Source organism: Quercus lobata, chromosome 2, assembly GCF_001633185.2.
Source record: "Quercus lobata isolate SW786 chromosome 2, ValleyOak3.0 Primary Assembly, whole genome shotgun sequence".
Lineage (NCBI taxonomy): Eukaryota > Viridiplantae > Streptophyta > Magnoliopsida > Fagales > Fagaceae > Quercus > Quercus lobata.
Genome location: NC_044905.1, coordinates 26,567,965 through 26,636,744, shown reverse-complemented (window position 1 = coordinate 26,636,744; position 68,780 = coordinate 26,567,965). Strand labels below are relative to the sequence as shown.

The window sequence follows — 68,780 nt, the reverse complement described above, 5'->3', positions numbered from 1 at the left end:
GGGCATGGACCAAGATTTTTTAATGGTCTTGGGTGAATGGTATGATGGTCTTCATTGTCCGACATGAAAGAGGCAACCAGGTGGGGTGTTTTAGGTTTAAGTACCCTTTCTATTTTTTTTTTTTACAATAAACACTTTAATTTCATGGTCTCTTCTTTCTTTTCTTATAGTTTGGAGATATATTTTTTTTTATAAAGTCCCTTTTGTAATTATACTTTTGTTTTTCGGATTTCTACAGATAAGAATTTCATAGCCCCCAATTTCAACTTTGTTAACGAACCCGATCTCACTAGGATACTCTGATCCGAGATCTTTCTCCATATGAACGGACAGCTATGCGCCGCTTACGTCATCCTCGGATATAAGCCCATCTCGTCTAGTTTTCAGTCCCCCAAGTACATCATCAAGGCGAAGGATCCTCAGCTGCAGCAAATCAACATCGCAGTACTTGGGTTCCTTACTAGCTCTCCACCTGAAGGTACCCACCAGGTTGGGTTGCCCACCCAGTGCATTACCAAGGAAAAAGCAACCTCGTCACATTCAGCTCCCGAAGAAGAAACAGTCAGAGTAATTGAAGTTCTAGACTCTTAAGAAGATTTTGAGGTCTTTGAACAATCTCTTCCTACTGAGTCTCCAAGTACCACTTTCACACATCTACCTTCTGCTCAAGTGGGTAGCAGCTAAGAGCCGTCTAACGTTCCAAAAGCCATGGAGCTCCAATGCAAAAAGAACACCAACCTCCTTGAACTTTTGGAATCACATATAGGAGGGTATACCCCCGAGGTAGCTGTCCAACCTCGACCTCCTACTCCCCTCCCTACTCATACTTCCCTTTTTGAACAGCCAGTAAAGAAAAGGAAAAGGGAGAAGAAAGGGAAAGAGGTGTCCGAGGAGGGTGAAATTGCCCCTAAGGACCTCGAGCCTTAGAAAGGAGCAAAGGTCCCTAAAGGGGCACAAAGGAAGAACACACCAGAAGGCTCAGGTGTGGACATGGTCGCTAATTGCCACCCTAGGATTCCAGTTTGGAATCTTACGCTTGAACTGGATGGGGCCCCACTCCCTTTGGATTCCTCCATCAGGGATTTTCAAAAAGGGAAAGCGGGCTACGTTGCTGACGCCCTGGAACAACCTCTGCTTCTGCCTTAGGACATGGCCGACCTGAGAACCTTGGAGAAGCATGAAGTTTTCCTAACCCTGAAAAGGGACCTGGCTATGGTACATAGCTCAATTCATTATCTTGCAAAAGTTATTTACTTATTATTATTACCTCTTTCACTTGAAGGGTTTAACTTACTTTTCCTTCTTCACATTGTTATCTTCTTTCTTTCTTTTTTTAGGCAATCCAGACACAAAATCGTCGAGGAATGAATGGACCGTGCCCATGCCTAGCTGAAGGACGAGGAGTCTCGTCGCATTTTTGTTGTTATGACCTTGGCTAAGGATGAGAAGAGAATTAAAGAGCTCAACACAAAATTGAATAAGGCAGATAGGGAAAGGAAAAACGCAGAAGCTGCTTTGGCCGGTGCTGAAAAACAAGCTGAGGACCAGCGTCAGCAATTGTGTAAGGCAGAGGAGTAACTAGCGATTACAAGGGAGCAAATAGAAGCTCAGAAAAAAAAAAGAGATGGAAGAGAATAAGGAGACTGTTGCTCGGGTTGAGCAAAATGGCTATGATATCGGGGTTAAAGAGACCAAAGACACTCTAAGAGCCCAAGTCACAGGAGTTTGCCGAGGTTACTGCCTTTAGGTATGGACTGAGGCATTGAACCTGGCCAGGGTGGGTGCTTCTTCAAACTTGAGGAAGACGGAAAATATCTTCTACCCTCCAACACTGTGCATAATAGCCCAACCCAGCTCCCAGACAACTACTGCTCCTAAAGCACCCGAAACTGCTCAACTTGTTAATGCTAGTACCCTTAAAGCCACCTTAGAGCCCTCCAAGGAGCCTGGTAAGGAAAGCATAAAGGCCAAGAGAAAAAAGGCAACCAAGGACAAAGCACTTGAACAATCTAAGCCTCCACCAGCAGCCAAAGAGGCTTCCAAGGAAAAGGAGGTAGCCAAGGACAAAGCGCTTGAACCTTCTTCTCAGTTAGCAGCTAAGGCCGACCCCCCACCACCTGCTAGTAGTTAGGGCATTGTTGCTCCAGCTTGTATTTGTCATGCACTTCATGTTTTTTTTTTTTTTTTAACATGTACTTCCTCTGCCTTACCAAGGCATAATTTAATGAAAAATTTTAGTTTTCTCTAAGTGTCTGCTACTTATGCAAAACTTGTACTGCTAACTATCTACTACTAAATATGGTTAAGCATTCAAGCATGAAACAGCACTGTAGACCCCAAAGATTAAAAAACTAGCATAACACTGTTCCAATATACTTACACAATTCAAGTAATTAACAAGCTAACACTTTAGTAAGTGAATAGCACTAATGTGTCTAATGTGCATAATCCAATGAGCCATGCAGGGTCAAGATTTTATTGAATACTTGAATAAATAAAAAGCATTAATTTACTCAAGGTACGTGGTCCGAGGAACCAAGCATGACCGAAGTTCTGTTTAATACTTAGGAAAATAAGAGATATTAATTTACCCAAGATATGTAGTTCAGGGAACTAGGCATGACCAATGTTCTATTTAATACTTATACAAATATGAAGCGTTAATTTACCCAAGGTATGTGATTCGAGGAACAAGGCATGACCAAGGTTCTGTTTAACACTTAGAAAAATATGAAGTATTAATTTAGCTAAGGTATATGGTCCAGGGAACTAGACATGATCGAGGTTCTGTTTAATACTTAAACAAATATGAAGCGTTAATTTACATAAGGTATGTGATCCGAGAAATGAGGCATGATCGAGTTTTTGTTTAACACTTAGAAAAATATGAAGTATTAATTTACCCAAGGTATGTGGTCTGGGGAACCAAGCATGACCGATGTTCTATTTAACACTTAGAAAAATATGAAGTAAAGGTATGTGGTTCGAGGAACCAGGCATGATCGAGGTTCTGTTTAACACTTAGAAAAATATGAAGTATTAATTTACCCAAGGTATGTGGTCCAGGGAACCAGGCATGACTAAGGTTCTTTTTAACACTTAGAAAAATAGGAAAGAACGTAGGCAATAGTAATCAAGATAAAAGACGGCAAGATTGCTTTTCATTAATAATAGTACATTTGAAGGTTATTTACATTCCACGGATGTCATACAACATTTTCATCTAAATCTTCCAAAAGATAAGCTCCTATCCTAACCATTGAAGTGATGTGGTATGGCCCTTCCCAGTTAAGTCCTAGTTTTCCCTAGGATGGGTTCTTTGCAGTTTCCACCACCTTTCTCAACACTAAATCTCCCAATGCTAATGGTCTGACCTTTACTCCCATATCATATTCCTGCTTGAGCTTTTGTTGATAATGTGCCAGCTGGATCATGGCCACTTCTCTTTGTTCGTTAATTAAATCCAGGTTCTACTATAGTAATTGATCATTGTTGTCAGGAGTGAACATGCTTATCCTTAATGTCATAAACCCAATCTCCAAAGGGATCATGGCCTCGGAACCATATGTCATGGAAAATAGTGTTTCCCTAGTTGAACGACGAGGAGTTTTCCGATATGTCCAAAGAACATGTGGGAGCTCTTCAAACCATCTACCATTTGCTTCATCTAACCTTTTCTTGAGCCCACTAACTATAACCTTATTAATTGCTTCAGCCTGCTTATTCCCTTGCGGATAGACTAGGGTTGAGTATCTATTCCTAATGCCAAGCTCACTACAATACCTCCTGAAGGTTTTGCTATCAAATTGAAGCCCATTGTCCAAGATAAGAGTATGGGGAATCCCAAATCAGGTAATAATATTCTTCCAGACAAACTTCTTGGCATTAACATCCCTGATATTAGACAACGGCTCAGCCTCAACCCACTTTGTGAAGTAATCCATTTCGACAAAAAGTCGCCTTCGGTTTCTCACAGCTCTAGGAAATGGCCCTACAATATCCAAGCCCCATTATGCAAATGGCCACAGACTAGACAAAGGATTCAATACACCCCCAGGCTGATGAATGTTTGGAGCAAACCTTTTGCACTGATCACACTTTGTAACATAATCTTGTACTTCTTTCTGCATACTTGGCCACCAATAACCCTGAGTAAGAGCCTTATGTGCAACGATGTACCTCTTGTATGACTTCCATAGATTCCTTCATGCAATTCCTCCAAAAGTGGCTCCATCGCCTCAGGATGGACACAAAGTAAGTACAACCCTAAAAAAGAGCGTTTATACAGCTTCTATTCCTCGGACAGCCAGAAATGGGGAGCTTTTCTTCATATCTTTTCTGCCTCCCCACTTTCAAGAGGTAATGCTCATTCTTTCAAGAATAAAACTATGGGGTCCATCCAACTGGGATCAACCCTTATTTGGTATACTCTGACTTTCATCACCTCCAGCTCGGCAGGCCTTACCAAATCCTCGACGAGAATAACTCGAAGAAGGTCTTGCCCAGAAGAGGTTGCCAAAAAGTCTGCGTGAGCATTCCTACTCCTCGGGACCTACTATATAGAGAAAGACTCAAACCCAGATTATAACTGCCGAGCTTTACCCAGATATCCTTGCATCCTCTAATCCTTGGCCTTTAGCTCACCTTTAATTTGCCCGACAACTAACCTTGAGTTCGAGAAGACCTCAACAACTTTTCCACCTAGTTTCTTAATCATAGCTACCCTAGTCAACAAGGCTTCATATTCAGCCTCATTATTAGTAGCTGAGAAGCCCAACCTCAAGGATTTTTCAATAGTAATTATATCTAGAGATACTATCACTATCCCCATACCAGACCCCTTTTGGTTAGCCGCCCCGTCAACATAACACTTCCATGTTGAACATTCCTAGACCACAACCTTCGCGACCTGCACTCCTGTTGATTCCCCTTCCTTAATGACACCTGCCCTGGGTGTTCAATGAATTTTGCCACTAAGTCCGTAAGAAACCTGTCCTTTAATAGTGGTACGAGGCATGTACTTTATGTCAAATGCCCCTAGAATCATCCCCCACTTGGCGATCCTTCTCGTATAATCACACCTTTAAAGTAATGATTATAGAGGAAGTTGAGTGAGAACTGCCACAGTATGTGCCTGGAAGTAGTGAGGGAGCTTTCTCATTGCTTGCACTATGGCCAAAATGGCTTTTTCCAATGGAAAATAATGGATTTCTACCTCTTGTAAAGATTTACTCATATAATAGACCGGTTTCTACAATCTAGCCTCCTTTCTAACCAAAACTAAACTCATTGCATAACATGTTACTGTGATGTAAGCAAAAAGAACCTCTTCCTTTTCCAGCCGAGAAAGAATAGGTGGTCAAGGCAGATAATCCTTTAACTTTTCAAAGGCGAGGTTACACTATTCAGTCCACTTGAATCCCTTCCATTTGTGAAGGAGCTAAAAAAACGGTTTACATTTATTTGCTGATCGAAAAATAAATTTGTTCAGGGCAGCAGTCATCCTAGTTAACTTTGTACTTCTTTAGGATTCCGAGGAGGTTGTAAATCATTTATCGCCTTAATCCAATCAGGATTAACCTCAATTCCATGGTGCGTGATCATATAGCCCAAAAATTTACTAGAGCTAAGGCCAAAGGAACACTTCGAAGCATTGAAACACAACTTATGTCTCCTCGGTATCTCGAATCACTACAAGAAATCTGGATTTAGGCGACGTTTTTAAATTCGCCACTATAAATAGTATATTGTGACGTTTTTGAAAAATGCCGCTAAAGAGTGATCCTTTCGCGACGTTTTTCCAAAAACGTCGTTGTAACCCAAACAATAGCAGCGTTTCTTAAAACGCCGCAAAAAGTACAGTTTTACTGACGTATTTTTTTGTTTATAGCGACGTTTTTAGAAAACGTCACTATAGTTTTTAAAGAACTCAAACCATATTTTCCTAAAAATTTTGGGGAAACAAATAGCGACCTTTTGGATAAACATATGGCGACGTTTTTAAAAATGTCGCTATATGTTTCCCCAAAATTTTTGTCCTTTTCCCGTTCAAAATTTCACTGAGTGGGAAAGTTCCCACCGTTTCTTCTTTTTTGTTTTGGATAAACATATAGCGACGTTTTGGATAAAGATATAGTGACGTTTTCAAAACGTCGCTATATGTTCCCCATTCAAAATTTCACTAAATGGGAAAGTTCCCACCATTTTGTCCTTTTTTTTTTTTGGTCTCCTTTCCTTACACGTTTTTTCAGTCCTTTTTCTTTCTTATCATTCTTTTTCTTTCTCAAACAAACTTCCCTTCCTACTTCCATATTCTCCCCCCTCCCCCCCCCTATCACTTCTTCACACTTAGCCATTGCCGCCACCGCCAACCCAATGATGTACGAGTTCTTCCCTCTCTAGCCACCACCCACTGCCACTACCATTCTTTTTTTCCCTCTTTTTTGGTGTTCAAGTTTCTTTAAAGTGTAAGTCTTTGTGTTTTGGCTTATGGGTTTGTTTTGATTTGGTTTTTCTTTAATGGGTCATGGAGTCTTTGTATTTTGGCTTATGAATTTTCTTTGATTTAGTTTTTCTTTAATAGGTCATGAAACTTTTGTGCTAATTTTTTTTGTTTGCTTGTTTTGGTTGGAGTTTGGTACAGAAAACTCTTATTCAAATTTGGATTTTTGAGCAAAAAGACTTGAGCATCAAAGGCTAAATCATTGTAAGTTTATGTACAAGTTTGTAAATCTTGGTTTTTTTTTTTTTTTTTCCTACAATTTTTCTGTAGTATGTAGATTTTGAATTTTTTTGTTATTAGTTTTGTGGTTTAGCTAGCTTGAAATTAATTTTTTTAAAAAGCTCACTACCCACTAATGTGTAAATAATCTCAACTAAATGCTCTTTATATGTGTGTGTATATATATATATATATATATATTTTTTTTTTATTGTTACTAAATTCTCAACCACCATGACTCATTAACATTGGACATTTGATATTGTGGAATAATGATGATAGGTCTATTTGATCTATTACAAGCTTATTGCAAGCATATGTTAGTTATTATTGAATTTTCAATAGTTTTATATAGCATTTTTAATATTTTTTAAAAAAAAAATGAGTAGGTTTTGCAACGTTTTAAAAACGTCACTAAAAAGCAAAAGGACAAATGCTTTTGTGACGTTTTTGAAACGTCGCTATTGGTGTGATTATTTGCGGCGTTTTATAAACGTCGCTAAATGTATTTTCTTACATCACGAACGAAAATGTTTTATTATTTAGTGACGTTTTATAAAACATCACTAAAAGTTTCTGAACGCCACTAAATAGTACCATATAGTGACGTTTTTCGAAACGTCGCAATAGACCTATAGTGACCACTCTATTGCGACGTTTTCGAACGTCACAAAAAAAAGTCGTTGTAGGCCATTTGTGGCTATAGTGACGTTTTTTGGGTTTTTAGTGACGTTTTACAAACGTCGCCTAAACCCAGATTTCTTGTAGTGAATACACTTTCGAGATCATTTAAATGCTCGGCTACAATCTTACTCTTCACAACCATATCGCCGATGTAAACTTCAATATTCTTTCCAAATTAAGACTTAAATATTCTAGTTATCATCTTCTGGTAAGTAGACCCAGCATTCTTCAATCCAAATGGCATTACTCGGTAGTGATAATTCCTAGTAGGCGTCATGAAAGCAGTCTTCTCTTAGTCAGCCAAAGCTAATGGTATCTAATGATACCCCTAGAAGGCATCCAAAAAGCTCATTTGAAGATGACTGACCGTAGCGTCCACCAATTGGTCTATCCAAGGGATTAGGAAAGGATCCTTGGGGCAAGCTTTATTCAAGTCAATAAAATCTATGCAAACTCTCCACTTTCCTGACTTCTTCTTCACCACAACTGTATTGGTTAGCCACTCTGGGTAAAAGACCTCCTTAATCACCCCTAGACGCTTAAGTTTTATTATTTCTTCCTTAATAGCCTCAGCATGTTCTTTAGAAGAGCGTCGAGGTGGTTGTTTCTTAGGGGTCATAGTTGGATTGACATTCAGATGATGACAAATGAAATTCGGATCCACCCCAGGAGCTTCATAGGCACTCTAAGCAAATACATCAATGTTCTTTCTAAGAAAAGCCAACAACTCCTCCTTCTCCCGAGGAGGCAATTAAGCTCCAATCTGGAATTACTTCTCAGCATCAGCATCAATAATAACCTTCTCTAACTCCTCGCACTTCACTCCTCCATCTACAACATCCGAGGATGTTTCTACTTCTATTAATTGCTACAAGGCCCTTTTTTGGTGGCCGAGGATTCATCTTCAGGCTGGTGTCCGATAGCTACGACTAGGCATTGCCTTACCATAGCCTAACTTCTAATCAACTCCCCAACCTCGTCCCCAGAGGGATATTTCACCTTCAAATGCAAAGTCGAAGAGACAGTCCCCATAGCATGAAGCCATGGTCTTGCCAAAATAGCAGTATATGGTGAATAAGCATCCACCACAATGAAACTTACTTCAACCACCTCTGACCTTGCTTGAACAAGCAGCCTGATCAGGCCCTTTGGGATAACAGTCTTCCCGTCGAACCCCATTAGAGGGGAGTCGTAGCTACCTAGATCCTCAGGCTTCAAATTAAGTCCATTGTACAAGTCGGGATACATGATCTCTACACCACTACTCTGATCTACCAAGACCCTCCTTACAACATACCATTCTATTCGAAGGGTAACCATTAAGGCATCATCAAGTGGTTGAACTGTTCCCACCTTATCATCATCAGAAAAACTCAAGGCTAGTAGGACTTCCATTCTCCCTCGTTTAGACTCAGGGACTGAGTCCTCGGTACATGGTTGTGCTATGGACATAACCCCAGATGGACATGCTCCAATCCGACCTGGGTTGCCAAAATAATACTGATTGTTCCCAAGGGCGGTCTCGAGGAAGACTCCCTCTGACACGCTAACCCAATCTGACTCTCCTGTTTAGAAGGCTAGTGCAAAAATTGTCTCAACTTCCCGATCTTGACCAATTGCTCCAGATAGTCATGTAAAGTTCTACAATCTTCTGTAGTGTGTCTATGGTCTTGATGATATTGGCAAAAAAGACCCTGATTATGCCTTGTGGGGTCACCTCCCATTTAATTTGGCCACTTAAAGTATGGTTCAACCTTTATCTTCTCAAGAATCTGATGCATAGGCTCCTTGAATATTATGTTAACCACTTGGGCATTAGGAAACCCAGTATGTCCAGTAAAATCTCTCCAGGGTCGGTTGTTATTACACCTTTCAGATCTAAAGCCTCTTCAATCAGGGAAAGCCACTTTTGCCTTCCCCTTCCCTTGTTGCTGATCATCCTCGACCCGTTTAAGTTTATTAATCTATCCATGAGCTGACGCATGCTTTGCACTAGTTTCTTTGTCAAGGACTTCCTCAATTCATGCTCAGTAGGAAGGCCAACCTTAAACATCCTTATTGCCACTTCTTCAAAATCTTCATCTATCTCATTAAACGTCTCCTAGTACCTATCCGAGTTAGTTTTTAGTGTCTCACCTTCTCTCATCACCATGGACAACAGGGAATCTAAGGGACGAGGAACCCTGCTACATGTAACAAATCGAGCCCTGAAAGCCCTGGTGAGCTCTTGAAAAGATTCAATTAAGCCTTCATCCTACCCGTCAAACCACCTCATTGCGACAGGCCCCAAGCTAAAGGGGAATACTTTACACATCAAAGCCTCGTTCCTTGAATGAACAACCATCCTTTGATTGAATTGACTGACGTGCTCAACTAGACCAGTCCTCCCATTGTAAATGGTAAAAGTGGGCTGCACAAACCGAAGAGGAAGTTTGGCCCTGTCAATCCTTTGCGTTAACGGTGATTTTGTAATCTGGCACAAAGCCCTACTCATTAGGTCATTCTCTAAGCTCCTATGGGTCGGATTTTTACTCCTTTGCTTATGATACCATTCCTCCTTGTAGGAAAAGGATTCACTAGGAGAGGTTCTTGACCGTGGCCTATAACTGCTATCTTCCCCTGATTTTGGTTCGGAGCTTGAAGGAGATGCCATTCTTTATTTACGACATAATTTTCTGTGCAGATGGTTTATCTCCAACTAGAGATTCCTAGTTTCCTCCCCATGCGACACATGACTCTCAGTTCTAGAATGACTCCTACTAATATGAGTCGTATGCACACTAACTTCACGATCTCTCCTCCGTTCTAAGTTAAGAAAATGGTCTTGACGTTGAGATCCCATAGATTCTTCTTAATTTGTTCCTGAACCCACCATGACTAAACAAGATTACAAGTGCTTCCCTATTTCCCACAAACGACGCCAATTGTAAGGACTAGAATTAGACCTTTAGCCCAATGAAAATGGATGTTGGCTTGATAAGCCCAAAACAATATATTTGTTAGAGAGTGGATTTTACAAGTAAAAGACTCAGGAAATCAAGTATAGGCCACAATAGATTGGATCTATGCCAAAAAGATAAGAAAACACAATTTGAAGGGAATAACACTCCTCGGTCAAGTCCGAGGATGAAGTGTTCTTATATTTACTCAAGTTTTTTCTAAGTACAAGGAGTTCTTTCTTCTCCTCTCAAATTCCATGCCCTATTTTTCACAGGGACCATTTCCTTATATAGTCCTATTTCCTAACCTTTCATATGTTGATCATGTAGGCAATCTTTTGGATGCTTGTCCCATCAGAAACCTCCTAGAAGCTTTGTGAGTAGCTATGAACTAAGATATCCTTGCTCAAGGGTCATTTCCACATAAATGCGGCCAATTGGTTAGGTGCAGAACATTTAATGTAGTGGTAGCAGCCTTCTTCTCAGATATTTCTTAGTTTACTGTGGACTCCTTTATCTGAAGCTTATCCTTAGAAGTATGGTTGCCTCTTGCACAATATTCTCTAGGTGACTGGGTTTTAACCTTCCACAACGCTTCCTGAGGAAGTTTGGATCCTCGGGAGACACCATTTGTTCGATATTACTTGTCCTTGTTCTTGACCTATTGACCAATATACTTATCTTACTGTTCGACCATCCTCAAGCTCCCTTATATCCTCGAGCATGGCCCACGGCCCAATACTCCTACTCGGCTCATTTATCCCCACAACCCTTATGAAACATTTTTAAGCAAAAATTTAGAAGTTAAAATACAAAAATCGCCTTGATTCTTGGGTTAACATTAGTTAATACCAAGATTATTTTAAAAATATCCATATGTTTTATCTTGCTCTATAAACATAAAATGCATTTAACATCATTTGAAATCTCTTGCTCTCTTAAGTTCTTTATTTTCTTTCAACAACCTGTCTTAACTCTTAACTACACAAGTCTGATTATAGGCAATTATGTGCGTGAGGATTGTATAGAAAGCCAATGGCATTTAAATAGTAAGGAAATGAATTTTCAAACGATGTTAAATGATGTTTTTGATTATGGAGTGTTAGGGTCAAATGTAATTTGTGTTAGCAAAACTTGTTTTCAGAACTTTGTTCAATCATAATTGAGTTGTAAGTTTTAGTGTCTAGATTAGTGGTTGAAGAGCTACATTGAAGACACATAAAATTTCTTAAAATTGATTAATTCTATTGCCTTGACTACATGCTCAATTGCTGCTCGATTGATTGATCTTCATTAAAGCTCAACTCTAGTAAATCGATTGAACATTGGGAAAATTGTTTTTTTAGTTTGTGGCCCATGATGACCAAAGACCTAAGGATCCCTATACTATGGTTCCAAAGTGTATTTAAAGATATCTTAGGTAATCATGAACAAAAGCGAGAATAACATTTGTGCGTAAAGGGTTTGTGCCAAGCGAAATCTCCGGCACCATATTGAACATCCAAAAGTGTCCTAAGTGAAGTTGCTGAAATAAGAACCTAATTCAATCAAGCTTATGTTATAAGAGTAGATACTGATTGGGTATCTATGCTCCAAGAAGATTCACAAGATATAAAGTTCAACTAGATTGGAGTTGTATGTGGTCATGTAAGTCCTAATATAGGTAGCAATATTATGATCGGGTATATTCTTGTATTGTTGTACTTCCATTCTACTAAAGTTAATTCTTTAGTTTGGTGATAAGCTATAAATCACCCTTAGAATTTTTCTTGTCAGAGTTTTCCCTTAGTAAGAGCATCACCATCAGTTGTTCTATAAAAAATGTCATTTTGATACACCAAAAGCCTACTTTATTATTTTACCACATCATTTACAATATCACATTCATCACATGTTCTATTCTTTCATTCTAAACATTAAAATAATATATACAACACATTAAAATAATATATTTACTTAAAAACCCAGCAATATACCAACACACAGCCTAATGGCAGTCACCACCATCCAAGAACCAACAACCACCGCCACAAAATACAACCACAATCACTGGATCCTCCAAAAAATTCCAAATCCAAAAACCACAAAAAAAAAAAAAAAAAAACTCTAAATCTTCAACAAAACCCCACCATACATAGCACAGCCTGCCACCACCATACCCAAGCACAGCCTATAATCACAATCACATGGAATCCACAATCAAAGGGGGAAAAAAATAGAAGGAGATCAGAATAAGAGATCTCCACAGCTCCACGGCAACAACCTCATCAGTGAGGTTGAAATCCACGGCGAGGCTGAACTCCACGGCAGCAGCTGATCTTAATGGCAAGGTCCTAGGTGGAGAAAAAAAAAAAAGACAGAGAGGGAGAGTGACAGGGAAAAAAAAAGAGATAGAGAAGGCAAAGGCGCAGAGAGAAAGTGACAGAAAAGAAAAAAAAGGGGAAAAAAAAGAAAGAAAGAAAAAGGGAGAGGTGGAGGTTCTAGAGAAAGAAGAAGAAAAAAAAGGGAAAAGAAGTGAACTGAGAAGATGAAGTGAGGCGGAGAAAAAAAGAAGAAAAGAAAGAGAGAGAAGAAAGAGTCATAAATGAAGAGAGAGAAATGGAATAAAAAATTATTTTATTTATTAGCATAGTTGTCGTAAAGTTGTGATTTACAACTATTTTGTGTTGGCTTTAATTCCGTGCCAAATTTGACTGTAATTATGTTCAATCTTATGTACCCTGTATTTTATGTGGGATTTCTTGTAAGGGTTGTATGAGAGAGAAAGATAGTGTGAAGACTCAAGGCAAAGCGCAGAGCAAAGAAGATTTTGCGGGTAGCTCGCGAGAAGCCTTCCCACGAAGTGAAGCATGTGCCCAACACATGACTGTAATGCGAAGAGTCAGGACAAGGTGGTGACAGCTGGTTTTCATGGGTGTCTCATGAGTAAGGCCTTCCCGCAAGATACCTGCGAAACATTTTGTTTTGCCAATTTGTCATATCTGATACACACTATCTCTACCCACACTATATATACTCCCATTATCCACATATGTTGAGGAGTGCTTTTGAGAGAAAACCCTAGTCATAACCCTAGAGAGTGAGAGATTGTTATACCCACAATTCTCTACACAATCAATTGTGGTTTTTCCTTAACTCCTACCTCTCCATTTCCATATCCTTGAGAGGTTGATGGCCCAAACATTTACCACACCCATTCTGAGTGTCAAGTGAGGTTTTGGTGTTGCTGGGAAGTATTGGAAGAAGCCAAGTTTTGGCGGATGCAATCGAGTGTATTGCGGGATCCAGAAAGCTAGACAAGACACAGTTCTGAGAGGCCTTATTAGAATAGGAGCTTGGAGGGCTTAGATGCATTGGGTAGATTAGGCTTGGAGGGTCTCTTGCTATTCGTGTATCCTAACTAATTGTATAGTGAATTGATTTACCGCTTGGAGGGCGGTAGAGAGGTTTTACGCCAAGTACTTCGATTTCCTCTTCGATAACACATTGGCGTGTTATCTTGTGTTTGCATTCTTTTTCCCTACTCTTTTAGCTTTCATTTTACTGCTGTGTTTTAATGAATATGGCTTAGAGTAGTTATATTATTTATTCGCTCACATTTACTCTATTCCGCACCTAGTATAAGTTAGAGTAAAATCAATCGAGCCGTAATATTTAATTTAAGGGGTCCAAACAGCTCTTGTGTTTTAACACATTTTCGAGCTTTCAATTGGTATCAGAGTGGGTACACTTATTTGGTTTCATTACCTAAGTGTGATCCTTGACCCTTTTGTGATGGACCGGTCACAATCGCTCAATGCTCCACCATTCTTTGATAGGAGTAACTATGCATTTTGGAAAGTCCGTATGAGGGCATTCCTTTGTGCTATAGATGAGTCGGTACGGGATTTTGTCGAGAATGGGTATGTTAAACCCATGACAGCCAAGTCCGAATGGGACAAGGCAGCTCTTGCTTTGGCTAATGCAAACAGTAAAGCTATTAACGCTATATTCTGTGGTGTGTCTACTGATGAATTTCACAGGATGTCGCATGTGGAGACTGCCAAGGAAGCTTGGACGATTCTTGAGAATACTTATGAGGGTACCAAGAAAGTCAAGAACACGAAGCTCCAAATACTTACCATCCGATTTGAAGAGCTCAAGATGGGTGATGATGAGTCTTTTGATTCATTCTATGGGAAGCTCAATGAAATCATAATTGCTAAACTCAATCTCGGAGAGAAGATTGAGGATGCTAAGGTGGTGAGAAAGATTTTGAGGTCCTTATCGGAGAGCTTCTGTGCAAAGATCACAGCTATAGAGGAAAGTAAAGATCTGGATGAGATCAAGATCCAAGAACTCATTGGAACTCTCCAAACATATGAGCTTGGACTGCCTTCCCACAAGTCGAGCAAATCACTTGCTCTCAAAACCATCACCGAGAGGATGGATGGCTCCTTCGAAGAAGATGATGTGGAGAAGGAGGTAGCATTCCTTGAATCGTTCAGCAAAGGAAAGTTTTCATCCGGACCGTTCATTGAACCGTAAAAGGGAGAGGTTCAAGGTTTTTGAGATCGAATCGAGGTTGAACCGGGGTCGAACCGTGATGACGTCATAGTTAATTTAATATAAATAAATATATTAAATTAGTATAAATAGAAAATTTAACTAAAATAATCCAATTAAATACAAATATCTATATTTCAAATATATTTTCATATCATAACTTTTACAAGACAAATAAGAAATATCAAATCCTAAGCAAATTTAAATATAATATCTATTTATTTATTTATATATTGATTAGTTAAACTTGTAATAATAATAATAATAATAATAATAATAATAATAATAATAAGAATTAGAAAGACACTCAAATAAAATAAAATAAATTATTAATAATTTTAAATTGAAATAATTATTTAAAAATTATTATATACTTAACTGTAAATATTAATTAAAATTAGAACAATAATAGTACCATAACATTTTATACAAAATTTGTCATAATTTACAACGTGACGAGATGTGAGTGGTAGAGATGTAGACTTATAATTTTTTTTTTCATTACTCACACTTTGCCATGTGTCAAATTATAGCAAAAAATTGTGTAAAATATTGTGATACTACATTACTCTTAAAAGAATAATGCTAGAGATACAAATTATTTTACAAATTGCTGATATGGTGAGTGATTATTAGTAAATAAAATGTGATATTAATGGTGGGCTTGGATGAAAACCAATAAGAGGCTGACCACATCAACATTTTGTAAAAATGTTGTAAAATAATTTGTGCCTGGAGTATTACTCTTCTTAAAAATACTTAAAATATTTAATGCACCTACCAATGCATGTCACGTCATGTTGGGCAGCTGAAAAAAAGATCTAAATCTAATGGCTGAAATTGTTTTGCTTTTATTAAAAAATTAAAACCTTTCATCATTCCAATGTTATCCACGTGAGGGAGTTTGGAATTCAAAAGGAGTAACAAAGTAAGAAAAGAAAGAAAAAGAACACATAGCAGTAGTATTTAGCGAAAAAGAGGAAATTACAAAGTGATCTCCATCAACGGAAAAAAGAAAGAGAAGAAGAAAAAAAAAAGAAGAAAGAAAGAAGAAGAAGCAGCAGCAGAACACGAAGGCATGATCGGTGTTCTTCTTCTCTTATTTTTTATTTTTTATTTTTTTGAGGAACTTGTCTTCTTCTTCTTCTCTAGTTCTCTTTTTTTTCCTTACAAATCCCTTTGTTCAAGATCTGAAATTATCAGATCTCCTTCCGATCTTTGTTCTTCTTCATGTTCTTTCATTTCTTTTTCATTTCTTCTAGATCTGATCATAACTTCATACCGGTGTATTGGCCAAAATTCACTGGAAAAGCTGAAACAAAAAGAAACCATCCGAACCTCAAAAACCGGTCACGGTTCTGAGAACTGTATGATCTGACCACGATTCACACGGGTCCCTGCTTTTTTCCCATAGAGCGGTTCTTGAAGCTAAAAAAACCGCAAAACTGAGAGGTTCGTGGTTTTTCCGGTTGGACCATACAGTCCGGTTTGGGTTTCAAAACCTTGAAGGTGATAGGAAGGAGTTCAAGAAGAAAGATTGGAAGGATTTTCAATCCCCTCAAAGAATCGTGTGTCACGAATGCAATGGTCATGGACATCTTAAGAAGGAGTGTCCCAACTATTTGAGGGGGAAGGGTAAAGTGTTTGCCACTACCCTTAGTGATTCTGAAAGCTCAAAATTCAGACACGAAAGAAGAATGTGATAGTGAAGGAAACTACAGGGCCTTCATGGCAATTATCTTCGTTGACTCAAAGGATGAGTTGAGCAATTTGGTTGATGAACTTGGTGATCTTTTTGAGGATGAGGAAGTTGATGAACTAGAAGATGAAGACGTATGCCAAAATGAAAGCGAAAACAACCTTCAAGAAGCATATGATTCTCTGCTGGAAGATTGTGGCAAATACGCCAAAGTTGCGAACCTTGCTGTGAAAAAGATGAAAAAGGTTGAAGAAGAACATAGGAGTATACTTATGCAACTTAAGGAAGCAAAGTGTGAAGTGGAAGGACTCAAGGGAGAACTGGTTGAAGCGTATTCAAAGATCAAGTTTCTTGTACTTGAAATTATCCAAGCTAATGTCAAGGTTGAGTGCATCTCCACAAAAAAACTTGACAACGTGCTATCCTCACAAAAATCTTCACATGATAAAACTAGTTTGGGCTATACCAGAGAAGGAAGTTCTAGTAGCGAACCCAAGAAGGAAGTAAGGTTTGTATTAGCCAAGAATGACAAGAAACTCAAAGAAGTGAAGCCTGAGATTGAGACTCCTGATGCTGTAAAAAGAACCATTAGTGCAAAACCAAAGGAAAAAGGGAAGTCATTACCCAAAAATCAAAGGGGGCCTCAAGTGAAGCAAGTGTGTCATCATTGTGGCATACATGGGCACACAAGGCCAAATTGTTTCAAGCTTCATGCACTCAAGAAGACTGACTCTATGCGTGGCTAGGAAAGTTCAAAGAGAAGACCAAAGGGAGCACAAGCTAAGGGAGATAGTGAGGGACATCTCATTGGAGACGTTATGGAAATGTTGAAGAACATATCACTATGCCTTGCTAGCTTCACTCCGAGGTTTGAAAGTTATGTTGGTTGTACCCCGCCATCTAAGGCTCTCACCCAAAACACTCGTAAAGGGTGGGTGAAAAAGGGTACTTATGCATGATCACTCTCTATGCCCATGCATTAATACTTCCACTGTTTAGGGTCATAGGTTCATACATCATGACATACATAATCCTCTTGTGTCATTGCTTTCGGTTTATAGCATGTTTGTTTTACAAGTTTTGTTTTGTACTTGTTGTTTGTTTGTTGATCTTACTTTATTTTTCTATTTTTGAGTGTGTTAAAAAATTCAAAAACCCATAAAAATTGAAAAATCTCCAAAAAGTTTGATTGCTTGTGTTGTGTATATCACATGTGAGTTTGGCCTAGTACTTTCACACTAATGGTGTAGTGCATTTATGAGCTCAGTTTGTTTTGCATGCACATATATCTATGTGGGAAAAATCTTGAAAACTATGTGTGACTGTTATAAATCGATCTTCAAGCTTGCCATGGATAATTGGTCAATAGTTTTGATGGTCTTGATACTTGCATAGATTTATGCCTATATATTTTCCCACTTTTCTTTTATGTTTTTGCATTATAGCTCACAAAATGTAAATCTCAAAATGAAAAAGAGATAATGAGCTGCAAAAGTCGTCACACATAATAGTATTTGACTAGAAAAAAGGGAAAGTGACTTTTTATTGAAATGTATGGTGCTTAAAAAGCCAAAGGCTCATTCTCAATATTGAAATATCAAAAATTTCAAGTACCGATCTAAAAATGAGATGTTCTGTTAAAAAATGATGAAGTGTTATGATTTGTAAAGAAACCAAATGAAAAGCTTCAAAGATGTGTAATCATTTTCTTGTGGGAGGTTATATATGTTCATTTCTATAATTGAGATAAACCACTTGACTTAGTACTAGTTGTGTATGACTTGATTGAATTGATCATTGAAATTTCACTCTAGACTAAGGACTATTCTCCATTTGATACTCACACACAACACACAAGACTTTTGTTTAACAAATGCTTATTTCATTTATGTGATTGTACATGATCAAATGTGATGTGTATGCTTAATTGCTTGTCGATCAAACTCAAAAATATTTTTGAGTATTTTATATGTTTTTGAAAGTGTTTTTAAGTTTTTGTTCAAAATGCATTTTTGTATTGTTCTTCAAAAACTTCTTTAGAGGCATTTTTGAGAGAAGCTCGCGACTAAGATCTTCCCGCAAAAAGAGGTTAAGGCAAAAACTGGAAATCACAAAATTTCATGCAGAGACTTTCATAACTGTCTCGCAACTATTTCGTGACTAAAGGCTTCCCGTGAAAGGTTTTGCGCTTCAAAGGTGTTTTTCGCGAGTAATTTCGCGAGTATATAACCCGCAAAAAAGGTGTGTTTGCAGTTTTATAGGGCTGATGTGACAATTTTTTAAAACACACTTGAGTTCCCTCTCTTCACCTTCCTCCTGCCTCTCTCAAACCCAAATTGATTTTCACTTAAACCCCATCAATTTCAAGATCAAACTCTGCAAAATCATCATTAAGATATGTTTTTCAACAATCTTTTTACTCTTTTACTTATATTATGCAGAAATTTTTCTAGGTTTCATTGATTTGGGGATTTTTGAAAAAGGGGTTGGGAAAGTTGGTTTTTGTCAAAATTTCTTAAAATTTTTTATTGGACTTTGTCCCATGTGACTTGTTTGTATCTGTGTTGGCCCCATGTGGCAATTTTAGCTTGTATTTAGACATATTTTCATATGATCATGCATTGTTCACATGTTAAGTGTAGTGTTGCATATCAAGTGTTTGACAAAATGCTCAAGTGGCATTTTTGAGTTGTTTTGGACTCAAATGAGTTCCAAATTTTGGGATTACCCATGATTGATCTTGTTTAACATGTTTTGATCTTTGGGTGTGTGTTTTACACACTTTGACCCACTTGTGCCCATTCATGCCTTGTCATGCATCTCCTAGGCACACCTCATGCACACCACATGCACACTAGATGCACACACATGCACAGTTGCTATTTTTTGCATTTTGATGCTTTTTACATGTTTTAGCACCTAAACCATGTTCATGTGACACTATTGTGTTCTGTTTTAAGTCTTTGTGCTTATGTTTTGGACTAACTTGACACTAATCAAGTTTGTGTTATGTTTTTGTGTTTTTGCACTTTATTTATTTATTTATTTATTTTGCTTCTGTTTTGTGTTTACTTGTGCAGATGTCTCCCACCAAGCATTTTTCTTCCAAGAAATCATCCAAGCGTCCTCGCACGGACTCCGACAACTTCAAGTCCATTGAGGCAGATATGGCTTATAACAATTGCTACAAACGAGCAACAATAATTATGGAAAGGGTTGTTCGATTGGATATTCTTGAGGACATTTCCATCCCTGATGTGTTCAAGGAGAGGACGTGGACAAAGCTGCTAAATCCAAGTGGCAATGTGTACGTGGAAATCATCAAAGAGTTCTTTTCGAATGCTAGTGTGGACGGAGACCACATTAACTGCTGGGTGCGTCACAAGAAATTTGTGATTACAAGGCACTCAATCTAAGAATTCCTCGAAGTTCGTCCACCTTCTTAGCCGATTACCGTGCAATATGATGATCGATTGGACTCTATTGAGCCAATGGTGGAGGTTCTTGGCGGCTCGCTACACAAGAAATCAATGAACACCATTCCATTCAACGCGGAGATGAGGACATTAGCATATGTCATGATCCACAACTTGTATCCGGTCACCAACTTGACAACATTGTTCAGGCCAAGGACCATTTTCCCATACAATCTCTACACACATAAAGAGATCGACATTTGTGGACACATTTTCCACCTCCTGACCAAGAGCATCACCAAAAGGAACACAAGGACAATCATGCCATTCCCCGCTCTCATCATGGGCCTCATTGCAAAGACAAGGCTCAAGATTCCGATTGTTTCACCATTGTGACAAGAGATTATCCCATTGGTGCTAACACTGTGACTAAAAGCAGAGCTCACATCACCGAACCCAAAAACGAGATCTCTTAAATATCAAGGGATAATGTTGAGGAAGCGGGCGGAGATACCAAAGAAGAGATCGACAGATTCACCTCAGCACCAGAAAGTTCTACTCAACCATCCTCTCAAGCACAAGCACGAGGACTTGATCGTCTGGATCGTCTTATGGCACAGATAGAGCAGTTGTATGGCATGCTCGAATCCCATATGCAGCATACCTTCGATCAGTTTGTATACATCTAGGGGTAGATTATTGCACTATCTTCATAGATTGAGGATATGTCGATGGAGCAGGGATCTGATTCAGAGTTCGAGTAGTTCACAAATTACAACTATTTTGTGTTGGCTTTAATTTCGTGCCAAATTTGATTGTAATTATGTTCAATCTTATGTACCCTGTATTTTATGTGGGATTTCTTGTAAGGGTTGTGTAAGAGAGAGAGAGAGAGTGTGTGTGTGAACACTCAAGGCAAAGTGCAGAGCAAAGAAGATTTCGCGGGTAGCTCGCGAGAAGCTTTCCCATGAAGTGAAGCATGTGCCCAGCACATGATTGGAATGCGAAGAGTCAGGACAGAATGGTGACGGCTGGTTATGTCTTACGGGTAAGGCCTTCCAGCGAGATACCCGCAAAATATTCTGTTTTGCCAATCTGTCATATCTAATACACACTATATCTACCCACACTATATATACCCCCATTACCCACATATGTTGGGGAGTGCTTTTGAGAGAAAATCCTAGCCATAACCCTTGAGAGTGAGAGATTGTTATACCCACAATTCTCTACACTATCCATTGTGGTTTTTCCTCAACTCTTACCTCTCCATTTCCATATCCTTGAGAGATTGATAGCCCAAACACTTACCATACTCATTTTGAGTGTTAAGTGAGGTTTTGGTGCTACTGGGAAGCATTGGAAGAAGCTAAACTTTGGCAGATGCAATCGAGTATATTGCGGGATCCGGAAGACTAGACAAGACACGGTTCCGAGAAGTCTTGTTGGAGTAAGAGCTTGGAGGGTTTGGGTGCATTAGGTAGATTAGGCTTGGAGGGTCTTTTGCTATTCGTGTACCCCAATTGATTGTCTAGTGAATCGATTTACCGCTTGAAGGGCAGCGGAGAGGTTTTATGTTGAGTACTTCGGTTTCTTCTTCGATAACACATCGGCGTGTTATCTTGTGTTTGTATTCTTCTTTTCTACTCTTTTAGCTTTCATTTTACTGCGTGTTTTAATGAATATGACTTAGAGTAGTTATATTGTTTATCTGCTCGCATTTACTCTATTCTGCACTTAGTATAAGTTAGAGTAAAATCAATCGAGCCGTAATATTTAATTTGGGGGTCTAAATAGCTCCTGTGTTTTAACACATTTTCAAGCTTTCAGTTGTCTGTACCGTTCCAAAGATGGAACGATACTGTAGCATGTCTCAAAATTTTGACACATTTAACACACCTCATGATGCTCTGTTTTTGGTGTTTGATGTGCCAAATGCCAAATATTTGGCATTTGGCACACCTGATGGTGATGCTCTAACCAAATCTTCGTGTTAAAATTTATTTTTTGTAGCACTTTATTATTGCAATATGGTTGTTCCCATCTTAAACTGAAATGGACTTTTACATCATTGGTATAACTAATCAGTTTGGTAAATTTGGTTATCTAAATTTTCAGCCGGGAGCAAATTGGATATTTTTGAAAAGTTTAGGTAGTACCCTGCATTAGCCCAAACTTCATGAGTAGTTTTGTAGTTTTCCCAAACGTTAATTTTCCTCTTCAATTGTCTTATTAGAGAAAAATTTATTTGAAATTTAAAATTATATTTTTTTCAATTAAATTATAATTTAAACTATATTTTTTCAATTTTGAGGATAAAAAAATGTAGGAACATTTTTTTTTTTTCTTGACAACCAAACATTAAATGCAGATCAAATTTATCAATCTCCAAATCACATAAAAATCATCCCAATAACTAAAACAAAACCAAATTAGGGGGTGGGTTTGTTGCGTGGTCAGCGTGAGGTTGGGTCAGATCAAGTTTTTTATCCAATAAAATTTTATAGTGCTACTTTAAATTTTCAAATAAAAAATAGATATACGTAAGACTTTTTTTTATAAAAAAGAAATTGGGGTAAGGATATATTCGAGTTCAGCCAAATAAAAAAGAAAAAGAAAAAAAGAAGATGGATATACTCTAGTTAACAAATTAGACTGATAAGATAATATGGAACTTCGACTCATGCATTGATGTGAGAGACACTAACAGGAACGTCAATCCAAGTCGACCAATCTTTCAAAAAAAAAATAATTAAAAAAAAAAATATCTGTCAATTGATAAAGACGTATGGTAAAGTTTTTAAAGATGTGTTTGGATTTTTAGAGCCCGTTTGGATTGAGTTTTTTGATAATTCAATTCTCTGTTTCCATAATTTATAATTCAAAAATGGTGGAAGTCATAGTAAAAAGTTTGTTTGGCAAACAATAACTCTGTTTCCATTACTTAATTCTCTAATTTTTGAGTTATGAGTTATAGAAACTGAAAACAACTTTTGGCTGTTTTCAGTTTCCATAACTCACAACTCAATGACAATATTGTAATTAAACACATATAAGGGACCCACAGCCGCAACTTTTGACCACCTTTTGACTTTTTTTTTAATTTTTTTTTAATTTTTTTTATTAGCTTCGGTGAGTTGGGTACTAAAAAAAAAAAAAAAAATACTGGCTGACAGGTGTGGGACTCATGAATAGTGTGAAAAAATTGAGTGATGAAAATAAAAGTGATGTTGCCAAATGAGTGTGAAAAAATGAGTGATGAGTGATGAGTGATGAGTTATGAGTGATGAGTGATGACTGATGGAAATTGAGTGACGGAAATTGAGTGATGAAAAAAGCTTACTCAAACAGGCTCTTAGTTTTCGTCACTCATAACTTTATTTGTATAACTCATAACTCAAAAATGATGAGACCCATGACTCAAAAGGTTGTTTGGATTTCAATAACTCTGTTTCCAATTTTTGTTTCTATCACTCAATTCTCTGATTTTTGAGTGATGAGTCATGGAAACTGAAAACACATTTTAGCTGTTTTCAGTTTCTATAACTTTGTTTTCAATGGCATTTTATAATTAAACACACATGGAGGGACCCACTAATCAGGTCAGCCGCACCTTTTGACCCTTTTTTTTCTTTCTTCTCCGTTATTCTTCAGTTGTTCTTTCTTCTTTTCTTTTTTTTTTTCTTCCTTTTCACTCTTGTCAATTCGTTCTTCCTTTTTCTTTTCTTTTTTTGTTCTTCATCACATAATATTTTTGGTCTCCGTTGGCTGGTTTTTGTTTTTTGTTTTTTGTTTTACTGGGTTCGGTGAGTTTGGGTTCTGAAAAAAAAAAAAAAAAAAAAAAAAAAAAAAAAATTGCACCGAGTGACAAATATGGGCCCACAAACAGTGTGAATAATATTGAGTGATGACAAGTGAGTGATGGTGCCAAACGGGTAGGGTATTTTAAGTGATGAGTGATGAGTGACAGAAATTGAGTGATGAGTGATGAAAAAAAAAATCCAAACAAGGCCTAAATCTCTATGGAAGCACATCTCAAACAAAATACTTTGATTTTTAAATATAAACAAGGACAAAATCAACATCTTACTTACTCTTTACTCTTTTTGATGAATTACTTACTCTTTACTCTTTAGTAATACATTTCTAAAAAAAAAAAAAAAATTCTCAAAAAAAAAAAAAGTAATACATTTCTATATATATATATAAATTTCTTTAGTAATACTAGTTTATACCTGTATCAGATGCATGGGTACAATTAAAACACACACACACAAGGTATATAAATTTTTACTTAATAATAAATATCATTTGTTCATACTTCATGGTATTATGTAAAAATTTTATAAATTTGAATTATTTTTTAGCTAGACAAATAAATGGTATTGGAAAGAATAATCTTTGAAACTCTCTTTTCTTTTAATTTTAGATATAGAATTTTTTCTTAGGAGTTTTAGATATATGATTAGGTTTCTTATGGTTCATTTATATTGGACTCCTCATATTTTGCACTGAATTAACTCATTTGATACAAAAATTAAAAAACTTAAATGGGTGATGTAGCACAAAACTAGATTTCAATTGAAATCTAATTTAGATTTTAACTGAGTTTTTCTATCAATCTTTAGCTTTAAATTTATATATGATGAGTCATGAGATTACACTCACAAAGGGCGCTAATAAGTAATAACCCTTAAAATTTTTCTAATTCATTAATTGGACAGCTAGGTTGTCAAAGTTGATAAAATGAGATTGGTAAGATCATAATTTTTTAAAAATGAATAGTAATATCATAAAATTTGTATCAAAAAAAAGAAAAGTATCTCTTATCAACAAGTCATCATCAAACCATTTTTTTTTTTTTTTTACGGTACACTTTAACCTTTACAATTAAAAATGGATCTTAAGTAAATCCATTTTTAATTGTGAAGGTTAAGAGCATTAGGTGATTCTTTATATTATCAATTTTTTAACTAGAAATAAAAAATATCTAACAAAAATTTTAAGCAAAAATCTCAAAGATTAAGGGGGAAAAAAAGTCTCTTAGAATTAAACTGACAACTCATATTAATTAATAAATTACACCCAAAGTTAGTTATGTTTGAACGAATTCCACAACTTTTCTCATAAATTCAAGATGAACATCTCTTTCCTCCATGCTCCCTCATATTGGCATCATGGTGATCACATGACAAGTCAAGTGAATTTTTGTTAAATTTGCCAGCTAACCCAACAATTTCGGGTTTAGAAAGTAAGAAGTAAGAAGATGATATCGATCGTTGACACTTGACACTCAGTATTCAAGCAACTAGCATCCTCCAATAGTACGTCAAATCCATGCGCTTTCACGAGCGTGGCACATTCATGACAATAACTGAGTAGCGGCTAATGGCAAGGGAGGGGAGGGGAAGAGATGATGTTCTCCACTCCTCTCACAACAAGATCTCAATTTTTTTGGTAAATATTTGACCTCTAACTCGCCAAATCCTAGCCTCACGAACACCAAAGCAGCCTTCCACAATCATGACTATAAGATTTCACCATGTATTGATGAGGACCACCCATGATGGAAGGTGTGTTTTTTGTCAATTGAAATACTTATGGCCCACTCCTCCTAATATCTGTCTTAACAAGGGTCGAGTTTCATGCCGTTGAAATTCGATATTGAACGACAAATGCCGACAAAATCAATGAAGAAGTTGAGTGTTAGACCAAGTCAAGCAATTGGATCGGTTTTCATGGCTTCATGCTTACCCCTAATTGACTGATAATGAGCTAAATAAGACAAGTGAAACTTCTTAGTGACATGAACGTCCTCTAGTTGGAATTTTGCTCAAATGCCATGAGTTGAATGATGTTTTTGATTATGGAGTGTTAGGGTGAAATGTAATTTGTGTTAGCATAACTTGTTTCCAGAACTTTGTTCAATCATAATTGTTGGAAATAAAAGAGAGATAATATCTGAATTTTCCTTGGAAATTACACAATTTGATTTACCAAAAAGAGGTGGCAGAGATGAGGCGTGGAGCAAGTCACTGTCTTGAAACAAATCGTGCCGTCTATGGTATATCCGATGTAGTTAGACAAATAGTTTCTACACGTTGTCTTCAGGATACAACAGCCCAGCCACATTTGCTGATTATCCTTGCGAGCCTACACTGCTCGTAGGATATAAACTCTCTATAGTACTTTCTTTTCCCAGAAAATTTTGTAAAAGATAGAATATTTTGTGAGTAGTAAAAAGCAATAGATGGTAAGTGTTTAAGACAAAAATTGTTTTTGAAAAGTCTGCAGCTTTCTAATTCAAAATTAAAAAATGTGTGTATATTCAACTTTTTTTTTTTTTTTTCATATATATAAATAGCCGGACTTATAACTTATCTTTAGCCAAAGAATCAAAAGGGTTTGATATCCATTAAATGGTCATAAAGTTATTGAAATTAATAATATAATCAATGGCTTTCTTAATATATATATATATATATATATAATATTATATAGACCGGATATCAAGTCTTTGCCAGCCTTTTGTATGTTGAGAACAAGAAAAGAAAGAATCATGATCTATGCATTTAATGTCTCATAAAGTGGCTGAAGACTAAAAGCCAACCGTGTAATACAATTTTCAAATATGCATAAATATTGCCATTTGTTTTTGACTTTCCTTAAACCAAATAGTAAACACTTGTTTATATATGGTAACATAAAATAATTCAGCAATAGCTGTACATTTAAGTGCTGAAATTCTTCCATACATAACGTTATTATGTCATATTCAATTAAGAACGTTTGAATATAAAACGTTTAGAATGGAAAGTATATATTTGTAATAAAACCAAATATGCTGGCAATTGTGGTATTAATATTACATTAATGTTCATAAATTTTCTAATTAAAACCATTGACAAAAACTATTCAAATTTTGAATTATATTTGAATTTTCAAATTTAGCAATCAACGTATCTGACATTAAGGGATAATTGATACACATAAATGAGTATTAAATTAAATATAATATTTTTTATAAAAACATCCAACAATCCCCCACTTATTTTTATAAAAAATAAATAGGTAAATATATATATAAGAAAATTTTCTGGGTTAAGTAGAACATTATGCATAATGGGAGTGCCAATGGCTTGAACCCTCATTTAGTGTTTCAGCAACATTGTTCCAAAGTTAATAGTGATCTAAGTCTTGAACTATAACTTTTTCTATGGATACAATACATTACATCACACACATAATATTCCAGTACTCTGCTACGAGCTTCTAAGCCAACACATTACGGCCTTGTGCTTTATCCCAGCATCCATGAGCTATTTAGAGAACTAGCCCCATTCTCAAAGGAAGCGGCCTCACTTCCATGCTCACTTAGGTGTGGCTATCAAGGATGTTCTTGTAACTCTAACATCCCACTCATAAGAGCTATAGTCCACATTAAGAGTTTTTATAAAAGCTCATCCTATATAACGTTACAAGATACATGCACGCACACCATAGGGAGAGACATGAGTATTATTACTCATACATATATTTAGTGCATGTTAATCAAACTACTCTATGATTAGTTTTTCCCTTTGAACCTAGTTCTTGGGATCTCCAGTCCCTAGGTAGGGTATCCTCATAGGTAGTTTATTCTTCTTTGGGCTTAAGTCCCATCCCCCTCAATGCTATCTAGATCTTTTCTCTAGCTAGAGCTTTAGTTAATGGGTCTGCAATATTATCATTTGTACTTGATGAAGTGCAAATCGTCAGTCTTGTAGGTTCGTCCAAATGGAGCCGTATCTTCGTCGGTGTCACTGTGAAAATGGTAAGATAGCTCCCTTAAGGTGGACACCGGTGTGGTGCCTGCCACAACGTCTCTGATGCCAAAGTCAGTATAAGAGAACTTTGAGAAAATAACAAAGTATCATAAGAACTGGTAATGCTTTAAGGTGTGTCTGTGTACCTTGTATTGGTGCTATGAGGGCTTTATATATGCTTCCACAGCCCCTAGCCGTTATGGTAGTTAATGTGGCTTTAATGTCTCACTTGGTAACGCCTCGTGCTCAATAATGTGTGCCTTAATGAGGCATCCAACGGTTTGTACAGCTGGTCTTGTAACCACTCGGGACATTATTGGCTGCATTGAATGGCTTCGTTACTTTCGTCAGTGATACGGACATGTGGTTAGCTCGTCTTAGAGGACAGCCTCGTCGGTATCGAAGGGATCATTCAGGGAGGTTGAGTTCGTCAGTCCATCAACGAAGTATATGCTGAGATCGTCCAAGCAAGGTGAGTTCATCAATCCCATCAGTACTAATATAATCAACATTTATGGTACCATTGTTTATGTATGATCTCACAATACTGTGTTTTCTTCTAATAGATTTGGATTTACCATTATAGTATTTATTGTGCACTCTACCAATAGTGGCAGTACTATCACAATGAATTAAGATGGGTGAAATAGGTTTCTCCCACATGGGAATTTCAGATAATAAATCTCCTAACCAACCCGCTTCTTCACTAGCTGAAGATAAGGCAATTAATTCTGCCTCCATGGTGGATTTAGCAATAATCTATTGTTTTTTAGATTTCCAACTTATTGCTTCACCACCTATTGTAAATACATAGCCAGTGGTAGACAAAGAATCACCTGATAAGGTGTTCCAACTAGCATCACTATATCCTTCAAGAACAACAGGATATTTTTGATATAGCAAACCATAGTGCACAGGTCTTTTTAAATATCTCATTAATTGAGTCATGGCATTCCAATGCTCAAAATTAGGTTTGCTAGTAAATCTTGCTAAAACTCCTACGGCATAAGCAATATCAGGTCTAGTACAATCAGTAGCATATCTAAGACTACCAATAATACTAGCATATTCCTTTTGATTGTAAATATCATTTTCATCTTTAGTAGGGAAAAGATGCACACTAGAGTAAAAAGGAATACTTGCAGGTTTACAATCAAAATAATTATATTTTTTCAAAATTTTTTCTATATAATGAGATTGATCTACAAATATGCCATTTGAAGTTCTAGAAATTTTCATGCCAAGAATCACATTAGCTTCTCCTAAATCTTTCATATCAAAGTTATTTTTAAGAAGCATTTTGGCAACATTTATAATATCCATATTAGGACCAAAAATTAGAAGATCATCAACATATAAACAAATTATAACATGAGCATCATCAAATGTTTTATAATATATACATTTGTCACTTTCATTTGTTTTAAAACCATTAGAAAGCAAACATTGATCAAATTTCTCATGCCACTGTCTAGGTGCTTGCTTTAAACCATATAAAGATTTTAACAACTTACATACCTTGTGCTCATTACCTGGCATTGTAAAACCTTCTAGTTGGTCCATGTAGATTTCTTCTTCTAAATCTCCATTTAGAAATGCGTCTTTACATCCATTTGATGTATCATCAAATTATGAATAGCTGCTATAGCAATCAATAATCTAATAGACGTAACTTTAGTAACAGGAGAAAAAGTATCGAAAAAATCAATATCTTCTTTTTGTTTAAAACCTTTAGCTACAAGCCTTGCTTTGAATTTTTCAATAGATCCATCAGGTTTTAATTTTCTTCTAAGTACCCATTTACATCCAATTGTTTTACAACCTGGAGGTAAATCTACAAGTTTCCAAGTATTATTAGAGATAATAGAATCCATCTCATCATTGATGGCTTCTTTCCAAAAACCTGAATCAGGAGAAGATAAAGCTTCTTCCAAAGAGGTAGGGTCACCTTGTAAATTATACACATAATATTCAGGACCAAAATCCTTTTCAATCCTAGATCTTTTACTCCTCCTAGGTTCAATCTCATATTCATTAACATCTTTTGACATAGATGTTGAACATTCAAATTTCTCTTGTTGTTCAAAACCCCCACTATTTTTATATTTAAATGGAAATTTATTTTCATGAAAAATTGCATCTCTAGATTCAATTATTGTATTATTATCAATATCAAAAAATCTATAAGTTGTACTATATAAAGAATAACCCAAAAATACACATGTAGAAGCCTTTACCCCAAGTTTAGGTCGTTTGGGATCAAGTAGCCTCACATATGCTAAGCAACCCCAAACTTTGAAAAAATTCAGATTTGGTTTATATTTTTTCCATAATTCAAAAGGAGTTAAAAAAGTCTTTTTATGAGGTACTCTATTCAAAACAAAATTTGCAGTTAAACCAGCTTCACCCCAATAATATTTAGGAGCCCCAGAACTAACAAGCATAGCATTAGTTAAATTTATAAGAGTCCTATTTTTACGTTCAGCTACTCCATTTGAAGATGGAGAATAAGGGGCAGTAGTTTCATGAACAACACCAAGAGATTGAATATAATTATTAAGACCAAGAGTATCATATTCTTTTCCTCTATCAGTTCTAAACCTTTTAACCTTTTTATCAAAAGTATTCTCAACTTCTTTTAAGAAAATTGATAATTTTTCAAAAGCATCACTTTTATTTTTCATAAGATAGACATATGAATATTTTGAAAAATCATCTATAACGGTTATAAAATACCGATTACCTCCACATGTCAAATGTCCTTCAAATTCACAAATATCACTATGGATAAGTTCTAGTAATTCAGTATTTCTTTCAACTGATTTATGAGGCTTTTGAGTAATTTTAGTCATGCTACAAATTTCACATTTTTCAAGTTCATTTTCAAGTTTAGGAATTAAACCTAAACCACTCATATTTTTCATATATTTATTATTAATATGACATAATCTACCGTGCCAAACATTCACACAAGAAACAATATAAGCAAAACTTGAATTTTCATTCATCTCAACATTAAGTTTAAACATGTCATCACAAGCATAGCCTTTGCCAACAAACATGCCATTTTTAGAGAGTACATATTGATCAGCCTCAAAAACTTGTTTGAAACCAGCCTTATTCAACAAAAAGCCAGAAACTAGATTCTTTCTAATGTTAGGAACATGAAATACATCTTTGAGAGTGACTTCTCTTCCAGAAGTAAATTTGAGAAGCACCTCTCCAATACCCACAACTTCAATGGTATGAGAATCACCAAGCATAATTTTCTTTTTCTCATCCAAGATGGTATAGGTCTTGAACCAAGTTTTATCATAACAAACATGTCTGGTTGCCCCAGAATCAATCCACCACCCTCCTAAGCCTTCAAGAATATTAATCTCGGTAACCATAGCCACAAGAGGCTCTTCGATGACATTGGCTTGAGCCATAGGCCCATGTTTTCGAAAGTGACAATTTCTAGCCGAATGTCCAAGCTTTCCACATACAAAACATGCATAATTGCTATTATTAGAATGGCTGCCATTATTTGGAGCATGCTTAGGATGGTGTGCTTGGTTCTTTCTTTGATTAGAGTGGGTCTTATGTTGAGGCTGATTTCCATTTGGCCTACATTTGAAGTTCCTTTTCTTAGGCCTTACATAGTCATTATTTTTTGCATTGGCTTTTGGCATGTTTTCATTTGAAGAAATAAAATTTACCTTCGGACCACTTGCTCCATGGAGTTCAACAGCTTTGTCTTGGTTCCTAGCCTCTTCCTCCACTCTCAAACGGGTGATAAGGGATTCAATGGAGAGTTCATTTTGCTTGTGCCTTAGGACTTTGGTAAACTCCTTCCAAGACTCAGGCAGCTTGTCAATGATGGCTGAAACTTGCATTTGTTCATCTACCCGAATGCCTTCAGATCGAACATCTTGTGAAATCATTTGGAGTTCATAGGATTGTTCCACCACGGACTTGCCTTCAACCATCTGAAATCTGAAAAATCGGCTACATGCATATTTCTTGGATCCAGCTTCCTCTGTACCATATTTTTGATTCAATGCCTTCCATATCTTTTTGGCTGATTTGTAAGCTTGATCATAATAATCATACAAATCATCAGAAAGACAATTAAGTAAATAATTTCTACAGTAAAGATGATCCTTATCCCATTTCTTAAAATCTTTTTCATGTTGAGAAAGTTCTTCTTCAGTCAATTGTTCAGATTTCTTTTTCTTTGGTTTTTTCTCAGTTAACACATAAGCCACATTCAAGAGAGTAAGATAAAATAAAGTCTTTTGTCTCCACCTCTTAAAGTTAACACCACGGAAGCGGAATGGCTTATTAAGATCACCCGCTCCAGAGGAATTAGACATAACATTACCATTTTCCAAGGATGATTTTGTGTTCTCCATACCGATTTGTCTCAAATTGTTGGAAATAAAGGAGAGATAATACCTAAATTTTCCTTGGAAATTACACAATTTGATTTACCAAAAAGAGGTGGCAAAGATGAGGCATGGACCAAGTCACTGTCTTGAGACAAATCGTGTCATCTACGGTATATCCGATGTAGTTAGACAAATAGTTTCTACACGTTGTCCCCAGGATACAACAGCCCAGCCACCTTTGCTGATTATCCTTGCGAGCCTACATTACTCGTAGGATATAAGCTCTTTATAGTACTTTCTTTTCCCAGAAAATTTTGTAAAAGATAGAATATTTTGTGAGTAGTAAGAAGTAATAGATGGTAAGTGTTTAAGACAAAAATTGTTTTTGAAAAATCTGCAGCTTTCTAATTCAAAATTAAAAAATGTGTGTATATTCAACTTTTTTTTTTTTTTTATATATATAGATAGCCGGACTTATAACTTATCTTTAGCCAAAGAATCAAAAGGGTTTGATATCCATTAAATGGTCATAAAGTTATTGAAATTAATAATATAATCAATGGCTTTCTTAATATATATATATATTATATAGACCGGATATCAATTCTTTGCCAGCCTTTTGTATGTTGAGAACAAGAAAAGAAACAATCATGATCTATGCATTTAATGTCTCATAAAGTGGCTGAAGACTAAAAGCTAACCGTGTAATACAATTTTCAAATATGCATAAATATTGCCATTTGTTTTTGACTTTCCTTAAACCAAATAGTAAACACTTGTTTATATATGGTAACATAAAATAATTCAGTAATAGCTGTACATTTAAGTGCTGAAATTCTTCCATATATAACGTTATTATGTCATATTCAATTAAGAACATTTGAATACAAAACGTTTAGAATGAAAAGTATATATTTGTAATAAAACCAAATATGCTGGCAATTGTGGTATTAATATCACGTTAATGTTCATAAATTTTCTGATTAAAACCATTGACAAAAACTATTCAAATTTTGAATTATATTTGAATTTTCAAATTTAGCAATCAACGTATTTGACATTAAGGGATAATTGATACACATAAATGAGTATAAAATTAAATATAATATTTTTTATAAAAATATCCAACAATAATTGAGTTGTAAGTTTTAGTGTCTAGATTAGTGGCTGAAGATCTACATTGAAGACACATAAAATTGCTCAAAACTAGTTAATTCTATTGCCTTTATGCTGAATTGTTGCTCAATTGATTGACCTTCATTAAAGCTTGACTCTAGTTGAACGATCAAACCTTGGGCAAATTGTTTTCTTAGTTTGTGGCCCATGATGACCAAAGACCTAAGGATCCCTACACTATGGTTCCATAACGTATTTAAAGATATCTTAGGCCATCATGAACAAAAGGGAGAATAACATTTGTGTGTTAAGGGTTTGTGCCAAGTAAAATCTCCGGCACCATATTGAAGATCCAAGAGTGTCCCAGGTGAAGTTGCTATACGAAAAACCTACTTCAATCAAGCTTATGTTATAAGTGTAGACACTGATAGGGTATCTGTGCTAGCTCCAAGAAGATTCATGAGATAGAAAGTTCAACTAGGTTGGAGTTGTATGTGGTCACATAAGTCCTAATATAGGTAGCAATATTATGATCGGGTATATTCTTGTATTGTTGTAATTCCATTCTACTAAAGTGAATTCTTTAGTTAATTTGGTGATAAGCTATAAATCGCCATTAGAATTTTTTTCATTAGAGTTTTCCCTTAGTAACCACATCTTCGTGTCAAATTTTATTTTTTTGTAGCACTTTATTATTGCAATATGGTTGGTACCATCTTAAACTGAAATGGGCTTTTACATCATTGGTATAACTAATCAGTTTGGTAAATTTGGCTATCTAAATTTGGTATATCAATTTAAACATTATAACACTAAACAAAAATAAATAAATAAATAATTGCATTATTGCATGCGTAAATTGCGTGTGATGAACCTAGTTTATATATATGCAAATTTGTAATACTTTAGATTCAATTGTATTTATATTAATTTTGAACCAATAAACAAATAATTGAAAATATATATAGGTTATTTGGTCATAATTTTGAAATTGTGGGTTTCAAAAAAAAAATTGAAATTGTGAATATCTTCACAATTAAATTGAAATCATGTTTTTCTTTTTTTGGAGGGAAAATTGAAATTGTGTTTTGAACATACGATTTTATGTAATTTATAGTTCGTTTGGGAACAATTTATTTAGCTAAAATTGAAAATTTTTTGCTAAAAAAATTGTAGATAAAACTAAAAATTAGCTAAAATAGTATAACAAAACCCATGACTAATACCAAAAATTATAATAAAACTCATAAATAATATAAAAAATAAACTAAATAATAAAAAAAGCCCGCTCAATCTAAACTATCCCAAATGCAACCTTAATAGACTGTGTGCACCCACCATGTGCAAAAATCAGTGCTATATTTAAACACATTCTCCGTTGTGGCTTTTAGATTTAGACAGGTTGGATTATTTACCAACCTAAAAAAGAGGGGGGCTAGTTACAATATTCTAATGTTTAGCTAGGAGAAGAAAGGAAAAGGAAAGAGCTAACGGTGGGGAGGAAAATGAGGCTAGTCACTCTCCTTCGAAAACTTATATGATGCCACTCGCTATATCCTGTAGACCAAATCCACGCTCTCCTCGTCCCTTCTGTTCTCATTTCTTAATACCTGAAAAACTAAAAAACTAAAAACAAAACTAAAATACAATAACAAATACTAATAAAAAAACAACAATATCCCATCTCTGCTTTTTTTTTTTTTTTTCTCTTTCACTGTTTGTTTTGAATATATATCATAAAAAAGTATGTTCAGTTCTCCTCACCAATCAGCAGTTCTGTAATGGCGGAGTATTTGCACCTTCCCTTCTCTTTTTTGTGACCCATCATTTTAAACTTTTGGCCTCTATTTTTTTCTCTCTACCTTCCCCGTGTCCCAGGCTACATTCATGTGTCATTCTCGTACTCCAAATTTTGTCATGTACGTATAATGTGTGTATATTTATTTGTAATTAATTCTATTTCCAACTACAAATCAAAAGAAAAAGGAGAAAAAAAAGACTCGAATACCAAGGAGCTCCATGTTCACTTGCCAGTAAATACTTTTTTTTTTTTTTTTTGGAGAAGTGCTAGTAAATACTTTTCGTTGGGAGAAGAATCTCTGACTCTTTAGCTGAATTTAACATCAAGTATCACGTTCAGGTATGCTTCTGTCTCTTTCTTATTACTGTTTTTAAATAATCCAACACTGCGTTAGATGTTTGGTGTTTCCTGTGTGTTTCCCTGAAGATCCAAGTGACTTCTTTTTTCTTATTTATTTTTGTTGGGTTTATAACCAAAAAAAAAAAAAAAAAGAGCAAAAGAAAAGGTTCTGCAAAGTTCATTTCTTTCTAGAGCTTTATGAAGTGGATGGAAGAAAGGGGGGAGAGGAAGTAACTTTTTCTCTGATTTTTTTGGCTTTTGATTTTCTATTGTTGGAAGGGGAGGTATGTTTGGACTGTGAGTTGCCACTTGCCATGCCATTTACTCAATTTCATTTCCTTCTTTGTTTTACTTCGGATTTTAATTAATTTCTTTTCATTTCCTAGTCCTGTACAGTACCGGCAGCCTTGTTGGGAGTGGGATCTAAAATATCTCTAATTTTCTGTCCACCTTTTTCAGATTTTGTTTTTGTCTTCCAAGTTTTAATCTTTTCATGTTTTGAGCTGTTCTTTTCCAGTACTCTTTTTTTTTTTTTGGTCTCTCTGTGAAACCTAAAATAGTGGCTTCTGGAACTGCCTTCCATTAGTATTCTTCCTCTGTTTAATCTCCATTTTGAGCCCATTATCTTCACTTTACAATTTTTTTTTTCATTTGTTTCTGCAGTTCATTTGATTTATCAGCTGTTGACTTTGATTGTCGTACACTTGTTGTATCCTTTCCTTATTTTTTGGTTTTGTTTTTTCAGAAGGGGAAATGGTTATTATTAAGTTGTGTGTAATGTCTACTTTTCAAGAAATTTATAAACAGCATTATCCAGTAATGATTCTCCTCTGTTTTAAAAGGAAAGAAATGAGTGTATTTAGTTTCTCTTGAGATTTATTTATGTGATTTTTGTTTTTTGCAGAAGTAGGAATGGCTAAGGAGTACAGTGGATCCCCAAAGCATCACCAGCTGGAAGCAAAGAGGAAGCGGCTCTCTTGGATCCTAGGGGTTAGTGGGCTTTGCATTTTGTCTTACATTTTTGGGGCTTGGCAGAATACTCCTGCTCCCACCAATCGATCTGAGGCCTACAATAGAGTCGGTTGTGATGTACCTCCAGCAGGGAATGGTGTACCCTTATCATCATCATCATCATCATCAAATACATTGGACTTTCAAAGCCATCATCAAGTTGAGATCAACAACTCTGGTGGAGTCCAGAAGTTCCCACCTTGTGATATGTCCTATAGTGAATACACTCCTTGCCAAGATCCTGTAAGGGGAAGGAAATTTGATCGCACCATGTTGAAATACAGAGAGCGGCATTGCCCTGCCAAGGAAGAGCTCCTCCATTGCCAGATACCTGCTCCACCAAAATATAAGACCCCTTTCAAATGGCCTCAGAGTCGAGACTATGCTTGGTACGACAATATTCCCCATAGAGCGCTCAGCATTGAGAAGGCTGTTCAGAATTGGATTCAAGTCGAGGGTGATCGTTTCAGATTCCCTGGAGGAGGCACCATGTTCCCCCGTGGAGCTGATGCTTATATTGATGACATTAACGAACTCATTCCTCTCACAAGTGGAAGTATCAGAACTGCCATAGATACTGGCTGTGGTGTAAGAAAATCAGCATCATTTCTGGCTTGATATTTCGTTTCAACTTTTTTTTTATATTTTGTTTTTAAAATTACTTGGGACGGCAAATGAGGACTTAACCAAAGACTTCTAAATATTCCTTAAGCTACCTGTAGTTTTAATTGATTTGTGATTTCCAAGTATATATGACATGCAATTTGCTAATATGTTTTCCCCCTACACCTCTTGGTTGTGGGAATTAAGGTAGCAAGTTGGGGTGCTTACCTGTTGAGGAGGGACATCCTGGCAATGTCTTTTGCACCAAGGGACACGCATGAAGCACAGGTCCAGTTTGCATTGGAGCGGGGAGTTCCAGCTATGATTGGCATCATGGCTTCTCAGAGGCTTCCATACCCAGCTAGGGCTTTTGATATGGCTCACTGTTCCCGTTGCTTGATACCTTGGTATAAATTTGGTAAGAATTTTTGTATCTTTTGTTGGTTCACAAACTTGAAACATCAAACAATAAGGGAGATAGAAACATTCTCCTTCATGCTTAACAAAATACAAATTGAAAAAACTAAACCTATCATCAATTTCAACCATCCTCATTTATCTGTGTGGCATAAAAAAATGTTTCATCTGAGATCTTTTGATTTTTACAGATGGTATGTATCTAATTGAAGTGGACAGAGTTCTAAGGCCTGGTGGTTACTGGATTCTTTCTGGCCCTCCTATCCGCTGGAAGAGATACTGGAGAGGATGGGAAAGAACCCAAGAAGATTTGAAACAAGAGCAAGATGCAATTGAGGGTGTTGCTAAGAGCCTTTGCTGGAAGAAAGTGATTGAAAAAAATGATCTTGCAATATGGCAAAAGCCCATCAACCACATTGAATGCAACAAGAGAAAGAAGGTTTATAAAACACCACATATATGCAAATCGGACAATCCAGACGCTGCTTGGTACTACCATCTCATCATCTTTCATGCTATCATTTGTTCTGATAATACTAAAACTATTGTGGTTGACTCTATTTATCTTTGCATCAATTTTGCTGAAAAGGTACAGAAATATGGAAACTTGCATAACCCCACTACCAGAGGCAAGCAGCTCAGATGAAGTTGCTGGTGGAGCTTTGGAGAAGTGGCCCCAGCGCGCTTTTGCCATCCCTCCTAGAATTAGCACTGGCTCAATTCCAGGCATTAGTGCTGAAAATTTCCGAGAAGACAATGAACTATGGAAGGACAGGGTGACACATTACAAGCGGAACCTACCCCTAGCACAGGGACGATACAGGAATATAATGGACATGAATGCCTACCTTGGTGGATTTGCTGCAGCCTTGGTAAAGTATCCTGTGTGGGTTATGAATGTGGTTCCTGCCAACTCGAACCAGGACACTCTAGGTGTAATTTACGAACGAGGTTTCATTGGGACATACCAAGATTGGTGTGAGGCATTCTCAACATATCCAAGAACCTATGATCTCATACATGCAGGTGGTGTGTTCAGCATATATCAGGACAGGTAAAATTTGAGATACAGATGCACACTATATGCTCAATGATCTTTGGTCTGGTAATTTTTTATATTTTGGCTGAATTTGTGTTTGTGTATTGAAGGTGTGACATCTCCTACATTCTGCTAGAAATGGATAGAATTTTGAGGCCAGAAGGGACAGTTATATTTAGAGATACAGTAGAGGTCCTTGTGAAGATTAAGGCTATAACAGATGGGATGAGATGGAAGAGCCAGATTATGGACCATGAAAGTGGACCCTTCAATCCCGAGAAAATTCTCGTTGCTGTCAAAAATTACTGGACCGGTGAAGCTACACAAAAGAAAAACTAGTACAGAGCATAGTGTATTTTCCTTCTTCTTTTTTTCCCCTGCAGCTCCTGTCTCTCTCTGGCTTGCAGCTTTGGGAGTTCTGTTCTTCTTTGGGAATTATTATGTTTTCTTATTTTTGCAAAATACTTTTCCTATTAATAGGGAAGAAAGGTTAGTTTTTTCTTAGTCATCATGAATTTTGTTGACATAGTCTGCAGGTTGGATATTGTTTCTTTTTATCATAATGGTCATTTTGTTCAGGTGCATGGTTGGACTAGCTTAGCAGGAATGCACAGTTCTGTATTTTGATGAAATGGGCTCTTAGGTTCCCGTTATTGCGAATTGATGGATAGGAGTATATTACAGGAAATTCAAATTACAAAGGGTAGGAAAGAGGTTGTAATGCAGAGAAGATGGGTCTTAAGAGATAAAAGAAAGGGTGTTGAGCGTTCGATCACTGGCGTTAGCCTTTTGATGTTTCAATGGGAGGAGGCATGGGTAGCCAGAATATAATTTAGAGTTCCAAATATGCGTAGACCTATATAGGGTGGCCCAATGTCTTAATTTGATAACTGACTCTAGCCCTCTGTTGGGAACTCTAATGACTTACTCTAGTCCTTGCCTTCTCAGTTATCTCCCTCTGTTGCAAATACACGGTTCCAAACTTAGGTTAGCCAAGTTGTCCTGTGCTCCTGAACACACAAACTTCTTAAATATTGTTTGGGTTGGCTCATATTTGTTTCTAGCCCACTAGCTTAAGGTCTTATGAGCGTAGTGGAGTGGAGCAGCAAGTAATGAGCGGACTGAAATGGAGCATTATAGGAGTATTTCTGGGAATTATTAGCCACTTGCTGTGTGTTGGTTTCTCTCTTTGTTAAAATTGGATTGCGCAAGATTAAAGAAGAGACAACACATATACACTTCACTACATTAGGATTTATTTTTTGGTTACATTGCAACTCTCTAATCTATATAATATCTAAAAGTTGAAATGTAGTATGCTCTTACTGAGCCACATCAGTATAGCATTTTGGTCCATTTTTGTCCACTTTAGTACAAAAATCTATTAGTAATTAATTAAATGAGTTAATTTATTTATTTTGACCAAATTTATTAGTAAATGAAGTCATTTGAGCTTTTTAAAAAAATTAATATTAATCAAACAATAACATCTTTTAAATAATGCATCTTATGAATGTTTTCATTTAAATTTTTAGTAGTAAAAAAGAACACTAACGATATCATTTTCTAACTAAAAAATTTACAAAGTGATGTGATTAGTTAGTTTCACATCAACAACATAATTAAAAAATTCCTAATTATTTTTTAGTGATACTGTTAGTAGTATTTTGGTCCATTATGGTCAATTCAGTCCATTTTTGTCTACTTTGGTATATTCAGTCTACTTTGGTTCATTTAGTCTACTTTAGTCCATTTAGTCCACTTCAGCTCACTTGGTCAATTTAGTCAATTTTGGACTAATTGAGATTTAAATTGATTATTCTTGTAGGTTGATTTTTAGTTTTTGGCTCAATTTTTTATTCTTAATTTTTGGGTTAAAAATATGAAATTTTACTTTATTTGGCCTAGCTCTTTAGTTTTGGGTTAAAAAATACAAACAAAATTGGCATTAGAAATTAAAGATATGAACCCTAAAAAAAATAAAAATAATAAATGTGGGGACCAAATTCAAGATCCAAGCCTAATTTATGAATGAATTTAGGTTCAAAAAGCCCAAAACAATGAATTTGTAAAGAAATGAGTTAGAAAAACTGGGCTTTAGTTAGTTGAACAACAAGTTAGGTAAGTTTGATGTCAAAAGAATGAAAATACATGAGTGTGTGCTAAAGAAAGGACGTCCTTGGCAAAATTTGAGGATAATGGTTTTTATATAGTGCTTTTAGGTAACGTTACAAGATTGATTCTTAATTGTTACAGTGTTTCTTTCCTCATTTTTTCGATCCCCTTTTCTCACTGATTCCTTCTCATTTTATATTGTCTTTTCCCTTCATCTCCACCTTCCATGTGCATTCTAGACGGTTGGTTTGAATACTTGTCCCATCAGCGCTCCCCAGAAGTCCTTACGTAGTAGCTGTAAGGCTGAAATCCACTGTTCAGGTATCACCTCTACATTAATGCGACTAGAGAGTTAGCTATAGTGCATTTAATGCAAAGGCAGTAGCTTTTATCTAAGATATTTTGGGATTTCTCCTTATCTGATGTCTCTGTAATGCTTGTCCGCTCCAACTGAATTTTCGGGATCATCACTCTTATTGATAACAACTGAATTTTCGGGATCGTCACTCTTATTGATAAACCATCTCTTAGGACCTCGACTTTGTCTAGTTGAGGACTCCTTCATCCTTGTCACACTCTCTTGAGCTATTATGACCAAGTCCCACCTTTTAGTCATTAACACAGTCTTGTTTGACGAAGACTTCTCCTCCTCGGGCAGATCCTTATTCTTAGCTTGGGTCACAGGCCCAATATATGGGTAGATAATGAACTTCTGGGCCCAAGGGCCCTACAATAAATATTCAAAAAATTACATTAATATTCAAGTTTCAATAATATAGGAATTATACTTATATTTAGAAAAAAAAAATCTAAAATTATATAATTATATAACAATTTAATTTAATATAACATATTACATGTGTTCAATGGAATGAGGAAGCACATTTTTTTTATAATTATTTTTTGATATGTTCAAATTAGTCAACCAATTATGGTATATATATATATATATATATATATATATTAAAATTAATATCCTATTCTCCATTTATCTATGTAAGGACACGATTTGTAACAACCCATAACAGTGTTGGGTTCGCACGTAAAAAGGCCCAAACAATATCATTTGTAGAGCGTGGGTTTAAAAGGCTAGGCCTCAGTCACAAGACGATAGTTTTCCATGGTGGTCATACATAATTAAATTGTGTTCGCCCTAGGAGTCTTTCTCCTGGAGGCGGGCTGGGAGGCTTTGGTTTTTGGCCATTTTTCTCAGCCTCTTTCTTGGTGCATTAACCTTTACATTATATAGCTCTTCTTGGTTGATCTTAGCCCTCCACTTGTTGGTCAGGCAGGTGCCTACTTCTGTACCCGTCCCATCAGTTGTCCCTCCTTACTTTCTGTTAGTTGCGATGATCGAAGTTGCCCTGCTCAAGCGTCTTTTCTCATTAATATGGTCAGGACGCAGACTGGTGCATTTAATGCGGAGGGGACGTGTTTACCTTGAACCAATTTTGCACCATACCTCCACGTAGGCCCCATTCTACTCGCATCTCCTTCAAGGGGCTGTTTGGGGATAGCTTTCATCGAGACGTTGCTCTTCCCTTTGAAGTCCTAGAGTGCCGAGGATAGGGTCGTCCTCAGCTGTTCCCCTTGACACCTCGGCCTTTCATCACTCATCCTTGGCACACACTCTCCTCGGCACGGGCCCTGAGCCCTAATAGAATGTGGGCCGGATCATAAGTCCCCCGGCCCCACAATAGCCCCTCAAAATCCTGCTGTCCGACCTCTTAGTTGGAGAGGAGGGTTTTGGTAATGCCAAGCCTTTATTACGGCTCGTTTAACTCTGTCCTTCATTAATGCTGGTATCTCTTCATCTACCTAGGAAACATACCGGGCTATGAGACATTCCTCTGAATTCATTCGTAATGTGTTCCTGCCGTTTGATTATCCAAAACACGCCTTTAATGATTTCCCTTTACGAGACCATTTAAATTCGATGGTTATTGACGGTGTAGGGAAGTGGAACGGGTATATTCTCATTTCCCGATTTTCTTGGAAATATGGATAGGTTAAATGCCTCCCGTTTTGCCCTTCATATAAGAAAGACAGCAAGAGGTCACCTCTCTTACACAGAGCCCTTTCAATCTTTTTGAAGTCTGAAAATCCTTAGCCTCCCCCAGAGTTTCCCTTATCCGCTTGCTTACACCTTAAATCGTGATAAGTCCAAGATAGAAGTGGGAATGAAGAGACCATACCTTTCCCAGAAATGCTACGTTCTTGCGAAGCTCAAAATGACTCGGTCAGGGCAGGGATGGGAGAGACTCAAGAAATTTCTCATCCTCCTTTCAATCAAAATCCGAAGCAGGGGCTTGTCGCGTCAAACTTTTGGTGCGGCTGAGTTAGGATCACCCATTATCAGTACCAGCCGCTCTCTTATGAGCATAGCTAATATGACACTAGCATGTTAGGAGTCAGGACTGACGCAGGGACAAAGTATCCCTGCTTCTTCCTCTCTTCCTTCACCGGTGCCTCCTTTTGCCTCTCTTTCTTCTTCTTTCCACCACCAGATCCATCCTGGTGCTTTTTCTTCTTCCTCTTCTTCTCCTTTCTCCCCAAGGAAGGTCCTCCTCTCAATATGGGTGCCACTGGGGCAGAGTTTGGAAAGACTTAGGAGCAGAGTTTAAAAAGATTTCTGTTTGTTGTTGTTGTTTTTTTTTTTTTTTTTTTTTTTTTTTTTTTTGTAACTCATTTTCTATATAGGCTTTGTTTAAGCCCTTCATTGTACACTGTAACACCTCTTTACATTAATAAAGGTCGTCATTTCTTGATTTCGTATATTCTATCTCTTCTTTTGAAATAGTTATGCCGCGAATTGACATACTATCCTATAACTTCTTTCTTTTTATTTTTATATTATGAATGATGCTTGGGGCCGAAACCTCAGTTAATAAAAAGATTTTGCTCTGTGTTTGTTGGAATTATCTGGCACAATAATGCTGACTTGAATAAATGGCACTTAGGGCAGAAACTTTTACTGAGGTAAAGGTGTTCATAATGAACTTAATAATATTGTTTGGCACAATAATGCCGACCTGAGAAAGCGATACTTAGGGCCAAAACCCCTTACCAAGATAAAAGATACTACTATGAACTTATTGGAGCTATCATGTACAATAAGACTGACCTGAAAGTGGGTTGTATACCCCAAATTTGAACGAGGTGATGGCTGAATGCTTGATGTCATGTAGGAAGTAATTATCCGAGGATATATAACCCAACATGTACCCCCCTGTTGGTCGCTGAGTAATAAGGTGCTTCGCCATCTTCCTAATAACTTTCACAGCCTTGACCTTTTCTGGTATTTGGTCCGAGGATCGAGCGACTTAGAATTCTTCTTAAGTAGCTGACCTCTCCATAGGTTTGAGTCCGAGGACCATGCAATACCTTGATTCTGTCCAAAACTCAGTTTTTTCTTCCAAGTAGTTGGTTTCCCCATAGGTTTGAGTCCGAGGACCATGCAATACCTTGGTTCTGTCCAAAACTCAGTTTTTTCTTCCAAGTAGTTGGTTTCTCCATAGGTTTGAGTCCGAAGACCATGCAATACCTTGGTTCTGTCCAAAACTCAGTTTTTTCTTCCAAGTAGTTGGTTTCCCCATAAGTTTAAGTCCGAGAACCATGCAATACCTTGGTTCTGTCCAAAACTCAGTTTTTTCTTCCAAGTAGTTGGTTTCCTCATAGGTTTGAGTCCGAGGACCATGCAATACCTTGATTCTGTCCAAAACCTAGTTTTTTCTTCCAAGTAGTTGGTTTTCCCATAGGTTTGAGTCCGAGGATCATGCAATACCTTGGTTCTGTCCAAAACTCAGTTTTTTCTTCCAAGTAGTTGGTTTCCCCATAGGTTTGAGTTCGAGGACCAGGCAATACCTTGGTTTTGTCCAAAACTTGATTTTGATAAGTAGTTGGGGGAATTAACCCCTCGACTATGGCATGAGACCTTGGTTTTAGGGGAATTAGCTCCTCGACCAAGCCTCTAGAACTATCCGTGCGGCTGTCGCTATGAAGTGTAGCCCCTAGTAAAGAAATATAGCCCTTAGTGGAATTTTACGCTATAACACTACAACCGGCTGTTAGAAATGACAAGGGAACTGTCTCAACCTACCGCCTAATGCCAACACATAAGCCTTTCCCACAGACGGCGCCAATTGTAAGGACACGATTTGTAACGACTTGTAACAGTGTTGGGTTCGCACGTAAAAAGACCCAAACAATATCATTTGTAGAGCGTGGGTTTAAAAGGCTAGGCCTCAGTCACAAGACGATGGTTTTCCGTGGTGGTCATACATAATTAAATCGTGTTCGCCCTAGGAGTCTTTCTGTTGGAGGCAGGCTGGGAGGCTCTGGTTTTTGGCCATTTTTCTCAGCCTCTTTCTTGGTGCATTAACCTTTACATTATATAGCCCTTCTTGGTTGATCTTAACCCTCCACCTGTTGGTTAGGCAAGTGCCTACTTTTGTACCCGTCCCATCAGCTGTCCCTTTTTACTTTCTGTTAGTTGCGATGATCGAAGTCGCCCTGCCCAGGCGTCTTTTCTTATTAACATGGTCAGGACGCAGGCTGGTGCATTTAATGCGGAGGGGACGTGTTTACCTTGAACCAATTTTGCACCGTACCTCCACGTAGGCCTCATTCTACTCGCATCTCCTTCAGGGGGCTGTTTGGGGATAGCCTTCATCGAGACGTTGCTCTTCCCTTTGAAGTCCTGGAGTGCCGAGGATAGGGTCGTCCTCAGCTGTTCCCCTTGACACTTCGGCCTTTCATCACTCGTCCTCGGCACACACCCTCCTTGGCACAGGCCCTGAGCTCTAATAGAACGTGGGTCGGATCATAAGTCCCCCGGCCCCACAATATATATAAAAAAAAATTCTAACTATGTAATTTTTTTTCGAGGATGTATAATTATGTAATTTAATCTTTTTTTTAAATTACGTTTTATCTATATATATATATATATATATATATATATATATATTACTATAAATTGTTGTTGAATACAAAATACATTATATTTTCCATTACATAAAACTTATAAAAATAAAAAATACTTTTAGACAACACATAAATAATACATGCACTTTTAACCTACAAATTTACATTATATTCTTATAAAATAATTATATTACATTTTCTCATATATCGCGTAGGTTTGTAACTAGTTTTGTCTAAAATTTAATTTAGTTATGTAACTTTTGATTTGTTTATTTTAGTTCTATAAAACGAATGTAATTTGGGAAATTCAAAAATACCAAAACTACATCATTTTGGGACACTTAATGGCAACCCTTCTAACAGAAGTGGATGGAAGTGTACGAATGGAAGTTATAGGATTGAAATAAATAAATTAAAAATTACAAGATTGAATTGAATTTTAAAGAGTAATGCTTGAGATTAGGGACGAAGTCAAGACTTGAAATTAGGGATGGTGGCTTTGCTGCTAACTGCGTGAGGTGGTTCTAGCCTCCTGCTTTGCTATTTAGCCACTTAGGGTTTTTTTTTATTTAATAATTTTTTTATTAAGTGTTTTTTATGCATACTGCTGGGTAATGACAAATTATTTTATTAAACTTTTTTTAAAGTGTCAAGTTGTTTGTTTTGGGTAAAATTGGTTTATTGGACTTAAATAATTTTTTTTAAAAAAAAAGCTATCTACAGTAGTCATGTAATTTGTTTTGGGTAATTTTTTTTATTGGGCTTAAATAAAATTAAAATGATAACAATTTATAATTGGACCTTTTTTCATTATGAAAAAAGACAGCTTAGACGCAGTAGTCATGTGATGTAACGTAAGTGAATTGGAGACAGTAAGTTAGTTTGGTTGTCCATGATTGATGATGGATTGCAATAGTTGAACTAAACAGCAAAGTCGTTTAGAGATCTCCACGAGCACGCAGAGTGATATATATACTCAGAAGTCAGAAGTCGGCAGTGGGCAGTGGGCAGTGAGATGAGATGTGCCCCTCGTGCGATGTCAAATTCTTAATTTTCACTACAAATGGGAGAAGTACAGTTCGCCAACTCTTGAAAGGGAGACAACCACCCCCCACCCATTTTGATTTTAGCCCAATATGGAACAAACTAGATACCACATCGGCACACTTTGTTGCAGCTTGCAAGGAATGTATTGATACTCGTACACTTTCTAATTTGGGTGTTGTGCCAAACTCCTCTGCTATTGCCTATTAGTATGTCCAATTTTTTTAATATATAGGTCAAATTCTTTTATAGTTCAATGAGATGGAAGATACCAAGGGAAAGATATACTATTGAAGGATTTCAATTTTTAATTTAAACTATTTGCAGATACGCCCAATATGTGGGAATATATAATTATTTTATAATTATGGTATACTATATAATTTGTTCTTTAAATTTTTATGGGAAATAATTTGTTTCCCTCAAAAAATTAAACAATTTATAAGATTATTTTTCTTTTATTTATCTCAAAAAATATATCATCATCATTATCATTTTATTATTTGGATTTGTTTGATTGATGTCATTCTTTTATCAGGTATTCCATATTTTTCTAAGTTATGTTATGGTGCATTATATTTTCCAATTTTTTTTTTTTTGGTACAACTAAACTGTTTAAGTTTTAAATATTTTATTCAAATTTCTCATTCTTTTAAATTAAAGAGATTCTCATAATAATAAAAACTTATCATAAGAAAAACTTGATATTACTCAAATGGTTGATAGACACTTGTGATGGAAAACTTTAAAAACACACCACCAAATCATATTAACCCAAAATAATGTTATAAAAAAATACAATAATTAATCATTTAATATTCATTAACCTAAAGTAGATTGCAAGAAAGAATAAATAATAGAGAGCGAGAGAGAGAGAATAATCACCATTCTTCGAGAAAGAAAAAAAAGAGTCAAAGTAGAAGATACAGTCATAACTCAATCAACAATATATTCAAATGCTTGACCCATCATCATTTTATAGTTTGCAAAACAAAAAATTATATTTAAATCTTCTTATCATACAAGTTTTAGATCTCTCGACGTGTTATTTATTTATTTTAATTAATTTTTTAAATTAATAAATAAATAATAAAATAAATATTAAAAACTGATTGAAATTCCAAAAAAAAAAAAAAACAGCGGGTAATGGGCATTATTACAGTTTTACCCTCCGGAGGCTTGTTTGTTTGATTGTTTGTACTTTGTAGAGAGTACAAGACTTGTAGAAATGAAAAGGAGCTGTGGGTAATGGTATCTACCTCCAGACTCCAGTTCCAGCACCAGTTTGAGGAGGATGTGAATCTCTCTTTCCCACAACCAGAAAGAAAAAAACGAATGGGAGAGAGTGCGTGAAAACTGAAAAAGGTGAGTGACTGTGAGTAGCAAAAGCATATTCTTTTTTTTTTGGTTCATTTTCTTCTCTTTGAGATTGAGTGTATTTTGTATTTTTGTAGAGCTGCCTGTTCCTGGTCTCTCTGCTAATCTCCAATTTGAATTACAATAACTCTCAGCAGTTAATATTTCTAAAGAATTAAAAAAAAAAGGGGGGGAAATCAAAGAGAAGAGAAGAGATGGGGGAATCGGAATCGGCAAAGAAACTGGAGGAAGAAGTAGGAAGAGTGGTGGAGCAGGCGAAGGAGCTTCAGGACTCCGCCTCGTCTTTCATTTCTAAGGCCTCCTCCGACGACCAATCCCTCCGTAACCGTGTCGTTTCCCTCGACTCTTCCATTCGTCGCCTCCGCTCCCTCCTCTCTCATAACCACCACCTTCTCGATCCCAAGTTAGTAGACAAGGCAATCATTATTATTCTTTCCCTCTCTCTGTCTTTGCATGTTCGTTTCTCTTTGGATCCCATTCCCATTCTTCTTCTTTTTTTCTAATTAATTTTAATTTGTGAGCAGCTCGAAGAAGATTTACAGAGAGCGAGGTGTATCATGGTTGATGGAGACGCCGCTTCTTTCCTTCCTCCCAAAACTCAAGGTTACTATTGGAATTCCAATCCAAATTTATATTTATATTTTATATTTGAATTTGTTTATTGAAATGAAATGAAATGAATTTGATATGTAGGGAGATTTTTGAAGATGTTTCTGGGTCCTATAAATGTTCGTGCCTCTCAAAAGGACGTTCAATTAAAGGTTAAAGAGGAGTACAACAGTTACAGAGTATGCTTTCCTTCTTTATCTTTCTATCTCTTCCTCCTTTTTCTTATTTGTCGTATTCTATTCGGCCTTTTTTGCTTTTACAAATGCACTACTCTATGTTTTCTTTTCATCCTCTTCTGCAACATATTTAGAGGGTACTTACCAATTATAATGCCTAATGCTTCATTTGGATGGAGCAAATTAAAAATTAAAAATTTCAATATTTTGTTTAAATGACTTGAATAGAGTATCAAATAGCAAATTACTTTTTATAGTGAGGATTGTTGTACAGTATGCTCTCTGCAACTAATCCGAGTGAAGTTCTCCTAGCTCATCAAAAAAAAAAAAAGAAAAAAAAAAGAAGAAGAAAAGCTCGATCAATCAAGTGTTGTTAAATTCATATTAAGCATTTAATACTAGCAATTGTTCTTCAAGTCCCTTGATTTTAAATCTTCATATTCAAATGCAACCTAAAAGAATATCAATCAAAGAAGCTTCGCTTCCACTAAAAACTCTCTTTTATCTCTTTGGATCAGGATAGAACTGCCCTTCTGTTTCTCCTTTTCCCATCAGTGCTTCTTATTTTGAGGTCTTGGATTTGGGATGGATGCTTGCCAGCTTTTCCCGTTCAGCTGTACCAGGTATCTCCCTAATTAAGTTTTTGAGCCCTGATTTTGAAGATTTGTATATATATATATATATATATATTTTTTTTTTTTTGATATTTAATATGGAACATGCACTTTGTCAGGCTTGGCTTTTGTTCCTTTACACTGGCTTGGCATTGCGAGAAAACATTTTGAGAGTGAACGGAAGCGATATTCGTCCATGGTAAAAGTGCATACAATCTTTCATGGCATTCAATTTTTGCTACTAAATAAACAATGATCATGCTTTTTGTCATAATATCAGGCTTTGATAGCATGTTTCTTGTGTTTTTACTTTCCTAATTAGAACAAACTGGTTTGACACTCTGTGAACAATGGTTTTATATATTATATATTAGAAAACATCTGAATTCAATTTTAGTGATGACTTATATTTGGATGACCTTTTAGTTAATATTGAGTTTATCTGGATCTACTTGTTCCTTTATGAAGGTCTATGCATGGTTGGAAACCCATAAATTAGGTGGTGGGATTTGAAGGGAGAGAAACAAAATGTGTTTAAAAATAAAATGATAAAAAAAGGCAAGTGAGATCTAGACGAAGATGTTGATAAGATGTGGAGTGAAATTGCTAGTTGTATTAAAAAAAGTGGCTAAAGAAGTACTCAATAAACCTAAAGGATGTGAGCGACAGACTAAGGAGAATTGGTAGTGGAATAAGGAGGTTCAACCAGCATTTAGATGAGAGAGAGAGAGAGAGAGAGAGAGAGAAGCCTAACTAGATGCAGAGACAATGTGGTATGGGGGGCTGGCTATTGGGAATTTAAGAAAATTTAATGAAGCCTTATTTGGAAGTGGTTGTGTAGAAATGGCATTGAGAGAGAGTTGTTATGGTGTAGAGTGATTGAGGTGAAGTAGTGCTTGTTGGGGGGGGGGGGGGGTTGCACTGAAGTGGTTTCGGATCCTTATGGGCTTAGTCTTTGGAAATCTATTAGACGGGAGACTGTGGACCATCTACTCCTTCATTTCCCTATAGCTACTGACTTGTGGAGTATATTTGGAGTTCAGTGGGCTATTCCAAAAAGAGTTTTGAATTTGTTTTCTTCTTGGCAAGGTCGGTTTGTTTGATTGGATGTCATCTTTGGGTTACATTTCTTTTACGTCTCTTTTAGATTTCATTGATCATTGTAACTTGAGAGTTTGATTGTGATGGTCTCATAGTATACTTCTTGTAGACTTTGGCCTTGTTTTTCCAATAGAGTTAAGTTAGTTATCAAAAAAGGAAAAAAAAGAGAGGCTTTATATCCTGTTACCAAGCTACTTTTGGGTATCTTATTTGTGTCACTACTCACTACCTGGTAAATGCACTTTTTATATTGTTTGTGTTGGTTATCTCAAATATTCATGGAAAAGGATGTTCAAATCTTGATGTAGAAGATTTAATCTAGGTATTGTACCCATTTGGTGCATATCGGACTTACCAGGAGAAAAAATCTAGGTATTGCGTACATGATGAGAGGTGAAGGAAAAATCTGTGGTTTGACTTGAATAAATATAGAAGGACAAAGTTTAGCTACAAAATTAGTTGTAGCCTAAGGCTACAATCTTACTCAATATCTTTTTTTTGAAGGTGAATTTTGATAAGTCCACCATTGGATTACTTCTTCTTCTTATATACTCCATGCTTGCAAAATTTCTAGAAAATTGAAGATCAATAACTATGTCATCAATAAATTGTTTAATTTGCAAGTTTTTGTAGTTTAAAGTTATGTATAAAATAAGTTTATTGATCATATAGTAAATAATATTTGATTGGTACAAAATTTGATATGTGTATTAAGAGCATAAAAAACGTGTAATTCAACTGTTAGATTTTCAAAATATGTAGTAATGTTTATTTTATTGAGTAAGGTTGTAGCTTAAGGTTACAACCAATTTTGTAGCTAAAATTTGTCCAATATGGAATTTGATTGAAAATATGAAGGGACTGTATATTATAATACATGGTACTAGAAATGTGTATTTTGAAAATATTAGATATTGCCATCTCTCTCATTGGCTTGAAAATATCTAACATGGTCAAAGTCAACATGGGGTTTAGTCTTTGAAAGGGGTGAGAAGAGGTTGGAAGAGTGGGGGAAGGTTATTTTAATTGTATGTCAGATTTGATGTTGGGGATGGTTAGAGACTTTGCTTTTGGCATGATGTTTGAGTTTTAGACATTCCATTAGTCTCCAGACTTGTTTTGGTTGGAACTTGTGATTTGTACAGCTGTGCAAGATTGGGAATTGGAATGGATAGATACTACCTTTGATTTCTTGTATTAAGAAAAGCCCTGAGAGTTTGGTGAGGCTCAAATGATTTGGAAGTTTTCTATGAATGAGAAGTGTCAAACTTCGAAATACTATAGAAAATAAATAGAAGATGAGAAAAGAAAATTGGAAGATATTAACGTGGTTCGGTCTTAAGATGAGAAAGAGAATGGAAGATATTATTGTTATTCAGTCAATAAGACCAAAGTCCACAACACCAAAACCCAAATTCCTTTATCTTTCTATCAAGTGAGCACCAAAACCCAAATGCCTATGTCTTTCATTCACTTGATAGACAACAAATTACAAGGCCACCCATATTTATAATAGGGTTTATAGAATTTGAAATAGGTCAACTATCAATTTATAACTGTTTTAAAAACTGAACTGGACTGTTCAACCAGGAACTGGACCCGGTCCAGCCAAAACTGAAAAAACCAGTTAAGAATCAGTAAAAACTAGGAATTGGTCTCCTTTTCAGTTCTTTGATCATTCCAGTTTTTAAAACTATGCAGTTTATTACATGTATAATTTGAATTTGAATTTGAATTTGAATTTGAATTTGAATTTCATATTAATATAATTGACTTATTTAGTCTCTTGATTTACTTCAAGTAATTAATTCTTTGATTTAGTCTTCATTCTTTGGAAAATGAACATATTCTCCTACACTCTCCCTCAAGTTGTGCATTAAATTGTTAAATTTTTGAGGAAATGTGCAACTTGTAGGAATTGAAACCTATTTTTGAACTACTTCCTGTAAAGTAGTTTGTACTACTTTTTATTTTTGGTGGAGTATGAGAAAATTAATGAACAAATGAGAAACTTATTATGAATCAATTTACATACTTCAAAACATTAAATGGCAACTCACCCTCAATCAAAATTCCGCAAGAAATACTCCTATGAAGATAAAACTGTAGTATTGACATGGTGAAATCATTTGCTGGATAGAATTTAGGTGCCTTTTGCTGGATAGTTTACACTTTTCAGCTATAACTGAAGATGATGCCAAGTGGTTGGAAAGACTTTTTTGAAAAGAAGTTTTAGGTGTGGTGTGGTCAAGAGCTTGAATGGAGATAATGAACTGGGCCAGATGGCATTCCTGTGGCTTTTTTTTTTTTTTTTTTTTTACCTTGGAACATAATTAAATCTGATATTAAGGTGGTGTTTCAGGCTTTCCACAAGTAGGGTTAGTTTGAGAAAAGTCTTAATGTAGCTTTTATAGCTCTCATTCCAGAAAAGTATGGCACACTTGATGTGAAGGAATTTCAGTCCATTAGCCTTGTAGTTGGAGTTCACAAAATTCTTGTTAAAATTTTGGCTAATTGGCTAAGATTGGTGTTAGAGAATGTTCTCAAATTCTCAAAATTCCCTTGTGAAGGGGAAGCAAATTTTAGATTTCATTCTAAGAGTTGATTAATGCTTTGATAGCAGTTCAAAATCAGGAGACCTGGAGTGCTTTGCAAACTTGATTTGGAGAAAGCCTATGACCACTTAAATTGGGATTTTCTCATTGTTTGTTGAGAAGATGTGGGGTTTCAACAAAATGTAGGAGATGGATTTTGTTTTGTAGAAGTTTTGCATACCTACAGTTTGCTTTTCAATCTTCATCAATGGAAATTGGTTGCCATTTGTTATAGTTATAGAGGCATTGAGCAGAATGTAAAAATTAGGCTGAAGGAGGTAGGTGGGTATTTATCGGGCTTTACAATCAGCAATTTGGAGAATAATCTATTGATGATTCCTTGTATTCTCTTTGCAAAAGATACATTGATTTTTTGTGAAGCTAACTCGAATAAAGTTTTGCACTTGAGGTATGTTTTTACTTGGTTTAAAGTTGTCTCTGGTATAAAGGTTAACCTAGGAAAATCATGGTTGGTTCCAGTTGGGAATGTGCATGATCTAGAGGAGTTGGTGACTATTTTGGGGTGCAAAATGTCAAAGTTACCAATGGAATATTTAACCCTTCCTTTTGATTTTAAATTCAAAGCGAAGATCATTTGGATCACCATTCTAGAAATATGGAAAAAAGACCGGTGGAATGGAAATGACTCTGATTTAACGAAAATTTATAGCAAGATTTTTATGGAGGGGTTTAGGCGAAGAGTCTAAATTTCATTTAATTAAATGGGATAAAATTTGTGAACCTTTTCAAAGTGGGGGTTTGACCATTTGGAACTTGAAATAGTATAATGGAGCTCTCTTAGGGAAGTCGTTGTGGAGATATGGTTCATAGAGAGAGGCATTGCGAAAGAGGGTTGTAGAGAAGAAGTATGGTACTTTATGGGGTGGATGGTGTACTAATGTTGTTAATGGGTCTTATGGTGTTAGCCTAGGATAATATATAAGAAGTTGTGCAATTGTTTTTGCAATTCATCAAGTTTTAGATGGGTGATGGTACCAAAATTTAATTTTTCTTTGATCTCTAGTGTGGTGATCCTTCTTTCAAGGAGGCCTCCTTAGAACTATTTAGTATTGCACGTGATAGGGAAAATTTTTATTTATTTTTGGATAAGTAATGACAATATTATTCATATCATGAAAGGAGTAACCTAAGTATACAACTAGGGACCAAAGCGATCAAAAACACAAATTACAAGCATCTATCAGATAATAAACTGAAGAAATAGAAAGACTTCCTATGATAGACTTCCAATCCGTAATGTTTTAAAGAAAAAAAGTTTTAAATATGCTGTTGTCCTTTTAGAATCTTCAAAACATTGGCTATTTCTCTCCCACCAAATGCACCTCATCAAACAACAAGGGACAACCATCCAAATAACTCCATTATGATGCCGACCAAACTTTCCTTGCCAACATGCTAGGAGATCAACCAGAGTCTTTGGCATTACCCAGTAGATACCAAACAAGGTGAACACCATAGACCTCATCTCAAAAGTAATAGGACAATGTAAGAAAAGAAGATCTACCGATTCTCCATTCCTTTTGCACATATAACACCAATCTAGAATCCACACTTTCCTCAAGCGTAAATTATCATTAGTCAAAATAGTCCCCAAAGCTATAGTCCAAAAATAGAACACAACATTGGAAGGAACCTTTGGCTTCCAAATGCTTCTCCAAGGAAAAGATTGATTGCATACCCCCAATAAGGCCTGATAATAGCTACTCACCTTAAAGCCCCTTCTCTAACCAATTATCCGGTGTTTCTTATCCTCACTAGTACCCCTCAACAAGATTCTGTATATAACATCCATAAAGTTAGACAAAGATTCCAATTCCCAATCCTGAATAGCATGCAAGAACTCCATATCCCAATAGAGAACCCCATCGGGGAACTTCATGAGATCCGCCACATAAGCGTCCTTAGCACTATTGATTTTGAATAACTTTGGAAAACATACACTTAAAGGATTATCCCCACACCAGACGTCATACCAAAATTTCACTCTAGTCCCATCTCCAATCTCAAACTGAATATAGCAAGAAAAAGTAGACTAGCCATTACCAATAGTCTTCCATAAACTCACCCCATAAGGGCCTTAAACAAAATTAGAGCACCAACCTCCCTCCTCACTTCCATATTTAACCCTTATCACTGTTCTCCATAGCGCATCTTTCTCAGACCCAAATCTCCACAACCATTTTCCCAATAGCGCTTCATTAAAGCATCTTAAATTTCTAATTGCCAGAGCCCTGGCTTGAATAGGAGAACACACCTTGGAACAGTTCACCAAATGAAGTTTTGATTCATCTCCCAAGCCACTCCAAAGAAAATTCCGTTGGAGTTGTTCTAGATGATATGCTACATCTGTCGGAATTGGGAAAAGGGAAAGAGGATAAGTAGGTAAATTGGTAGAGTACTTTTTATGAATGTAACTCTACCCCCTTTAGAGAGATACAACTGTTTCCATCCCGCTAACCTCCTTTCCACCTTCTCAATCATGGGATTCCAGATTATCTTCTCTTTTAATTTTGTGCCTAATGGAAGACCTAAATATTTCATAGGAAGAGAACCTTGCTTGCAACCCAAAGCATCTACTAGCAGCTCAAAATTTGGAACCACTCCCACTGGAACTAACTTAGATATTTCCAAATTAATTTTCAAACCCGATATGATCTCAAACCATGATAGAATCAAATGCAGAAACAACATCTAGTCAAGATCAGCATCTCACGTAATTAATTTATCATCTGCAAAAAGAAGATGATTTACCTGTGAGTGATCATCCTTGGATGTACCCTACACTAAAACCAGACATATGACCTTCCCTTACTGCCTTGTCCATCATTTTGCTAACTGCCTCCATACCTCTTCCTATCAATGTGCCTCCCCCTATCACAGCTCTTAAACCTTTTCCTCAGGGCAGAGGGGGCAGTAAAGGTTCTTTTCGCATAGATTCCAAAACCTTTTCTTTCTCGTTTGATGGCGGGCGGGCTGATTTTTATGCTATCCACGAATGTCGTCGGAATATTAAAAGTTCCGTGTGGATGGGTCGTAAGGGATTGGAATGGATTCTCGCATGTTTTGCCGATATTTGTGACTGGGTTCCAGGAAAGGATTACTTGTGCAAATGATACAGAGTACATAATAAGTTTCTCGAATTTCGGGAAGGTCGAATAAGGCTGGTATTTTTGTGGAGATTGTTGTGTATTATGGTGGAGCTTGTCGTGGTTGGGTTATGGTACCTGCAAGCTCAAACCGGTCTGGGTGGTGCTTGTTTACAAAAGAATTAGATAGATTCCTATCAGGTTCTAACACTGTATGGGAGAAAAGGAGGACTTCTGATGAAGCTGATGGTGGTGGTCCGACGGATGGTGGTGGACAAAATGGGAAGAAATCTATCAACATTGGTAACCAGCGGAAGTTAAGGAATTTTGAAATTTCTAGAGCTTTTTCGGGACATAATGTGCTGAAGATTGATACTAGCATTATAGTTTCTTCTAAAAATGGTAGACCCATGCGTGAGTTTAAGTTTGAGTTGACTTCTGCTAGTTTGGCGCTGAGGGTGTCTAAATCAGTTGGGGGAAAAAGAGTGGTAACGTGGATGAATCAAAATAATCCTCACAAGTCCAATTATAGTGGGCTTGTTATGTTAAAAATTGCACCTAGACATGAAAAAGCCAATTTAGCTAACCTGAGAGGTAAGGCCCAAGGGGAGTGTTCTTTTCCTCTTGGTTTGGGCGTGAGTGTGTTTTGTAATCAGAGTGAGAGTGGTGGGCAAGAGCTCAAAGCCACCGATGGAGTCAACGGTGATATCGGTGATGCCTGAGGTTTCGACGGCAGGTATTTCGCCAACATCCAGCTCCGATCAAGCTTCGAAGCTTCTCGCACCCAACCCAATGAGGGTGGTAGGTGATCCAGAGGCCAGAAAAGCTGTGGCGTCAAGGAGTAGCTTCGCTGCGGTGGTTCTCGACTCTGTTAAGGCGGGCTCTTCCATGGGTTCAGTCCCTGATGTCGAGGTATCTCTTGGACTAGGCATTCGTGACTCTGGGTCCACCGGTGATACGGTGGTTGGCTCGGCGATGGCGGCGATTGAGGCTTCGATTCTGAAAGTTGTGTTGTCGATCCTTGGTCGGTTTCCATGGGTGGTTCAAAATCGATTTTCTCGTCTCTCAGAATTGGGTTATGGGGTTGATGATGAGTTTGGGGAAGGGGAAGATCATGAAGAAGAACAAAGGAGGTATCACTATGAGGATACGATGCTACAGAGGTCAGTGGATTCTATTGGGGAATGTCAATCAGATTCTGGGCTCATCTCCTTTCGTGGGAGACTAGTGAAGTGTTTGACCATAGCTGTGGTAGTGGAGAGATATTTGTGTGTTGGAGTGTGACCCTTTGTCTCAGTGGGAGCCCAATGAACTTAGAGAGTTGGTGCTGGTTCAGGATTCTACAGAAGGAACTCAGGTGACGGAGTCAGTGCCACCTTCGAATTGGGTGTCCTTGTTGATGAAAAATTTCTGTAACATGGTGGGTTTCCCTATCGTGAAACATGAAGCTCAATGTTTGGCTCTGTTTTGCCTTTTGGAACAGGAGTGTCTCAAGGTGATTGTTGATGGGGTGCCCAAGCGACTTACAAATTCAGGGTCACGAGGTCTCAGGGAGCTTAAGGGGCTTATCTCTAATGTTAATTACGATGATGTCTCTTCTAGGAGTAGGAGCAGAGTTTCTTCGACTGCTGTGGGGGTTGTTGGTAGTTGTAAATGACTCTACGACTATTTGGAATGTAAGGGGGCTTAACAATCCCCAGAAGAGAGAGGTTTGTAAGAATCTTCTAAAAGAGTGGAAGTGCCATATTGTATGCTTTCAAGAAATGAAAGTATCTTCTATTGATGTTGTTTTTGTTCGGAGTTTATGGGGTAGTCCTTTTATTTATTTGGCTGTTTTGGACGCTGTGCAGACTTCGGGAAGGGTCTTGTTGATTTGGGATAAGAGGGTTTTTGAAAAATTGGATGTCATTGTTGGACAGTTTTTTGTCAGTGTCGTACTGAGAGGAGTGGTGGATGACTTTGTTTGGGCTTGTACAGGTGTGTATGGCCCAATGATGATGGACAGTGGGCTACTTTGTGGGAGGAGTTGTCTCAGTTTCGTGCTAGATGGCCTATGGCATGGTGCTTAGTAGGTGATTTGAATATCATTAGGTACCCAAGTAAAAGGCTAAAATTGCGAGTCGTTTAGCTGTGCTATGTTTGCATTCTCGGACTTTACAGAGAGTAATTCTTTAGTTGATTTACCTTTAGAGAGGGCTTCCTTCACTTGGTTTAGAGATTCTGGTCTTCCCTCTATGTCAAGAATTGATAGGGCTTTGGTTTCTCTAGATTGGGAGGAACATTTTGAGAATGTATCCCAAAGAGTGCTTTCTCGTGTTATTTCATACCAGTGCCCACTTTTGTTGGAAGCTAGGCCTGTTCGATATGGTCGGAGTGCCTTTAAATTTGAAAATATGTGGTTGAAAGTTGAGGGTTTTGTTGATAGAGTTCAGCAATGGTGGAATAGTTACAGTTTTGTGGGTTTATCAGGTTTTATTTTGGCTCAAAAATTGAGGGCTTTGAAAGCAGATTTAAAAAAGTGGAACAGGGAGGAGTTTGGTGACTTGGCTTTTAGGAAGAAATATTTGCTGGCTGAATTGTTGGGTTTAGATGCGAGAGAGGAGTTGTTGGGGCTTTCGAATGAGGAACAATTTTGTCGTTTTCAACTCAAAGGAGACATAGAACAACTGGCTTCTCTTGAGGAAATTTCCTAGAGACAAAATTCTCGGGCTTTGTATGTGAAGGAGAGAGATAATAATACTTGTTTCTTTCATAGATTAGCAAACTCTCATAGAAATGCTAATCAAATTAAGAGGATCGAGGTGGATGGTGTTCTTTATGAGGAAGAGTTGGATGTACGCCCTTAATTAGTTCTCTTCTATCAAGGGCTGTATGAGGAAATTGAATTGGGGCGCTCTACTATGGATGGATTAGATTTTGCTTGTATTGAAGAGGAGGAGAGGCTGTTCTTAGAGGAGTTCACGAAGGAGGAAGTTATCCAGGTCTTAAGGGAGATGGAGGGTGATAAAGCCCCTGGTCCTGATGGTTTCACCATGGCTTTCTTTCTTAAATGTTGGAATGTTGTGGAAAAGGATGTCATGGATTTTTTTGATTATTTTCATTGGCACTCTGTGTTTGAACGGTCTATGAATGCTTCGTTCCTCACTTTAATTCCTAAGAAGTGTAATGCCGCAAACATTAAGGACTTCTGCCCTATCAGTTTGGTGGGTAGTGTGTACAAGTTGTTGTCCAAGGTGTTGGCTAACAGGATGAGGGCGGTTTTGGATAATTTCATCTCCGAGACTCAAAATTCGTTTGTTGGTGGAAGGCAGATTTTGGATTCAGTGCTTATTGCATATGAGTGCTTGGATAGTAGGTTGAAGAGCCGGTTACCGGGTGTGGTTTGCAAGCTTGATATTGAAAAAGCATAGGACCATGTTAACTGGGAGGCCTTGTTTTATCTGTTGGACCAGATGGGTTTTGGGTTGAAATGGAAGGGGTGGATTAAGGCTTGTGTTACTTCTGTCCATTTTTAAGTCTTGGTTAATGGATCCCTTGAAGGTTTTTTTGGAAGCTCTCGTGGGTTGAGACAAGGAGACCCTTTATCCCTGCTTTTGTTTCTCTTGATAATGGAGGTTTTAAGTAGAATTTTGAAGAAGACAGAGGAGAATAACCTTATTCGGGGTTTTCATGTGGGAGCAGTGAATTCTGTTGGTGTGCGGATTTCCCATTTGTTGTTTGCGGATGACATTATCATATTTTGTGATGCCTCTAGGGAATAGTTGTTGTCCATAAGGTTGGCGTTGTATTGTTTTCAGGCTTTTACGGGCTTGAAGGTTAATGTTGGGAAAAGTGAGATTGTCCCTGTTGGGGAGGTGAATAATCTAGTTGCTTTGGCTAGTATTCTTCAATGTAAAGTGGGGAGTTTGCCTATGAAATATTTGGGGATGCCGTTGGAATCTTCTTTTAGGACAGTTTCGATTTGGAATCCTATTTTGGAGAAGATGGAAAAGAAACTATCAGGGTGGAAGCGTCTCTATTTATCTAAGGGTGGTAGGCTCACATTACTAAGGAGTACTCTCTCTAGTCTTCCAATGCACTTTTTATCTCTCTTCACAATTCCTAAAGCTATGGCTGCTAGAATGGAAAGTATCCAGAGGAATTTTCTTTGGGGGTCTTCTGAGGGGAGTTTCAAATATTCTTTGGTGGCTTGGGAAAATGTGTGTGTACTTGTTAAATTGGGTGGTTTGGAGATAAGAAGTGTGGCGTCGTTTAATCAAGCTTTATTAGGTAAATGGTTGTGGCGTTATGGGCATGAAGCTACCCATCTTTGGCGGAGAGTTATCTCCACAAAAGATGGTGAGGGTCAAGGGGGGTGGTGTACGAAAGTGTGCCGGAGGACTCATGGATGTGGTCTTTGGAGAAGCATTCATGAAGGGTGGGAGAGTTTTTCCAAGAATATGTCTTTTGTAGTGGGTGAAGGCACCCGTATTCGCTTCTGGCATGATAGGTGGATTGGGGATAATACCCTAAAAGATCTCTATCTTGAGCTCTATGTGTGTTCAGCAGTTAAGGATGCTTGCATCTCTGAGGTTTTGTGGATTCAGGAAGGAGGTACTTTTAGAGTGTGGGATTTAAGGTTTTTTAGAGCTTTTGAAGATTAGGAGCTAGCTGCTTCTTATTCTCTACTTCAGTTTATCTAGCCTTGTATTCCTCAAGGTGATAGGAGGGATACACTTTGTTGGTGGCTCAAAGGTGATGCTAAGTTTGACACCTGTTCTTATAACCAAACAATTCAGGGTACTTTGAATTTTTTGTTTCCTTGGAAGGGTGTTTGGAAAGCAAAGATTCCTAAGCGAGTGGCTTTCTTCTTGTGGACAGCTGCCCACGATCGGATTCTCACGTTGGATAATCTCATGCTTAGGGGTCGCCCTTTGGTAAATCGATATTGTATGTGCTGTTGTGATAGGGAGTCGATAGACCATCTTTTGCTTCATTGTCCTATTACACATATCTTATGGACCTTCATGCTTCAAGCTTTTGGTATTCATTGGGTTATGCCAGGATCGGTGGCGGGATTGTTATCTTGTTGGCATCAGTGGCTTGGGAAGCGTAACTCGAATATTTGGAATTTGATTCTAGGGTGCTTAATGTGGATTGTTTGGTTGGAACAAAATCGTCGCTCCTTTGAGAACATGGAGAAGACGTTGGATGAGTTCAAGGTTTTATGCCAGTGCAGTCTTTTTGAGTGGTCTTGTTATTGGGGCTTTACTGATTCTTCGTCTCTTTTAGAGTTTATGTTTTCCCTTAGATTATCTTTTTGATTTCCCTCTCTTTTGTTTTGCTGTTTGTTTCATCTGTTTCTTGTTGTTCATCATCATGAACAACTTGTACTTTTCATTTTTTCTCATTAATAATAGTTCTCTGATTACCTATAAAAAAAAACTATAACAAACAACAATAAGGACAAAGGACCACCTTGTCGTAAACCTCTATAGTTCTCAAAGAAACCACAAGGAGCTCCTTTAATTAAAACTGAGAATTTAACCATGGATATACAAAAGAGAATCCATTTTTTCCATTTTTCTAGAAAACCACACTGCTCAAGCATGTAGATAAGGAAACCCCAATTCACATGATCATAAGCCTTCTCCACATCCAACTTGCACAACACTCCCAGAACTCCTGATTTCAACCTACTGTCCAGACACTCATTGGCGATAAGAACAAAATCCAGAATTTGCCAATTTTTGACAAAGGCATCCTGAGACTCCAAAATAACATCTCCAACCACCTCTTTCAACCTATTAGCAAATACTTTAGAAATAATTTTGTAAACCCCACCTATCAAACTAATAGGGCAAAAATCTTTCACCTACATTGCATCTAATTTTTTGGGAATCAAAGAAATAAAGGTGGCATTTAAACTTTTCTCAAACTGACCTTTCTCATAAAAGACTTGAAAATTTTCCAAAAGATCTAATTTGATAACTTCCCAGCAAGTCTGGAAGAATCATAGGGAAACCATCTGGGCTAGGAGCTTTGTCCCCCTCAAAATATTTAACCACCTCAAATATTTCTGCTTCATCAAAAGGTCTCACAGCCTTGTCAGTAGAAATTTTTGGAAAGTTTAACACATCCAGTTGAGGGCGAATGGCTCCATGTTCCATAAATAATTTCTTATAAAACTGAATAACACAGCCCTCTATACTTTCCTGGTCTGAAGTCAGTACCCCCATCAACCTTGAGACTACGTGATAGGGAAAGTTTAGTAGCAAATCATTTACAGAACTGCAATGGATGTGTTCATTGGGTTTTGAATTTTATACAAACAATACATGATTGGGAGTTGGAGTCCATTTCGTCTTTCTTGGACTTAATATATTCACTATTAGAGATAGGTAGGTGGAGAAGATAAACTTTGTTGGAAGCCATATGCACAAAAAGAGTTTGAGGTCAAATCTTACTACAGAGCCCTAACTCCAATGGAGATGTGGATTTTCCTTGGAAAAGCATTTGGAAGCCTTCAAGTCCAGCAAGAGTTGCTATCTTTTTGTAGACTGCCACATTGGGGAGAATCTTAACAATAGACAACTTGAGAAAAAAGAATATTATTATGCTGAATTGATGTTGTATGTGCAAAAGGCATGGGGAGAATTGATCATTTACTCCATTGTTCACTTGCTTTAGAGTTGTGGACTATGGTCTTTAGCCTTTTTGGGGCTTAATGGGTGATGCAGAGGTAGTTAAGACTTACTAGCTTGTTGGGAAGGTTGATTTGGTTGATGTTGGAACATAGAAATTCTTGTTGACTGTTTTTGGTCTCAATTATGTTCATTATTTATCCCAAAATAAAAGGAAATTCTATGAAAGGTGATTCCTTGTGTCCATTTGGAATAGCTTATTTAGCTAAAATTGAAATTTTTTTGCTGAAAGTATAGAAAAAAGTTTTAAAAAATAAGCTAAATAGTACAGTGAGACTCATGAATAGTATCAAAAAGTGTAGTGGGATCCATAAATAATAGCAAAAATAAGCTGAAAGTGGAGATAAGCTGAAAAATTCAACTCATCCCAAACGCACACCTTATTGCTTAATGTGGTGCATTAGAGCATTAGGCAAATAAGGATTTCTAGAAGCTTCGAGAGGTGTGAAATGACCATTTTAGATTTGAAACTGCTGTTTTTCAGATCCATGGTTAAATGGATGACAGTGTCAGGATTATTTTCATTTTCAAACTTATTAGATTTGATTATCTTTGTAACTTTAGAATTTAATTGTGGGTGTACCTATTGTATACTTCTTGTGTACTTGGGCTACATACCTTGTTACTTATATATAAAAAAAGAATTTGAAAATAGGTCAACCATCAATTTATTACATTTCTATTTTGAATTTGAATTTCTTATCAATATAATTGATTGCTCCAATCCCCTGATTTAGTGAATCCCTTCCAACAAGAAGGTGTGTTTTGTTAAGCAGTAATACTAGGTTGTCAATTGAACTAAGCAAGCACGAAGCTGCCCCTTTACTCAAAGATGATGGATTAAGCTCTGTATGAGTTTGACTTTGGCTGACTTCAGACACTTTGAGAGAAAAATAAAAAGGAAGTTTCGCTCTGTTCTATTGTACTGACTTAAATTGATGTCTGGTTCGTGTCCTCTAACCCCCCACCCCAGTTTTTTTCTTGGGTGTTGTAAATGCCTTGAGCTTTTAGAGTAAATCTTGTCTCTTTGTAGTTAGGGGCTTTTCTTGTGTACTTCCTCTGATTAGGGATCTACCTGTTTTCCCTGATAGAATTTTCTATACTTACCTCAAAAGAAATATCAACATTATATTTCTGTCAAAATGCACATTAAATGGTGTGTTTCAGTTTCTTTATCAGTGCTTCATCTTTGACATGGCACTTTGTTTTGGCTGTGTTGCACAGCACGCTGAGTATTTTACAAACACACTGATTTTGCAGGTGGATTTATCATCACTATTGTGCTATGCTTATGGCCCTGGTTAGTCTCACCTGGGAGATTAAAGGACAACCAAATTGCGCCCGAAAGCAGGTTACTTTTGTTTAACAATGTACTAACAATAACATTGGTTCTGTATATAGTTATCAGTTAAATCTTGTGCAGAGAGGGGTTCAACTTTTCCTACAATGGGCTATGATGCAAGGGGTTGCGATGCTTTTACAAAATAGATATCAACGCCAGAGACTCTATACTCGTATTGCATTGGGAAAGGTGCTGTCCCCCAAATTGTCTTTGCCCCTTAAATTTGCCTTTGTCATTCTATGTTTTATATTAAATATAGACCATTTTACACATTTTGATCCTTAGTCTTTGGTCCCCCACCTCCCCCCATCCCCACCCTTTTTCTTTTGATCTTCCATGTTATTGCTATTATGAATCTTCTTTGTTAGAATGACAAGAATGATGAGGAATGTCTTTCTTTCAGATATATGTGAACATATGGTTCCAATATTTATTTTACTATTATTTTCAGGCTAAGAGGATGGATGTTGTCTGGGGAGAAACGGCCGGTGTGGATGGCCAACTGTGGTTGTTGTGTCCCATTCTTTTCATTTTGCAGGTGATGTACGCAAAACTTGGTCATTACTTGTTAAACATTTACAGAAGCATGCTACTTAAATTATTCAGCTACAGTGTCATTCTCTACGTCAAACTTGCTAGAGTCCTTGGTTAGCATGAATCTTAGATAAAAATTTTTCTGTATTTATTAACTTTCTTTTTCTTTTGGCACTTCCTTTATATATTCCCATGCTTTAGGATTGCGCCTCTTTTTTTGAGATTTTTTTTTCAATGATTCATTTAAAGATGAATATAACCTATTGCATCTGTCACACCTTTATGTGTTTTGCATGACATGCAATGATATTAATTGATTACCTATACACAGCTTCAATGAAAAGGTTGTTTTGGGAACGTACAAGTCATGTCAACTAAGGGTTGGCTGAATTTATATTTGGTAAAGATAGAGAGAGAGAGAGAGAGAGAGAGAGAGAGAGAGGGGGGTGGGGGGGGGGTGTTGGCATAGTTCCCTTTGTTTTAGTGTAAAATGTATCCTGTTGGAAAATGTTCTGGAAAACATTTTTTGTTGTTTGGCATAAATTTACTCATCACTTTAAAATATTAGGATAAATTCCAATAACATTCCCTGAGGTTTGGGCTAATGCCAATCAGGTCTAAGACTTTTCAAAACTAACTAATTTGGTCCTTAAAGCCAACTTAGTTCCTAAACATTGTTAGGCCAGTTGGTCATTTTTCCTCAACTGTCTTAGGGACTAAGTTGGATTTAGGGGCCAAATTGGTCAGTTTTGAAAAGCCTTGGACCTAGTTAGCAGCATTAGCCCAAACTTCAAGGTATGTTAATGGAATTTACCCAAAATATTAATATAGAAAAACTAAAATCAGCCTAAAAAATAAGCACAATTAAAATAAAATTATTGAAAATTACAATAAGAAGCACAATCAAAATAAGATTGCTACCAAAAAAAAAAAAAAAATTAATATAACAATTAACAAAAGATATCATTTTATTATTATTATTATTTTTTGTGTGGAAACTGGTAAGCAATAGAAGCTATCAACTAAACTTACACATTTGAGAGATTTTTTTGAGAATTATTTATCATTTTAGTGGTTTTAAAGGTATGTTAGTCATATTGGAGGTTTTGAAGGTATTTTAGTCACTATGAAGGTTTCAAGGCTTTTTTTCCCCTCATTTTGTAGGTTTAGGGGTATTTCAATCATTTTAGAGGTTTTGACAGTATTTTTGTTATTTTGGAGATTTTAGGTTTATCATTTTAGAGGTTTTAGGGGGGTATTTTTGTCATTTTGGAATGTATTTAACATTTTTTTCCTTTTAATTTATAAATAAATTAGGAGATAAATGTAATTTTACACAAAATGATTTTGGTTTGACCAAGTTTTTTAATTGCACCAAATGCCCGAAAATGAGGAAAATATTTTCTGAAAAATGTTAATGCCTAAACAAATTGGGCCTTAATGTTATTTTGTGCTAAAAATATATCAAGAAGATGATGGCCTCCTGGATGGTTCTATATTAGGAGTAAATTTCATTTTTGTTATAAATAAATTTGTTGAAGTTAGCACAGTGACCTGAGTTTAGTTGTGGCTTGTATATATTTGTGTTTTTGGACTTGATTAGGGTTTTGAGGCATATGTTGGACTACTGTTACTCAAGACTGCATTCATTGGGGTTGTTTCTGAATGGCAGGTAAGTTATTGTACAAAAAAACTTTAGCCAAATGATATAGCATTCTTGCCTTTTATGTACTGTAGCAATGTTTATTGATAGAAAGCTGTTGTTGGCAGGTATTTTTTTGTGGGATCCTTCTAGTTTTAATGGCTGTTGGGAATTTTACAAATACAGTACAGACACTCATGGCGAAGTCAAGGTTTAAGGCAAAGATGAAAAGAAGTAAGAGCAAGCAGGAACTGTAACAGATCATCCCTAATTATCATCTTCTTCCTAAAGCTTTTTGTAGGATTCCATTTTTGTAATGCTTTTTCTGGTCTCAATCACAAACATGCTTCTTGAAGCTAAGGCTGTAAAAAATTGCTTCATAAATCTTCGTTTTAACTTCCCATTAACCTATATATGACGTAGCATTGATTTTTTTTTTTTTAAGTGCGAGTACAAATGCATTTTGACAGAACCGTAATGTTGGATTCAAATTCTATGATTTTGTGGTACTTGGCCGTATTATGTGGTCACCTCTTTGGGTAAAGTTGGAATCAAGGTATAGACTCTGTGAGGTCAGATTGTACTTCATCCTTGAGATGGTTTTGCTAGCAATCATGTAGGAAGACGTCACTGAGAAACCTTGAGTGCTTCCTAAAATGAAACATGGTTGGCAGAGATTAGTCCTCTTTTTGTGAAGTTGGGTTGGGGTTGTTTCTATGCAGAACCAAGGCTGTGCTTGGTAGCAAAAGAGTAGGACTATAGATTTGGAATTGGAGGCCATCTTTAGAAATATGGTGATGCCTCAATGTAGATATGATCCCAATTTTATAGTTCCAATTCTATGCTGCCAAATTTAGGGTCGACATTTGTGTGTGTTCTTTTGTTTTTGATCCTATCGAGCTATTCGTTTCTTGTTCTCAGTAATAATCCCCTTTGGGAAAAATGTAATCTCAAACACTGGATCAAAATGAATTGGACTCTTTATTCTTCTAATTTTGAAATTAGAAACCCTTTTGAGTATGAAACATGTCTCAATTTGTCATTCGGTAATTATTCCCAGAGTTGGGTGGACGGAAGATGTTAGCACTTGGGTGATTATATATTAAAATTCCTATAAAACTCATTTTATTTTTTGGTTGCCTGTTTCTTTTTCTTTCCTTTCCAACAGGAGCCATCACCGACACAAGTTTCGTCAAAGCTGACATTGTAGCCTACTGTTTCACTCATTCAATTCGTGATGGTTCCAGTTATACTTCTCTTTACATATTGCATTGAGTCCACCTTCCCAATCTTCTGTCTTCGTGGAGTATTGATTGATACTCTGTGTTGTGAAATTGGGTATTCAATAAAAGCTTATGATCTGTTTGGATTGAGGGGAAGGGAGGAGGAGTAGATTAAAGTAGAGATGTCCCAAAATTAGCTTATATTCGACTAATTCTACTCTACTCCCTTTCATTTCCTCTTCTTCCCCCCACCCCCCCTCTCAATCCAAATAGGCCATTACATTGAGAGTAAAAAAACATTGTAGGTGAAGGATGAGCGGGGTGATCTGGATGGTTTGGGGTTGCTTGAAGATTTGGATAGCTGATGGTGGGGTGATGGTTTTAGAGCTTCAACAAATAAAAAAGAACTATAGAGCATCCACACTAATGCTCTTAAAATAGCTTTTTAGTTATTTTATAGCTCCAAACAAACAAAAACACCCCACAACAATGTTGCTAAGCTTAAAATATTTTACCAACTTGTTACACTGAACTGTTAGTAGTAGCAGCTCACTATAGCAAGTTGTTACAAATATTAAATTATTTTCTCTTTCTTCTCTCATTATTAAATTAGTTTCTCTCTCTCTCTCTCTCTCTCTCTCTCTCTCTCTCGTCCATGTGTAGTGTTTATTATATTTATTTATTTTGTTTGTTTATATTATTCTAATATGTCGTTTGTTAAAATAAAATCTTTTATGTGGGATATATTATTAAGTGAGTTGTTAAAATAGATAAAATAATTTTTTAAATTACTAAAAGTTATATTTTTTGAGAACCTTGCTGTGAATGCTCAAAGAGGACAACAAGAAGGAACATCAGCTCCGTCCCACAACCACCACTAGCAAAGCTTCCTCTTCCTCCTAAAAAATGCAGCAACACCACCACTACACAGCCCCACACATAAAACAACAAGCGACAAACCATTAAAAACCCAACTATGGACTCCCTTCCATGACTACACCAAGCACCAGCTGCTAGTCATCTCACCCATATTCCACAAATCATCACCCAAACAATAAATTTCATCATCCCAAGCTACCTGAATCACAAACAAAGAAGGACACCTATCCTCCATTAAGAATAAACCAAGCCAATCCAACACCACCTTCAAATTGAGAGACCCAAATCCTCAAAACCACATCCAAA

The 68,780-nt window shown here is 36.6% G+C and overlaps 2 protein-coding genes across 8 annotated transcripts; both read left to right on the top strand.

Moving 5' to 3' along the window:
- The first annotated feature begins 35,024 nt into the window (after positions 1 to 35,024).
- LOC115975129 (probable methyltransferase PMT18) lies at positions 35,025 to 39,086 on the top strand. Of its 4 annotated transcripts, none has more exons than XM_031095792.1 (6): positions 35,025 to 35,438; positions 36,343 to 37,037; positions 37,260 to 37,470; positions 37,661 to 37,958; positions 38,059 to 38,523; positions 38,619 to 39,086. In XM_031095792.1, exons 2-6 carry the CDS (start codon positions 36,351 to 36,353, stop codon positions 38,845 to 38,847), a joined length of 1,890 nt encoding a protein of 629 aa, XP_030951652.1. In that variant the 5' UTR covers positions 35,025 to 35,438; positions 36,343 to 36,350; the 3' UTR covers positions 38,848 to 39,086. The 4 variants fall into 4 exon arrangements, with proteins under 4 accessions (XP_030951652.1, XP_030951653.1, XP_030951655.1 ...); XM_031095793.1 differs by lacking the exon at positions 35,025 to 35,438 and adding an exon at positions 35,498 to 35,722; XM_031095795.1 differs by lacking the exon at positions 35,025 to 35,438 and adding an exon at positions 35,498 to 35,735.
- An 8,718-nt stretch (positions 39,087 to 47,804) lies between these two features.
- On the top strand, positions 47,805 to 66,958 carry LOC115975128 (transmembrane protein 120 homolog). Of its 4 annotated transcripts, none has more exons than XM_031095789.1 (11): positions 47,805 to 47,958; positions 48,108 to 48,386; positions 48,495 to 48,573; positions 48,664 to 48,758; positions 49,274 to 49,378; positions 49,489 to 49,568; positions 64,115 to 64,205; positions 64,278 to 64,385; positions 64,648 to 64,734; positions 66,334 to 66,402; positions 66,501 to 66,773. In XM_031095789.1, the coding sequence occupies exons 2-11, from the start codon at positions 48,165 to 48,167 to the stop codon at positions 66,627 to 66,629; spliced, it is 1,065 nt and encodes a 354-aa protein (XP_030951649.1). In that variant the 5' UTR covers positions 47,805 to 47,958; positions 48,108 to 48,164; the 3' UTR covers positions 66,630 to 66,773. The 4 variants fall into 4 exon arrangements, with proteins under 4 accessions (XP_030951649.1, XP_030951650.1, XP_030951651.1 ...); XM_031095790.1 differs by having other exon boundaries at positions 48,105 to 48,386; XM_031095788.1 differs by having other exon boundaries at positions 47,831 to 47,958; positions 48,048 to 48,386; positions 66,501 to 66,958.
- The last annotated feature ends 1,822 nt before the right edge of the window (positions 66,959 to 68,780 follow it).

Coding starts and splice junctions, on each gene's coding strand:
- LOC115975128 (XM_031095788.1), top strand. CDS start 48,165: ATGGGGGAATCGGAATCGGCAAAGAAACTGGAGGAAGAAGTAGGAAGA. Junction 49,379..49,488: donor TTCCCGTTCAGCTGTACCAG/GTATCTCCCTAA, acceptor GCACTTTGTCAG/GCTTGGCTTTTGTTCCTTTA. Junction 64,206..64,277: donor CAAATTGCGCCCGAAAGCAG/GTTACTTTTGTT, acceptor AATCTTGTGCAG/AGAGGGGTTCAACTTTTCCT.
- LOC115975129 (XM_031095792.1), top strand. CDS start 36,351: ATGGCTAAGGAGTACAGTGGATCCCCAAAGCATCACCAGCTGGAAGCA. Junction 37,038..37,259: donor CCATAGATACTGGCTGTGGT/GTAAGAAAATCA, acceptor GTGGGAATTAAG/GTAGCAAGTTGGGGTGCTTA. Junction 37,471..37,660: donor GATACCTTGGTATAAATTTG/GTAAGAATTTTT, acceptor TGATTTTTACAG/ATGGTATGTATCTAATTGAA.